The sequence below is a fragment of the Bombina bombina genome, chromosome 4 (assembly GCF_027579735.1).
Source record: "Bombina bombina isolate aBomBom1 chromosome 4, aBomBom1.pri, whole genome shotgun sequence".
Lineage (NCBI taxonomy): Eukaryota > Metazoa > Chordata > Amphibia > Anura > Bombinatoridae > Bombina > Bombina bombina.
The window spans coordinates 160,783,965-160,856,053 of NC_069502.1; the positions used below are offsets into that span (position 1 = coordinate 160,783,965).

At 37.0% G+C, this 72,089-nt stretch overlaps 1 protein-coding gene across 2 annotated transcripts; it reads right to left on the bottom strand.

Moving 5' to 3' along the window:
• Nucleotides 1–844: 844 nt before the first annotated feature.
• Nucleotides 845–38,844, bottom strand: TRIB2 (tribbles pseudokinase 2). Of its 2 annotated transcripts, none has more exons than XM_053709667.1 (3): nucleotides 38,745–38,844; nucleotides 35,519–35,811; nucleotides 845–3,072 (listed from the first exon to the last, which is right to left on the bottom strand). In XM_053709667.1, the coding sequence occupies exons 1-3, from the start codon at nucleotides 38,769–38,771 to the stop codon at nucleotides 2,604–2,606; spliced, it is 789 nt and encodes a 262-aa protein (XP_053565642.1). In that variant the 5' UTR covers nucleotides 38,772–38,844; the 3' UTR covers nucleotides 845–2,603. The 2 variants fall into 2 exon arrangements, with proteins under 2 accessions (XP_053565642.1, XP_053565641.1); XM_053709666.1 differs by lacking the exon at nucleotides 38,745–38,844 and adding an exon at nucleotides 37,357–38,715.
• Between the last annotated feature and the right edge of the window lie 33,245 nt (nucleotides 38,845–72,089).

The following is a 72,089-nucleotide window of genomic DNA, read 5'->3' on the forward strand; positions in this document are numbered from 1 at the left end:
GACAAAGTAGCACTCTCTGGCACTACTTTAAAATAACAAACTCTTGATTTAAGAATCTAAAACTAACACCTCACTTTACCTCTTCATATCACTAACGTAGGCAAAGAGAATGACTGGAGTGGGAGGAGCTATTTAACAGCTCTGCTGTGGTGCTCTTTGCCTCCTCCTGCTGCTGACCAGGAGGTGAATATCCCATAAGTAATGAAGATGATCCGTGGACTCATTGTGTCTTTAAGAAATGGGTTTTATGTCCCTTTAACTATTCCCCAATTTTGCATAACTAACACTTATACTTGTATTAATATACTTTTCACCTCGGATTACCTTGTATCTAAGCCTCTGCAGACTGCCCCCTTATTTCAGTTCTTTTGACAGACTTGCATTTTAGCTGATCAGCGCTGACTCATAACCAACTACACAGGAGTGAACACAATGTTATCTATATGGCACACATTAACTAGCAGTGTCTGTGGAAAACTGTCAAAATGCCCTGAGATAAGATGCGGATCTCAAGGGCTTAGACATTAGCAAATAAGCCATTGCAAGGTTTAGCTTTCAACAAATACCAAGAGAACAAAGCAAAATTTTACAAAAAGTAAAATTGGAAAGTTGTTTAAAGTGACATGCCCTATCTGAATCAATGTTTCATTTCGACTAGACTGTGTCTTTGCTTCTTCAAGTCAATTATTAATTTGCCCAGTACTTACCTTTAGTGATAAAATAGAAGAGGTGAATATTGCATCCTATATCATGGAACCTATCAAATTTTCTGACTCCTAAAGTTTTTTTTACTGTAACACCTTTTTAGAATTTAATTTAAAAAAAAAAAAAACTTGCAAGAAAATTTAGTTAAATATGCACAATTTATTGAAGAGTGAAGAGTTTAGGACAAAAACATTAAACCAATACAGAACATTCAAAAGCACCAGAGGCAGTAATACCCCACCATGCATGTTATCAACAGCCTTTCTTCTTAACAAGGTACTTGGGGGCGGGGAGAGAAACAAAAAGGTGGAGTGGGGGAAAAAAAAAAAAAAAAGCACACAACGTAGGTCCTTCTGAACACAGCACCATCTTTTGAGTGTACAATTGTCACATATTTTAGTTACCAAAATAGAACCAAGGTCAGCTGCAGGTTGGTTTTGTTTTTTTAATGCAAAATCAAGAGCCGTTATTAAAAAATAATATTTTAACAAAACTTCCCACAGGGCAGGCAAAGTGTCCCAAAGTCAAAATGCCAAGTAGCTGTGTGCACATGCCACGTACTATAATTAAAGCACAAATTCAAGTAACATTTACATACTTACAGAATATACGTGTACCTACCCAAAAAAGTGACCGATTCACAAAACCGATACAAGCAGTATAATCAGAACAACTGAGGTACTGGAAACACAAATATTTATGCCTCTGTTTTATTATAGAGCAATGCAGAAGTAGTGGAAGGAAAATGCCAGTTTAGATCAAAACAAGCTTTTTAATGAATGTTAGCTTGGGAAAGAAGTGTCTGAAAACACCAAAATACACATTGAAGTGTTAAGTACAGCATGTAACAGTATATATCAACCCGTAATTAAATTTAAGTACTGGCTTATTACATCACTACTGTGACATTTTCTTTAATAAATAAGATTTTTTTTTAACATACAAAAAGGTGCATTTCAATGCAATTACGTAAGGTAGTGGGGAAAGTTAATGGAAAGTTGTCAGTTTCTAAATAAAATGTCCCTAGAAAAAAAAAAAAAAAGTGAGATTTTAAAAAAAATAAAATATCCCATTGTAGTAAAAAAACAAACAAAAATAAAACAAAAATGGAGGGGGGATTTTAAGCTGCAGCTTCTTACTCTAGCTGTAAGTGCAAAACAGTGAATCTGGAAGCTAGTATAATAACCCTGTTAATAATTTTAAAGGTAATATCTCTCTTTCAATAAGAAAGGAATAATGAGCCTTGACGTCTTAAATAGTAGCTGGTATTAAAACTATTTAGAAGAGAGAAAAGAGGGGGGGTGGAGAAACCTTGAGAACAAATTAAAATGTTATTTACTGTCAAGAGAATATTACGTTTGTAAATTTGAGAAACAAATTTTGGAAATTTAGAAATTAAAAATCCAACATGAAATTGTTTTAGCACCCACTTTGTGTGTCAGTATATCTAAACTGGTTAATTTTAAAGTACTCATGTGTGAAGCAAAAAAAAAAAAAAAAAAGAGGGGGATAGCCAATCAATTTTCCCTGATCAAGGTCAGAAGAGATCTAACAGTGCGATGCCAAGATGTGACGGGCAAAACATTTAAGTTGGTTTGTTAACAGGAGTGACAAAGTTGCACTGGAATTAGCTATGTGCAGTATCCTTGGCTCCATATGGTTAGAAGCTACAATTGTTCCACATGGATTTTCTTTAAAATAAAACTAACTTGATAGCAGCTTCAATGCTACAGGTGTATGACAGTTCCTTACAGACTTCTTCTCAAAACCAAGGAGCCCAGTGTAGCATTTATATGCTACTGAACTAGGACAATACAGATTTTGAATAATACCGTCAGGAAGGACTCCTTCATGTGGCCATGTTTAGCTCAAGTACCAAAAAGAAACAAATTTTGTGCTCAGTTAAAGAAAGGGTCCGTACCCTCATCCATGTTCACATCAGGCACCAGTTGATCCGGCATTTCCTTAGCACCATATCCTGAGCTCAACGCATTGAAATCTGTTGAAAACCATGGATGGTCCAGAATTTCTTGAGATGTGAGCCTCTCTGTTGGCTCTCTACGAAGTATACTACGTATGAGGCATTTCGCTTTGGGGGATAATGTCTCTGGAATGTTAAACTGTCCACGACGGATCTTGCTGAACAAAGAACTAGGCTCAATGTCATGAAATGGGTAGCGACCTACCAACATGGTGTAAAGCATCACCCCTAGACTCCATACATCCGCAGCTTTGCCAGAGTAGCTGCCACTTGTATTCAAGATTTCCGGACTAACATACGCTGGGCATCCATGCTTGTCAGAGAGAGAGTCATCAGTCCCTGCTAGAATATATGCATCCTCCAAACTTTCCAGTTTTACTCTAGTCCTATAAAAAAAAAACAAAAAAAACCACTTGGTTACAAAACATTGTAACATAACATTTGTTAAACATTGTAGTATATTAACCCTTTCGTGACCGGGTTATAAAGTCTACATCAGAACAACGTTCCGATGTATACAAATTGAAATCACGCGATCGTGCAAACGATTGCAAGATTTCAATTATGGGATCAGGTCTGGGGGGCGTCCCTATGATGCTAGGAACGCCCTCCAGACCGCGATCAAATCCTGCAAGCAAAGTAGGTTTGAGGACAGCTGTTGGCTATGACGTTGTATACTGTCATAACGGCTTTAAAGCCCAGCACCGTTGTGACGGAATACAACGGAATAACGGCAGGAAAAGGTTAAACACATATTAAAATTACATTAAGCACATTTAAAAAAAGATCAAATGGAAAAGTATCAAAAAAAAAAAAAATCATAATTCAGATATTAAAGCTGAACAAAGCCACTTAGGTAATGGAGGTGTAGCAAGAATAAATTACAGTATTATAAAAAGAGCATAAAAAAGTTGCACATGTGGTTTCATATTCATAAGATATATACATTTTTTTAATTAAAAGAAAAATATAGCTTGGTCACTGAACAGATCAGTTTAAAGGCTCAAGTAAATGTTTTCATGTATGCATAGCATATATCTAGATATATGAACAGTGAAAGGTCTACATAAAAAAATAAAAAAAAATGTAAAAGCTTTTAAAAACAGTCATTAGGTTAGCAACACAAATAGGATTCTGCTATTATAGGGACAAGAGAAATTCCCTTTTAAAAAAAACACTAAAGTACACTTATCTCTTTTTAGTTGCTAGATATAGTCAGATCTAAGCAAAACAGTATGCAGCATGCAACACACTAATATAAAGCATACCTAAAAACAATCCCCAACAGGAATGGAAGAGCATAGATTTCCTTCACTGCCTTATTTTAAACGGATTCTCTTGATATTAAACATTCAACTTATATCTAAAGTTCAAGTAACAAATGAGTGTTGTGATCCTTTATAATGTGAACAAAAAAATAAAATGTATGTTTACCTGAAATTTCTTTCCGGCATGGAGAGTCCACAATGTCATTCCAATTACTAGTAGGATATTCAACTCCTAGCAAGCAAGAGGAGGTGGCAAAGAGCACCACAGCAAGGCTGTTAAGTGTAATCTTCCTTACCCCAGTCATTCAGCCGGAAAAAAAATGGAAAAAGAACATAAGGGTAGAGAGGTGCCTGAGGTTTACTCAACAAATCTGCCGAATTATAAATTTAAGAGGGCAGGGTCGTGGTTTCTCCATGCCCGGAAAGAAATTTATCAGGTAAGCATAAAAACTTTGTTTTCTTTCCTATGGCATGGAGATTCCACAACATCATTCCAATTACTAGTGGGAACCATTACCCAAGCTAAAGGACAGGGAATGAAAAGGGAGGGAGAACAAAAGCAGGAAGACTAATCAGAAGGCACCAACGCTTGAAGAACCTCTCTACCAAGAGAGGCCTCAGCCGAGGCAAAAGTATAAAATTTGTAGAATTTTTAAAAGTATGCAAAGAGGACCATGTTGCCGCCTTGCAAATCTGTTCCACCAAAGCTTCATTTTTGAAAGCCGAAAATGTTTTCTCAGGAGGCTGCTGTCCAGCTCTCTCGTAATCAAAACAAATCCTTCTTAACCATAAAGAAAGGTTAGTAGAAGTAGCCTTCTGACCCTTTATGCTTTTTAGAGAAAACAACAAACAGGGCAGAAGATTGTCGAAAAAAACATAATTTATGCAAGAACTTACCTGATAAATTCATTTCTTTCATATTAGCAAGAGTCCATGAGCTAGTGACGTATGGGATATACATTCCTACCAGGAGGGGCAAAATTTCCCAAACCTCAAAATGCCTATAAATACACCCCTCACACCAACAAATCAGTTTAACGCATAGCCAAGAAGTGGGGTGATAAGAAAAAAGTGCGAAAGCATAAAAAATAAGGAATTGGAATAATTGTGCTTTATACAAAAAAATCATAACCACCACAAAAAGGGTGGGCCTCATGGACTCTTGCTAATATGAAAGAAATGAATTTATCAGGTAAGTTCTTACATAAATTATGTTCTCTTTCATGTAATTAGCAAGAGTCCATGAGCTAGTGACGTATGGGATAATGACTACCCAAGATGTGGATCTTCCACGCAAGAGTCACTAGAGAGGGAGGGATAAAATAAAGACGGCCAATTCCGCTGAAAATAATCCACACCCAAAATAAAGTTTAAATCTTATAATGAAAAAAACTGAAATTATAAGCAGAAGATTCAAACTGAAACAGCTGCCTGAAGTACTTTTCTACCAAAAACTGCTTCAGAAGAAGAAAACACATCAAAATGGTAGAATTTAGTAAAAGTATGCAAAGAAGACCAAGTTGCTGCTTTGCAAATCTGATCGAAGCTTCATTCCTAAACGCCCAGGAAGTAGAAACTGACCTAGTAGAATGAGCTGTAATCCTTTGAGGCAGAGTTTTACCCGACTCGACATAGGCATGATGAATTAAAGATTTAACCAAGATGCCAAAGAAATGGCAGAGGCCTTCTGACCTTTCCTAGAACCGGAAAAGATAACAAATAGACTAGAAGTCTTTCGGAAATTCTTAGTAGCTTCAACATAATATTTCAAAGCTCTAACTACATCCAAAGAATGCAATGATTTCTCCTTAGAATTCTTAGGATTAGGACATAATGAAGGAACCACAATTTCTCTACTAATGTAGTTAGAATTCACAACCTTAGGTAAAAATTTAAAAGAAGTTCGCAACACCGCCTTATCCTGATGAAAGATCAGAAAAGGAGACTCACAAGAAAGAGCAGATAATTCAGAAACTTTTCTAGCAGAAGAGATGGCCAAAAGAAACAAAAAACTTTCCAAGAAAGTAATTTAATGTCCAATGAATGCATAGGTTCAAACGGAGGAGCTTGAAGAGCCCCCAGAACCAAATTCAAACTCCAAGGAGGAGAAATTGACTTAATGACAGGTTTTATACGAACTAAAGCTTGTACAAAACAATGAATATCAGGAAGATTAGCAATCTTTCTGTGAAAAAGAACAGAAAGAGCAGAGATTTGTCCTTTCAAGGAACTTGCAGACAAACCTTTATCCAAACCATCCTGAAGAAACTGTAAAATTCTTGGAATTCTAAAAGAATGCCAGGAAAAATGATGAGAAAGACACCAAGAAATGTAAGTCTTCCAGACTCTATAATATATCTTCCTAGATACAGATTTACGAGCCTGTAACATAGTATTAATCACAGAGTCGGAGAAACCTCTTTGACTAAGAATCAAGCTTTCAATCCCCATACCTTTAAATTTAAGGATTTGAGATCCTGATGGAAAAAAGGACCTTGCAACAAAAGGTCTGGTCTTAACGGAAGAGTCCACGGTTGGCAAGAGGCCATCCGGACAAGATCTGCATACCAAAACCTGTGAGGCCATGCTGGAGCCACCAGCAGAACAAACGAGCATTCCTCTTGGAAGAAGAACTAGAGGCGGAAAGAGATAGGCAGGATGATACTTCCAAGGAAGTGACAATGCATCCACTGCTTCCGCCTGAGGATCCCTGGATCTGGACAGATACCTGGGAAGTTTCTTGTTTAGATGAGAAGCCATCAGATCTATTTCTGGAAGTCCCCACATTTGAACAATCTGAAGAAATACCTCTGGGTGAAGAGACCATTCGCCCGGATGTAACGTTTGGCGACTGAGATAATCCGCTTCCCAATTGTCTATACCTGGGATATGAACCGCAGAAACTAGACAGGAGCTGGATTCCGCCCATACCAGTATTCGAGATACTTCTTTCATAGCCAGAGGACTGTGAGTCCCTCCTTGATGATTGATGTATGCCACAGTTGTGACATTGTCTGTCTGAAAACAAATGAACGATTCTCTCTTTAGAAGAGGCCATGACTGAAGAGCTCTGAAAATTGCACGGAGTTCCAAAATATGAGATTCCCAAACCCCTTGTGCTGTCAGAGACCCCCAAATAGCTCCCCAACCTGTCAGACTTGCATCTGTTGAAATTACAGTCCAGGTCGGAAGAACAAAAGAAGCCCCCTGAACTAAACAATGGTGATCTGTCCACCACATCAGAGAGTGCCGTACAATCGGTTTTAAAGATATTAATTGAGATATCTTTGTGTAATCCCTGCACCACTGGTTCAGCATACAGAGCTGAAGAGGTCGCATGTGAAAACGAGCAAAGGGGATCGCGTCCGATGCAGCAGTCATAAGACCTAGAATTTCCATGCATAAGGCTACCGAAGGGAATGATTGTGATTGAAGGTTTCGACAAGCTGAGATCAATTTTAGATGTCTCTTGTCTGTCAGAGACAGAGTCATGGACACTGAATCTATCTGGAAACCTAAAAAGGTTACCCTTGTCTGAGGAATCAATGAACTTTTCGGTAAATTGATCCTCCAACCATGATCTTGAAGAAACAACACAAGTCGATTCGTATGAGATTCTGCTAAATGTGAAGACTGAGCAAGTACCAAGATATCGTCCAAATAAGGAAATACCACAATACCCTGTTCTCTGATTACAGACAGAAGGGCACCGAGAACCTTTGTAAAAATTCTTGGAGCTGTTGCTAGGCCAAACGGCAGAGCCACAAACTGGTAATGCTTGTCTAGGAAAGAGAATCTCAGAAACGGATAGTGATCTGGATGAATCGGAATATGCAGATATGCATCCTGTAAATCTATTGTGGACATATAATGCCCTTGCTGAACAAAAGGCAGGATAGTCCTTACAGTTACCATTTTGAATGTTGGTATCCTTACATAACGATTCAATATTTTTAGATCCAGAACTGGTCTGAAGGAATTCTTCTTTGGTACAATGAAGAGATTTGAATAAAACCCCAGCCCCTGTTCCAGAACTGGAACTGGCATAATTACTCCAGCCAACTCTAGATCTGAAACACATTTCAGAAATGCTTGAGCTTTCGCTGGATTTACTTGGACACGGGAAAGAAAAAATCTCTTTGCAGGAGGCCTTATCTTGAAGCCAATTCTGTACCCTTCTGAAACAATGTTATGAATCCAAAGATTGTGAATTGAATTGATCCAAATTTCTTTGAAAAAACGTAATCTGCCCCCTACCAGCTGGGCTGGAATGATGGCCGCATCTTCATGTGGACTCGGGAGCTGGCTTTGGTTTTCTAAAAGGCTTGGATTTATTCCAGACTGGAGATGGTTTCCAAACTGATACCGCTCCTGTGGTGAAGGATCAGGCTTTTGTTCTTTATTGTGACGAAAGGAACGAAAACGATTAGACCTAAATTTACCTTTAGATTTTTTATCCTGTGGTAAAAAAGTTCCTTTCCCTCCAGTAACAGTTGAGATAATAGAATCCAACTGAGAACCAAATAATTTGCTTTCCCTTTCGTTGCAGGGTAATAAAGTTGACTTAGAAGACATATCAGCATTCCAAGTTTTAAGCCATAAAGCTCTTCTAGCTAAAATAGCTAGAGACATATACCTGACATCAACTCTAATGATATCAAAGATGGCATCACAAATAAAATTATTAGCATGTTGAAGAAGATTAACAATGCTATGAGAATTATGATCTGTTACTTGTTGCGCTAAAGCTTCTAACCAAAAAGTTGAAGCTGCAGCAACATCCGCTAAAGATATAGCTGGTCTAAGAAGATTACCTGAACATAAGTAAGCTTTTCTTAGAAAGGATTCAATCTTCCTATCTAAAGGATCCTTAAAGGAAGTACTATCTGCCGTAGGAATAGTAGTACGTTTAGTAAGAGTAGAGATAGCCCCATCAACTTTAGGGATTTTGTCCCAAAACTCTAATCTGTCAGATGGCACAGGATATAATTGCTTAAAACGTTTAGGAGTAAATGAATTACCCAAATTATTCCATTCCCTGGAGATTACTTCAGAAATAGCATCAGGGACAGGAAAAACTTCTGGAATAACTACAGGAGATTTAAAAACCTTATTTAAACGTTTAGATTTAGTATCAAGAGGACCAGAATCATCTATTTCTAATGCAATTAGGACTTCTTTAATTAAAGAACGAATAAATTCCATTTTGAATAAATATGAAGATTTATCAGCATCAACCTCTGAGACAGAATCCTCTGAACCAGAGGAACCATTATCAGAATGATGATGTTCATTTAAAAATTAATCTGAAAAATGAGAAGTTTTAAAAGACCTTTTACGTTTACTAGAAGGAGGAATAACAGACATAGCCTTCTTAATGGATTTAGAAACAAAATCTCTTATGTTAACAGGAACACTCTGAGTATTAGATGTTGACGGAACAGCAACAGGTAATGTAACATTACTAAAGGAAATATTATCTGCATTAACAAGTTTGTCATGACATTCATTACAAACAACAGCTGGAGGAACAGATACCACAAGTTTACAGCAGATACACTTAACTTTGGTCGATCCAGCACCAGGCAGCGTTTTTCCAGAAGTATCTTCTGACTCAGTGTCAATCTGGGACATCTTGCAATATGTAATAGAATAAACAACATATAAAGCAAAATTGATCAAATTCCTTAAATGACAGTTTCAGGAATGGGAAAAAAAAGCCAGTGAACAAGCTTCTAGCAACCAGAAGCAATAAATAATGAGACTTAAATAATGTGGAGACAATAGTGACGCCCATATTTTTTAGCGCCAAAAAAAGACGCCCACATTATTTGGCGCCTAAATGCTTTTGGCGCCAAAAATGACGCCACATCCGGAACGCCGACACTTTTGGCGCAAAAAACGTCAAAAATGACCCAACTTACGGCGACACGTATGACGCCGGAAACAGAAAAAAAAATTTGCGCCAAAAAAGTCTGCGCCAAGAAGGACGCAATAAAATGAAGCATTTTCAGCCCCCGCGAGCCTAACAGCCCACAGGGAAAAAAGTCAAATTTTAAGGTAAGAAAAAAAATTGATTTATTCATATGCATTATCCCAAATATGAAACTGACTGTCTGAAATAAGGAACGTTGAACATTCTGAGTCAAGGCAAATAAATGTTTGAATACATATATTTAGAACTTTATATAAAAAGTGCCCAACCATAGCTTAGAGTGTCACAGAAAATAAGACTTACTTACCCCAGGACACTCATCTACATGTAGTAGAAAGCCAAACCAGTACTGAAACGAGAATCAGTAGAGGTTATGGTATATATAAGAGTATATCGTCGATCTGAAAAGGGAGGTAAGAGATGAATCTCTACGACGGATAACAGAGAACCTATGAAATAGACCCCGTAGAAGGAGATCATTGAATTCAAATAAGCAATACTCTCCTCACATCCCTCTGACATTCACTGCACGCTGAGAGGAAAACCGGGCTCCAACCTGCTGCGGAGCGCATATCAACGTAGAATCTAGCACAAACTTACTTCACCACCTCCATAGGAGGCAAAGTTTGTAAAACTGATTTGTGGGTGTGGTGAGGGGTGTATTTATAGGCATTTTGAGGTTTGGGAAACTTTGCCCCTCCTGGTAGGAATGTATATCCCATACGTCACTAGCTCATGGACTCTTGCTAATTACATGAAAAATCTTTAGTAGCTTGTAAGTAAAATTTTAGAGCATGCACAACATTCAAGTTATGCAAAAGATGTTCCTTATGAGAAGGATTAGGACAAAAAGGATCAACAATTAACTGATTAATGTTTCGATAAGACACCACCTCAGAAACTCTGCGAGCAGAAGAAATATTAAGAAGAAACAAAAGCTTCCAAGATAATTTTATATCAACATGATGCATCGGCTCAAAACGGAGCTTGTGTTCTGTTATTTTTGCCTAGTGTGTTACGTTATCCTACCTACGTAACGCTTTCGGCCAGATAGAGCACTGCAGATCTCGCTTAAACATAAAACCATAATCAAAAAATATTATGTATGTTATTAGCTTGGGATGATCACATTCATTTTATAAAATATATTTTTTTCAGGGCACAGATACGTTTCCATTATTTTTTGCTACATAGCTTGAAAAAATAATTTATAAAATGGACGCCATGCCATCATCACAAGCTAATACCATACAAATATTTTGCATTATGTTTTAATTATTTATGTTTGAGCGAGATCTGCACTCAAAACAGCGATATAAAAAAGGAAAAGCATACAGAATATGATAACTATTTTAAACAATAGCCTTCTTTTGAAACAAATATGGCGGATATGAGAGTTCTCCATCTACATGTAGGCTTGGCCATACAGGTTACGTAAGTAGGACAACATAACAAGGTAGGGAAATATTACAGAACACCTGCTGCAACACTTTAAGAACTAGGCTCTAAGGAGGAGCAACAGGTTTAAACACAGGCCTGAACAAAAGCTTGAACATCTGGTAAATCTGCCAGACGTTTGTGCAAAAGAATAGAAAGCGCAGAAATCTGACCCTTAAGAGTACTGACTGACAAACCTTTTTCCATGCCATCCTGAAGAAAAGATAAAATTCGGGAAATCCTCTTCCGACTCCAGGAGAAACTTTTAGCTTTGCAGCAAAAAAGTATCAAATATTTAAAAAAGTGTTATAATTCAGATATTAAAGCTGAACTAGGCCACTTAGGTAATGGAGGTGTAGCAAGAATAAAAAAAAAAAAAAAAAAAAAGTATTTACGCCATACCTTAATTGTAAATCCTGCGAGAAACAGGAAGCATAGTATCAATGCACGCTTCCAAAAAACCACATCTAGACAGAACTAGGCGTTCAATCTCCAAGCAGTTCGCTTCAGAGAATACAGATTTGGATGGAGGAATGGACCCTGAATTAGAAGGTAATTCCTCAGAGGTAACCTCCAAGGTGGAAGAGATGACATCTTCACCAGATCTGCAAACCAAATCCTGCGAGGCCAGACAGGAGCTATTAAAATCAGATGCTCTCTCCTGCTTGATACGAGCAATGACTCGTGGAAGGAGAGCAATCTCATGAAAAAGGTATGCTAGCCCGAAATCCCAAGGAACTGCCAGAGCATCTATCAGGGCGGTCTGAGTATCTCTTGACCTTGAACCATACTTTGGAAGCTTGGCGTTCTGACAAGACACCATCAGATCCAACTCAGGAAGCCCCCACCCGAGGGTTATCCTTGAGAAAACTTACGGATGGAGAGCCCACTCCCCGGGATGAGAAGTCTGTCTGCTCAGAAAATTCGCCTCCCAATTGTCCACTCCTGGAATGTGGATGGCAGATAGAAGACAATCGTGAGCTTCCGCCCTCTGCAGAATGCGAGTCACCTCCTTCATGGCCAAGGAACTCAGAGTTCATCCCTGGTGGTTGATGTAAGCCACTGAGGTGGTGTTGTCTGACTGAAATCTGATAAAACGGACTAAAGATAATTGAGGCCAAGCTGTTAAGGCAATGAAGATTGCTGTCAATGAGATGTTTATGAGAAGAGAAGACTCTTTCCAAGACCACAGGCCCTGAGCTTTTAGGAGAACCCCAAACATCTCCCCAGCCTGATAGTGACTATGGACGCCAGCCTATCACCCAGGAAGGTCTCAGGAAGCAAGTGCCCCAAGACAGATGTTCCTGTGAAATCCACCACAAGAGAGTCCCTTGTTAGGGGATCCAGAATTATGCTCTGCGATATATCTGAATGGTCTCCGTTCCATTGAATTAGCATGCAAACCTGCAGCGGAAATAGATGGAACCGAGCAAAAGGAGGATGTCCATGGAAGCCACTATCAGACCAATCCCCTCCATGCATTGGAGCCACTGATGGATGAATAGACTGGAGGGAAAGGCAAGAAGCAAGAGGTTTGGATTTTCTGACGTCCGTCAGGAAAGTTTTCATGGACAGGGAATCTATGATTGTCCCTAGGAAACACACTCTTGTAGCTGGAACTAGAGAACTATTTTCCAGATTAACTTTCCACCCGTAAAAAAAGACAACATCTCTTTATGAGATTTTGCTAGTAGAAAAGATGACGCCTGAATCAAGAGGTCGTCTAAATAAGGCGCCACAGCAAATCCCTGGGATCTGATCACAGCCAATATTGTAAATATTCTGGGAGCTATGGCAAAACCAAATGGAAGTGCAACAAATTGGAAATGCTTGTCCAGAAAAGCAAACCTTAGAAACTGGTGATGATCACTGAATAGAAACATGTAAATATGCGTCATTCAGGTCTATAGTTGTCATGAACTGACCTTCCTGAACCAATGTAACCAATAGTTTCCATCTTGAATTTGTTGAGACACTTTAGATCTAGGATTGGACGAAAGTTCCCTCCTTTTTGGGAACCACAAATAGATTTGAATAAAATCCTTGACCTTGTTCCTCTAGAGGGACTGGTACAATAACTTTCAGGGAGGATAGGTCCTCTACACAGTTTAAGAAGGCCTCCCTCCTTACTTGGTTTGAGGATAGTCTTGACAGGAGAAATCTGCCTCTTGGAGGGCAAGACTTGAATTAGATTTTGTAACCCTGGGATACTATGTCCACAGCCCACAGATCTGGGATATCGTATCAAAGCCTGTTGGGGAAAAAAAAAAAAAAAAAGGGAAAGCCTGCCCCCCCCACGTGATCCGAAATCGGACTGGGACGGACCCTTCATGCTGATTTAAAATCAGCAGAAGGCTTCTTATTTTGCTTTCCCTTATTCCAAGAAGATCTGGATTGGTCTGGAATTAGAGGAAGACTTCTGTCCTTTAAAGTTGCGAAAGGAACGAAAATTAGAAGTTGACCCTTAGGTCCATTTTTCTTGTCCTAAGGTAGGAAAGATCACTTTCCACCCGCAATCTCAGAAATGCTCTCTGCCAGACCAGGACCAAAAATACCCTTAAAAAGGTAAACCCAAAAGCTTGGCGTTTGAAGATACATCAGCCGACCAAGAATTTAACCACAGAGCTCTACGAGCTGGGACAGTGAAGCTAGACATCTTAGCTCCTAGTCCAGGGCTCAACAAACCCAGGAGCCTGGGAGCCACTGGCTCCTATAATTGTACCCCTGGCTCTTAACTTTTTGGGTTATTCTCCCTATATCTATATACAAATCCAAGTGTCTGGCTCCTAAAAATATGCCTGGCTCCCAAATATTCTTACTGGCTCCTAATTTTTAAACAGATTTTTCAAGCACTGTACCTAGTCTAATTACCTGCATGTTGGCAGCACAGATAAAAAAAGATATTAGCTCCTCTATCGTAGTCTCTTCTGATATCAGATTAGACAGGACATCGCACCAATATGATGCTGCTCCCGCAACCGTAGCAATATTTGCCGCCGGTTGCCACTGTAAACCTTGATGAATGTACATCTTCTTTAAAGAAAGCCTCTAGCTTCTTATCCACGGGATCCTTAAAAAGGAATAACTATCCTCTATAGGAATGGTGGTTCTTTTAGCTAGAGTAGATAGCGCTCCTACTTTAGGCACAGTGCGCCTTGAGTCACGAATTGAGTAAGCAACAGGAAACATCTTTTCAAAAACAGGGGAAGGGGAAAAAGAAACCCTTGGCTTATCCCATTCCTGAGCTATAATTTCAGACATCTTGTCTGGAACAGGAAAAACATCCACTGACGGAGAATCAAACCATTAAGTTTAGTAGACTTTTTAGGGTTGACAGCAACCGAAAGGTTCAGAGTCATCCAAAGTAGCTAGAACCTCGTTCAGTAGCAACCAGAGATGTTAAAAGTTTAAATCTGAAATTAACTTCTTCAGATTCAGAAGATTTTTCTGTCTGAGGAGGATACTTCAGTAGCTTCTGAAGGTGAGATCTCAGACAAGTGGGAAAGGTTTACCAACGCAGATTTAGAGGGGGTCAGAAACCTTACTAGCCGAAATATGTCTAGATTTCCTCTTACCCGAAGTAGGGAAAGCAGATAAAGCTGCAGACACCGCAGAGGTTTGTGCAGCAAAATCTCCTGGCAAATAAACACCTCCATGGAGGTTGAGAGGAACCACAGGGCACTGCATGTGAAACAACCATAGCTTGGGACGTCTGAGGAGAAAGCTGTGGCATATACTAAACAGCATTATCCTGAGAGACATGTGGCTCAGAAGGTAGTAATTTGTCTTTAAAATTTTAGAGTCTTAGATAAGCAAGTGGAGCATAATTGCACAGGAGGTATAATCTGAGCCTCCAGACAAAGCAAACATTTTTCAAAGAAAATAGATGTAATATGGTCTGAATCCATAATAAACAGAGCAGATTCCCAAATTAATAAAAATAATTAAAATTACTAGAACCGTTAAAGTGAAATCACCCTTTGTTTTTTTAGGGCTGACAGGAGTTTAGCTTTCCTTAAGCAAAAAAGAAAAAAAAAATATTTAAACTACTCTTCCCTAACACCTCTATACCTCAGCTAGCTGAGGAGTCTTACCACACCAGAGCACACTAGAACTGAAAAGGATTCTCCAGATGCAGATCTGCTGTCAGGGAACTTCCAATAATATAGATTAAAACCGAGAGAAGAGAGATGAAAAGTTTCTAAGACAAAGCCATTACACTTACTCATTCCACTCTGCATAGACTAAAGAGGAAGAGCGGGTGAGTCACGTGATCAAAGAAGAAAGAAAACTGCGTCACAGAAAAGACGTGTGTTTTTGCCGATCAAAAGAAACATAAGTTTAAGCACACCGCTCTCACAGAACAACAATCACCCCTTGACAATATATAAAAAGTCAGAAGTGACTAGTACTAACAAGAAGATTCCCATCATGTCCCATAGCCTAATGTAGTGAATAATTAAAAAAAATTAAAAATAACTAGGGGCCTATTGTTTCCCTCAAACTAAGCCAGTCTCAAATGTTAAGGGTACATTTAACCCCTTAAAAAGTTTCACATTCCAGTGCCCTATCAAAAAATACTGCCCAAAAAAATTAACCCATCTATAAAAAGGTTAAATATGTCACAAATGGTGATCCACAAGAGGAATTAAAGGGACAGTCTACACCAGAATTTTTATTGTTTTAAAAAAAAAAGATAGATAATCCCTTTATTACCCATTTCCCAGTTTTGCATAACCAACACATTTATAATAATATACTTTTAACCTCTGTGATTATCTTGTATCTAAGCCTCTGCAAACTGCCCCTTTTTTCAGTTCTTTTGACAGACTTGCAGTCTAGCCAATCAGTGCCTGCTCCCAGATAACTTCTCGTGCAGGAGCACAGTGTTATCTATATGAAATACGTGAACTAACACCCTCTAGTGATGAAAAACTGTTAAAATGCAATCTGAAAGAGGTGGGCTTCAAGGTATAAGAAATTAGCATATGAACCGCCTAGGTTAAGCTTTCAACTAAGAATACCAAGAGAACAAAGCAAAATTGGTGATAAAAGTAAATTGGAAAATTATTTAAAATGACATGCTCTATCTGAATCATTTTGGCCTAGACTGTCCCTTTAACCTCCCAAGTGCTTTCCTTCAATACCTAGAAGGCAAATGCACTTACCTATGGATCCAGCTGCAGGGCAGGAACAGCTTCTTAGGTGTGACAGGAGCAGAGTAACTAACCCTGGCTTTCTATAAAGGGGTAGCAATAATATTAGAAATAAAGCAAAGACAACCTTGCCGCTTTCTAACTGCTAATAGCCACCATTACTCTTACTAAAGAGATTGACATGGACACAGCATAGCCCCTAATCCTTGATTGCATGGAAAAGTACCCATAAAAAGGATTAAATATCTTCAGACACCATCTTCGCACATCCTCCATAGACAAAGAGAATGACTGGGGATTATGGGTAAGGGAAGTTACACTTAACAGCTTTGCCGGGGTGCTCTTTGCCTCCTTCTGCTGGCCAGGAGTTCAATATCCCACTAGTAATTAGGATGACGTTGTGGACTCTCCATGCCATAGGAAAAAAAATAATTCTATTAACCCCTTCATGCCAGGAGCAAATGTTTAAACATCTGAACAAAGTTCCAATGTAAACACTTGCCTGAAAAAGGATTTCAAGGTCGGATTGGATCATGGGGGACTGGCTGCACTGCTAGGCATGCCCCCCAGTCCAATTCCTGCTTTTGTCAAAGGGGGAGGCTGCAGAATGCCGTATAAAAAGGTAGGACGTTCCATACCACCCAAAAAAAAAAAAAAAAGTTACAAGCTCAGCGGCATTGTATGTCCGAATGGCGTGAAGTGGTAAAACTAATGTTACAGATTTATTTAAAACCATGTACGTTTTTTTCCCTCATATTAATTTCATAAAGAAAGCTATTCGTACACATGCAAATACAGATAAGTAATATCATGAAAGATTTATAGTTCAGAAACTAGTCGAATAATCCAAGCTAGTGACAGACAGCAGATTTAATGATATGTATAATATAAAACAACAACAACTTAGATGTAAAAGTAAAACAATCATTGGACCCATGCAACACATAAGTGTGCTAAACTTGTTTTTAAATTGGAGTTTTAGTAGAACATTAGCAAAAAATCCAGATTAAGGTAAGATTACAAAACACACACACACTATAGCTCAACGAGCCAAGCACTCCAATCTTCCACATGCATCAACTGACCAGCGTGCACTTTAAAAATGTAAATATATAGAATCCAAAAAGGAAGACACTACTTTTTTTTAGCAATTCATTATGAAATGTGACTTTTGGAGACTTTAATTCCATCTTCAGACAATTACATAAATTATAGGACTTGACAAACCCAGATAACAAGGAGCCTAATGGAACTAAATGGGGACACAAAGGAACAAAAAAAGAGGTGTAATAAAAATACATTATTCTGAAGCATGTGTTTACAATGTAAAAGTATGCTGAAGTTGTACTAGTGAAGCAGGATCAAAGGAGGTGTTTTTCTCTGTGATTGGACTTGTTCGTGGTGCTGACAAACTATTGTGTCACTGCACAAAAAGCAGTCTTATTACTGAAAAGCGGTAAGAAAAAAAAAAAAAAAAAAAAAAGTCTGGTACAACTATGTCAACCCTGCTCCAAAACAAGACATAGGAATTAGAAAAAGGAATTTTATTATTGAAAATATGCTTGTGTACAATGGCGTTTAACCTCTTAGGTGTTAGATGCACAAATCCCCCCGCTAGGCATCCTGCCAAGGCCAGCCCTTCCAGGCGTTAGACAGCTAAGTGTATATGCTAATGATTACCATTCAAGAGAAAAACATGGCTGGAAAATCAATGTGCAGTGGCTCCTGAGCAGAATACACTGTTTAACCCTTTGTTGTTAACCTCAATTTGACGCAGGCATTTGTGCAATAATGTAGCAGAACGTATTATGCCATGTCCCTTTAATTATCTGTAGCCAAACAAAAATTCAGGACACTAAAGCAAGGTACCCAAATACATCATCAAGAACCTCTGAAAAACACAGAAATTACTACTTGCCCTTACCCTTAAAGTCTGTGCACATACATAGCTGGGAAAAGTCCATTCCAAATACCAAAATGAATAAATGCATTAAAAAAATTAGATTAGATTGCATAGCTGTTAAACTTTTCAATTTTTTTCTTTTTTTTTTTTTTTAAAAAGGAAGCAATTCAGCCTGTGAATGCTTTCCCATTAGTGGTAAGCTAAACCACAGAAGTTCAGAGGCAGCACTTCCACTCAGACAGGAAAGAAATCTTTGTCTCCTTGGAAACAGACAGGGAACCCCATGCAAGACAAAAGGCATTACAATGAAGAATTCAATCACTATGTTTAACTCCTTTCTGTAGGATAACAAAATCATTAAACAATTAGTTCTGGGTCTATATATAAAAACATACCAAAAGATGCAGCTCTCATTTGTCAAAATATAAATCTCATTCTTACAAAACTTGCAGATTGCTGTATTGAAAGGAGAACAGTTTATGTTAAAAACTATGGGGAAATGTACACTAAGTAAATTTTTCTGCTTCCAAACACATAGATCATTAGATATCAGAATACCAGACAGTGCTAAAATAAATTTTCTCTCTCTCCTCTCACCAGACCATATATGGTTCCTGTGCTGCTTAGTTAATGTGTTTACTCATAAAAGTGAAGTACCAGAAAAAAAATGGATTTTACATGGATTTCCCTGCTCGTTGCTATGGAGACAGACGCAGATCTCAACTCTAAGAATTAATGCTGTACTTTAATAGCTTCCCTCGCTAGTAATGGAAACATTCTGCATTAATCTCAGATCTCTAAAGAGCAAGTAATGCCTCAGTGTTTTGTGATCTTTGAAAGGCAAATATAAAGCATGTTTTCTATATAGTAAACACTGATCTGTCAAAAATGATTATTATTTTAGTAACATGAACAGAGATTAAAATGTTAAAACATAGGAATGATAGCTTATATAAAAACCATGTATAAAAGCAATGGTAGATAGTTTGGGCATCTCTATCTTAAAGAGACATTGTACACTAGAAAATAAAGGTCATTCACCATGGTCAGATCATTATGGGATGATTTTAATCCACACCTTCAAAAGGTTAATAAGCAGCATCCTAGACCACTGCTTCTTAAATTCTGGTTGAAGGCTCACAGGAGCAATCCCGCACCTCTAGGGCATAGTATACTCATCAATAGGACTTGGTTCAAAATAAAACTATAGGGTAATACCGACATTAGGGGTGCAGACTATAAAACTGTGCAAAACTATTGTACTCACATTTTATTTGAGAAGATACGGCATCTACTTGCAAATCCCAATCAGATAATACATTGTAGCTCTCTTATTTTTTTAATAGAAGATAGAGAGATAGATAGATGGGGCAGGGGGTGACAAATTCATCATTTAAATGTAAAAATGGCAACCCGCTCTGTTCCACAAGACCTGCTTGTACAGAGCTTGCAGAATGTTTCAAATTGTTGTGAACCATAAGCAGTACTTCAGGAGTCATAGCTCACGGGATTTGTCCACCTCTCTAGTAATTATAGCTTAATTTGCCTTGAAAGAGAAACAAAAAAAGGAGTCAGCGCTTTTTTTTTTTTTTTTTTTTTTATAAACATGGCAACGGGTTTTGATTACCCTAGGGATACAATAAGAACAAAGAACAATAAAGACAGATATATCAAAGATGTTTCTATGTTAAAAGTAAACCCTGACATCACAAACTTCAGACATCTATAAATATTGTGGAGTTGCTGAAAATAAAGAGGTTGTAGTCACATGTGCATGGATGTTAAAATGTTGTACCACACATTTAAAAAAAAAAAAAATTATATATATATATAAATAAAATACACAGGGATTATTGACACTGTGGGGAGACAATCATATTCAAGTCAAAGTTTTGTTAGTTTTAAAAAAAAAAAAAAAATTAAAAAAATCTCAGCATTTAATGAAGATTTGGTACCAGCTATCAAAGACTTGGAACTTTTCTTAAATTCAAAAGACTTCATTCTCTGGGTATTTGTTAAAAAAGCTCAGGAGAAGTAATACTGGGAGCTAGATGGCGATTGTGGCTTTGCAAATGTGCCATTACCCATTGACTTAGCAGATATGGTCAGATGTGCATGGATGCTCTGAAGCTGGACCGTAACTAGGTTTAACCTTTTTTCATACTTTTATGCATAGTGCAATAATAAAATGCTCTGAGACAGAATTCTTGTGTCCTTTAAAGTAAACATTCTAGTGTGTAAATTGCCACAACCTCTGCATTGATGGCACCTGAGGGGTCTTAGATTACTGCTGCCGGTGTTCGTGCAGGTCTGTTTGGTGGCGATTCGTTTTATATACAAATGCGGAATAGGACTGCATTTTCAGACTGATTTATTCTTCTGAAAGTGCAAAAACACAAAGATCTGGATTTACACAGACCCGTTAGTGTTGCATGCCGCTACACACAGTATTATTCACTATCACTTTATAAAAATGTAATTGCTCAATGCACATTACCAATTGCACGATACAAAATTAAAATTTAAGGATTCAATTTACTTCTAATATCAACTTACTTTGATCTGTTAGAATCCTTTGTTGATAAGCATATCTAGGTAGGCACAGGAGTAGTGATGAACTACTGGGTACTATACCAAATGTGTCTCTTGTCATTGGCTCACTAGATTTGTTACATGCAAGCAACAGTGCAATAAAAATGCTCTAAGACAGAGTATATATTGCTGTACACAGAACCTTTGCCCCCACTGTTTGTGTGGAGTCAAATAAAAATACAATAAATGGTCTTACATTTTAATTTGTATAGCTCCAAATGTGCAGTATATAAGAAGAACATCAGACATATGTAAGAAATGTATGCAGATACATGAACACAAGCAAAATGCTGAGCAATGGCCAAACATACACACACTGCTCATTTAGGAATGTGCTGATATGACACAAACCATCATATCCTCCATTCTCTGCCAGTGGACTCCAGCTGAAGGCTTGTTTGTTCACATTGCAGCACTGTAGTTTCAACTGCTGTCTCACTAGGTACAATTGTAGGGTCAGCAGGTTTATTTCTTCAAATCTTGTGCAACAACTTACATTTTGCACAATGTTTGCACAAACAAAACACTGACATGTTTAAGGAAATATAGCTCACATTTTGAAAGAGGCATTAAAATAAACATTGTATTGTAAATGTTTAGTAGAACTATGTCCCTGCAACACGTAGATAAGTGCAAGAGCTCACTTGTATCGGTGTCTGAATTCACAAAATTGTTGCCAACAAAAAAGTTGAAAAGGTTCATTAAACGAAAAGGGGCTTCCCTTAAAGGGACAGTCTACATGAAAATTATTATAGTTTAAAAAGATATTTCATCCCCTTTATTACCCATTCCCCAGTTTGTTTGTTTGTTTTTTACCCAATAGCTAGGCAGGAATAAACCTTTTTTTAAAGGTACAGTCTACTTGATAGTTGTGTGTGTGAGAGTGAGTTTGTTTTTTTTTTTTTTTTTAAACACACAAAAAAAAAAAAAAAAAAAAAAAAAACAACTATCAGGTTTATTATTCATGCCTAATTGTTGTGATAAAAAGGGGGGGGGGGAGACGCACCATACACACTACTAAATTTTTTGTTGCTTTTTCTGTACTTCAAGATTTTGAATGCACACCAGCAGGGTTAAAACTACAATTTTCTGTATTGATCATCCTACATGTTGTACAGTAATTTGTTATGTGTGGGAGTTCATATCTGTCCCTAATATGACACAGTAAAGGAGATAAGCAACACCCAGAAGTATCAGATATGCTTCACCTAAGAGTGTGACCTTGGAAATCAAAAAGTAATAAAAAATTTTGAAAAAAAAAAATACAAATTAGTTTTAAAAACCATTTGGCAATCTTTTGACACGCAGTGGTAAGGGGGCATGTTGGGCAAAAGATTACACAATTAACAGAAAATTACTTCTAGCAAGACCTAGACTTGTAACAGTTTTCATTCTACACATGACATGAGGTGCATATGTATGTAGGCTTTGTGCACATGCACTGAATCACAGAGCAGCTGATGCAATACACCACAATACTTGCTCTCTGGGCAGGCAAGTGTACAGGTGTTATGTCCTGCTGTAAAAAGTTTAGAATACAGAATCATTTCAATGGACATTGTTTTCATGTATATGAATGAACCTTAAACCCATTTAATATTTATTGAATGGGAATAACACCCCCCCCCCCAATTGCACTACTGTTAACTAGCTGTACAGATTTGGGGAGCCAATGACAAAAGCCACATGTGCATCAACAGCCATCTCCTAGCAGTGTGCTGCTGGTATGCTTTTCAACAAAAAAGGTACCAAGAGAAGGAAGTATAATTTGATAAAAGCAAACTGAAAAGTCTCTTAAAATGCCATTCTCCATTCAAACATGAAAGTTTAATTTTGACTCATGTCCCTATAAAATAAACAGAAAATGTATAGCTACACACAACAAATACACACAATGCTCATTGGTTGAAAGAGACAACTCCCTCCACTATAAATTGGTGGACAGGAAAACCTCCACCAAAAGGGAAAAACAAAACAATTCCTTCTTGGATGCGAGAGTGAGTGAGTGAGTGAGTGAGTGAGTGAGTGAGACAACATCACTATTGTTTGAATTCATCACATTGCTTTTGCAGTTATACTATGGATGGAGAGGTGGGGGGAGGGGAGAATTAAAAGAAAAAAATAATAATTTTTTATATAAACTGTAGTATTGAGGAGACGAGAACACATTTAAACAAAACTAAAAAGTTTCTACAGCCAGTTAATTGAAGTCAAGGAAGTTGGCTAGACCAAGTGGTGATGTATGCAGAAAAGATGTTTTGTCTCGTTTTAACAAATGAAGTCCACATATGGGAATAGCATTCACAGGCCACCCACATGCTGCTGTCAAGGACTATCAGGTTGGAAAAATCCCTTTCTATTATTTGTAAACATAATCCTGCTTGCAAACGGAGGAAAGAATAATAATTTTAGCTAAAAATGAAAAAAAAAAAAAAAAAAACACATTTTAACGTCTGTGCTTGAGTTTCTAAAGCATTTTATGTAACCAGGATTATGTTAACCAGTTTAAGAAACAAGAACAAAAATGCCTTCACCAAGAGGGTTTGTTCGCTATTCATTTTAGAAAAAGGTCAAAAGGCTGTGGTTACCATAAATAAATCAGCTGACTGCCATCAATTAATAAGAAAAGCATCACTGTTTGAAGACAAACGTAAAATACATCCTCACTCCTATTTGCTTGCACTAAATTTCACATTCAGTCTACAGTTTATTAGTTTGCTGAGAGGCACACACACTAACATTTTCCATGTTTCCGATTTCCTTCCCTGTGGTTAGGGACAGTTAGAAATGAGCTTGTACTCTGATCAGTGATTAAAATGTTGCAGATTCAGTAAAAATGTCACCATATTAAAAGAAAGAAAAAGAAAAAAAAACTAAAGTCAAAATTAAACAATCATGATTCAGATAGGGGCCCCAAGTTATCAAAGTCTGGCGGACCTGATCCAACAGTGCAGATCAGGTCCGCCTGACTTTGCTGAATACGGCGAGCAATACGCTCACCGTATTCAGCAATGCAACGCCGCCCCCTGCAGAATTGCAGCCAATGGGCCGCCAATCAACCCGATCGGGTTGATTTCCGGCGATGTGTGTCCGCCTGCTCAGAGCAGGCGGACAGGTTATGGAGCAGCGGTGTTTGTGACCGCTGCTTCATAACTTGCGTTTCTGGCGAGCCTGCAGGCTCGCCAGAAACACGGGGCATCAAGCTCCATTCGGAGCTTGATACATATGCCCCAGGGTATGCAATACAAGTTTCCTGATTACTTCTATAAAAAAAAAATAAAAAAAAAAAAAAAAAAAATCTTTGTTCATTTGTACCCTTTGTTGAAAGGGATACCTAGATATGCTCAGGAGCAGCAATGCTTTATTGGGAGCTCGCTGCCGATTGGTGGCTGCACATATACACCTTTTGGCATTGTCTTACATGTGTTCAGCTTGTTCCTATTAATGCATTGCTGCTCATTCAATAAAGGATAGCACGAGATTACAACAAATTTGATAATAGAAGTAGAGTAAAGTTGTTTAAAATGGTATGCTCTATCTGAATCATGAAAATTTGCGTTTTCATGCCCCTTTAGGTACAATAAAGAAATTCAAGATTCACTGGTGGCAGTAGAACATGCATCATTTTTAAAAATATTGTACAGTAAAAGCAGGCAAATTAAAGTAGTGCGTTTTATTTTTCCAAAAACATTAAAAGGGATACTAAACCCACATTTTTTTCTCATGATTCAGATAGAGGATGCATTTTAAAGCAACTTTCCAATTTACTCAAAAAAAACCTAACACACACACACACACACCACAACAACGCAGCAATGAAAGCTAAGGAGCCGTCCCATTTTTGGTTCAAGACCCTGGATAGAGCTTGCTGATTGGTGGCTTCATTAGTGGCTGCCTAGCTCTACAAGACACTCCCCTAGTTTTGAAAGCGTCAAGCGCTCCCTAAAGACTCTACTGTTCACTAACCTTTCTTAACTCCATTGCTATCCCCTCGAACCCCTTAGCATGTAAGCCTACGAGACCAGCTGTAGATCACCTTCATAAGAGCGGACTACAATAGTGCAACTCTTTAACCTCTTAAAAATGTCAGTTAACGACCAAGGACACACCCTGTACGTCCTCAGGGGTTTCAAGCGGTGGAAGCGATCCTGATCGCTTCCAGACGCTTTCAAGGTATTGAAGTGATGCCTCGATATTGAGGCATCACTGCAATACCCTTTTTGGCACACTGATGCAGAGAGCCACTCTGTGGCCCTCTCTGCATCGGCCAGCAATGGTGCTGACCGTGGTGGGTGGGAGCAGCTGCAGGGAGGTGGCCCATCGCTGGCGAGCTTCCAGGAAATGCCTTTGCACGATCTTGCCGCATATGAAGTTTTAAGGGGTGGGGGGAATAATTTTTGAAGAGGGATCTGGAAGGGGGGGGGGGGTTGCGGGCAGCTACATTACAGAATTATTTTTTTGTTTGCTTTTTAAAAAGGCCACATTTGATTGCAAAGTGGGTACTGGCAGATATAGATATATACATTTTTTTTTATTTTTTTTTAAAAACAAGCCTTATTTTAGTACTGGCAGACTTTCTGCCAGTACTTAAAAGGGACATGAAACCCAAAAAATGTATTTGACGATTCAGATAATGCAATTTTTAACAACTTTCCAATTTACTTCTATTATTTCATTTGCTTCCTTCTCGTTATCCTTTGCTGAAAGCTTTATCTAGATAAGCTCAGGAGCAGCAAAGAACCTAGGTTGTCGCTGCTGATTGGTTTGCTTCATACATATACCAATTGTCATTGGCTCACCCATTTGTTCAGTCAGCAACCAGAAGTGCATTGATGCTCATTCAACAAATGATACCATGAGAATGAAACAAATTGTTTAATAGAAGTAAATTAGAAAGTTGTTTAAAATTGTATTCTCTATCAGAATCATGAAAGAAAAGTTTTGGGTTTCCTGTCCCTTTAAGATGGCAGGGGAGAGCTATTTGGGAGGGATCAGGGGGGAGGCTGATCACTACACTAAAGCTAAAATTAACCCTTCAAGCTCCCCAATTAACCCCGTCACTGCTGGGCATAATATAAGTGTGGTGCGCAGCGGCATTTATCCGCCGTCTAATTACCAAAAAGCAATGCCAAACCCATATACCGGTATGTCTGCTATTTCTGAACAAAGGGGATCCCAGAGAAGCAGTTACAACCATTTGTGCCATAATTGCACAAGTTGTTTGTAAATAATTTCAGTGAGAAACCTAAAGTTTGTAAAAAGTGAACAATTTTTTTTTTATTATCATTTGATAGCTTATGGCTGTGAAATGGTGGCATTAAATATACCAAAAGGGGTCTAGATCAATACTTTGGGTTGTCTATATACATGTCAAGGGATATTCAGAGATTCCTGACATATCAGTGTTCCAATGTAACTATCGCTAATTTTTAGGGGAAAAAAAAAAAAAAAAAAAAAAAAAGTTTGGAAATAGCAAAATGCTACTTGTATTTATTGCCCTATAACTTGCAAAAAAAGCAAAGAACATGTAAACATAAGGTAGTCTATTTAGCATGGGTGTTTGGTGGTTGTAGAGGTGTAACAGATTTTGGGGGTCAAAGTAAGAAAAAGTGTGTTTTTTTCCATTTTCATCATTGTAGAATAAATTATGATAGGATAAAAATAATGGTATCTTTAGAAAGTCCATTTAATGGCAAGAAACGGTATATAAATATGTGGGTACAGTAAATGAGTAAGAGAAAAATTACAGCTAAACACAAACACCGTAGAAATGTAAAAATAGCCTTGGTCCCAAATGGTCAACAAATGTAAAAGTGGTCTGGCCATTAAGGGGTTAACAGAAACATTTTTCAAACACAAACACGTATTAATAAAAGCAGTTTCCAGTAAAGTTTAAAACAGAATATGTATTTATGCATCGTGCGCCTGCATCTAAACACTGCACCTTTACAGAGAATGTATATTGTGTTTGTTATGACTCAGTTTGCATTATCAGTAATGAATACATGCCACCACAAAAACTCTGAGCAGGCAGTGTTTGAATAATGGAGCATATGTACATATGCTTCATACAGAGTAAAAGCTATTAAAAAGGGACATTGAACCCATTTTCTCTCATGATTCAAATAGAACATACAATTCTAAACAACTTTCCAATTTTCATCTATTATCAATTTTGCTTCATTCTCTTTGAATCCTTGATTGAAGGAGCAGCAATACACTACTGGGATAGATTATATACACACAACCACCAATCAGCAGCTAGCTTCAAGTTCCTAAGCCTACCAAGGTATGCTTTAAAAAAAAAAAAAAAAAAAAAAAAAAAAAAGTTTCATATGATATACAGGCATCAATTAAAAGGGACAGTCTAGGCCAAAATAAACTTTCATGATTCAGAGAGCATGTAATTTTAAACAATTTTCCAATTTACTTTTATCACCAATTTTGCTTTGTTCTCTTGGTATTCTTAGTTGAAAGCTTAACCTAGGAGGTTCATATGCTAATTTCTTAGACCTTGAAGCCCACCTCTTTCAGATTGCATTTTAACAGTTTTTCACCACTAGAGGGTGTTAGTTCACATATTTCATATAGATAACACTGTGCTCATGCACGTGAAGTAATCTGGGAGCAGGCACTGATTGGCTAGACTGCAAGTCTGTCAAAAGAACTGACAAAAGGGGCAGTTTGCAGAGGCTTAGATACAAGATAATCACAGAGGTTAAAAGTATATTATTATAACTGTTGGTTATGCAAAACTGGGAAATGGGTAATAAAGGGATTATCTATCTTTTAAAAACAATAAAAATTCTGGTGTAGACTGTCCCTTTAAGAGCCATGTTAAAAAAAAAAAACAAAAAAAAAACACAGTAAAAATGTATTTTTTCAGGGGAGAGAAGTCACATTCCCCAGTGTCACTCACCTCCTCTTAGCTACCTGTGCTGTCAGACACTTGGTTTACAGAACTTGGTGCCCCCCTCCCCTCCCCTTTAGTTCCTGCTATCACAAGAAAACAACATAATTCACAGGTAAAAATGCCAGATCTAGGTGTTTAAAGACAGTGCAAAACTATACATAAAGCAAATTATTGGAGCATGTGACTGTTGCACTACAGATTGTTAAACTCTGGGGCCAATCCTGTAGAAAAACGTATATACAGATTTACAACAGAAAATCACCATTAAAGTCTATGTTGCTTTTTGAAGATAAATCATTCATAAGTTTTTTTTCTAAAAAGGTAACTGTCCCTTCTATGTTTAACCATTAAAGGGACACTAAACAGATTTCTTTCATGATTCATATAGAGAATACAAAATTTAAACAATATCACATTTTACTTCTATTTATTTTGCTTCATTTTTTTAGATATCCTTAGTTGAAGAAAAAGCAATGCACATGGGTGAGCCAATCACACAAGGCTTCTATGTGCAGGAACCAATCAGCAGCTACTGAGCCTATCTAGATATTCTTTTCAGCAAAGAATAACAAGAGAATAAAAAAAAATTAAATAGAAGTAAATTAGAAAGTTGTTTAAAATTGCATGCTCTTTCTAAATCATGAAAAAAAGAAAAAAAAAAAAAAAGTGGGTTTCATGTCCCTTTAAGTAAACAGTGTAGCTCCAGCGCTTGGTGTATGAACACCTATAGCTCCTTGGAGAGGGTGCCTAGCTTACCCTAAAGGGGTTAGTACAAATAAAATGTTACAAGGAGCGCCTAAAAAAGGCTAAGTTGATATAATAGAACTAATGGATAAGAGAGTATTAAAGAACTAACATTTAATTACTGAAAACCATAAAAATATCAGATGTATATACAATCATACATATTAATGTTTTATTTGTATGATTGTATATACATCTGATATTTTTATGGTTTTGAGTAATTAAATGTTAATTCTTTAATACTCTTTTATCCATTAGTTCTATTATATCAACTTAGCCTTTTTTAGGCGCTCCTTGTAACATTTTATGTGTTTAACCATTAGAAAGGGGGAATTGCTAGCAGCTCCCGAGTGGAAATGTACCTGTGTGTTCAAACAAAGAGTTGTAGGGTTAGTAGAAGCAAAAAGGACATACACAAAATAATGGTGTGCACATTTTGTGCATGTTCTGTGCAAACCTGTATGGGACAGAGGCTCATTGGCTGATAAGAAAACTCCTACCCTTCCACATTTAAGGCTGTGACACACTACAAGCGATGGGGCGCGTCACTTCTGAAGTTCAAATATTTCATCTCCGAGCGCTCAGCTACGCGACCTGACGCAGTAGAGTGCTCAGAGATAAAAAAAAAAAAAAAAAAGGCAAGACACACTGAGCGTGCAAAGCCGCATCTACATGCTGCGCGCCACTCCGCATGCAGTGTGTCACAGCCTTACAAAAGGCAGCACAGCTTACAAAAGCTTAGAACAAGGCATGTTTAACAATTAGTGTTTTCCACACAAAAAAAAAAAAAAAGTCTACCTTAGAATTGTTATTGTTTTAAAAGATAGATAATCCCTTTATTACCCATTCCCCAGTTTTGCATAACCAACACAGTTATAATAATATACTTTTTACCTCTGTGATTACCTTGTATCTAGGAACCTTCTTCCAGCCCCCTGATCACATGACTGTCTGTTTATTATCTATTGTCTTACATTTAGCATTGTTTTGTGCTAAATCTTAAATAACCCCCTATGCCTGAACACAGTGTTATCTATATGGCCCACGTGTACTTTCTGTCTCTTTGTGTTGAAAAGATTTAAAAAGCATGTGATGAGAGGCAGCCCTCAAAGGCTTAGAAATTAGCATATGAGCCTACCTAGGTTTAGTTTAAACTAAGAATACCAAGAGAAAAAAAATCAAATTTGATGAAAGTAAATTGGAAAGTTCTTTAAAATTAAAAAAAGTCCTATCTGAATAATGAAAGTTTAATTTATACTAGACTGTCCCTTTAAGCTGTCCAAAGCACAAATTGCATAATTTAACAAATTGATTAAATCATTTGGAGAAAAAAAAAAAAAAAAAAAAAAAAACACACCACACACATTTAAATATAACCTATTGTTAACTTAATATTGGCTTAAATTTTAACCGTGTGATCAGTAAAATCAACCAGGTGGTGCGCCCACTAAAGGGGCCATATTTTTTTGCCATTACACAAAAAAAAAAAAAAAAATTGTGCTCCTAGCAATCAAGGGGTTCATGATACTCTGCTGCTAGAGCCAATAAAAAGGTTAAATCACTATGAGGGGGATTTAATTTCTGTCAACCAAACGTCAAATCAGTGCTGTGTGTTCCTAGTGACCAATGTGTTAAATGATTCACTCATACATATAAGACCACACCAATAAATAGTGAAAACTGTTCTGGTTTCTTAACATTTGGGATGGATCCTACATTTTTTTTTATTTTAAACCATGTGTTTAGCCCTGCTCTAAATAGTGCATAGTTTTGCCAGAATGACTGAAAAGTTCAAAAGTAATGCTCTGTCTTGAATGTCCTTCAGGAATAGGCTAAAAATGCTTTTCATGCCATGTATTTAATCACGACTTTAGTTAGTTTAGCAGGTCACTAGACACACTTAATGCATATGCCCATGAAGTTTCAGTGCAGTGATTAGTTTAATATTGATACACCTAGACATTTTAGAGTAAGGGTGGTGGGGGGATGGAGTTAAGTAATGACAGATATAGTCCCTTTATTTATATTTGAATACATATATTTGATTATATATATATATATATATATATATATATATATATATATATATATATATATATATATATATATATATATATATGTTATAATAATTATTGTTAACTGGGAACTGTATCTGTTGTGGGATCTCAGAGAACAGAACTAAACAACTAGAAAAACTAATTGTATGAGAAATACAATAGGATTTACAGCAGAGATTGCCACAGATTGTTTATCATATAAACTCCAAAAAAATGGATTTCAGATGGATTTTATGTTTTTATAAAAAGTTCCATAACATTCATACCTTATAATCTTTATTAAATAAACTAGGAACCAACATTCACACAGTGGTAGCGGTTAGAAAATTAAAAACACTTAAACCCAATCATGCATATTAGTTATATATAGATATATGGATCAACATGGGCATACTTGTAATTATATAAAAGTAAGCTAAGCCCTTACAATCCGAGGGCTATATTAACTTTTAACTATTAGTCTAAAGTAGGCACCATGAATGACCCGTTTTTAGTCAAAAAGTTTGTATAATTTTTGCACTAGGGTAAGCAGTTAAAAACGGCAGACAGGAGAGACACTCCTGCTGGACCCCTGACGCGCGTTTCACAGAACGCTTCCTCAGAGGGTCCAGCAGGAGTGTCTCTCCTGTCTGCCGTTTTTAACTGCTTACCCTAGTGCAAAAATTATACAAACTTTTTGACTAAAAACGGGTCATTCATGGTGCCTACTTTAGACTAATAGTTAAAAGTTAATATAGCCCTCGGATTGTAAGGGCTTAGCTTACTTTTATATAATTACAAGTATGCCCATGTTGATCCATATATCTATATATAACTAATATGCATGATTGGGTTTAAGTGTTTTTAATTTTCTAACCGCTACCACTGTGTGAATGTTGGTTCCTAGTTTATTTAATAAAGATTATAAGGTATGAATGTTATGGAACTTTTTATAAAAACATAAAATCCATCTGAAATCCATTTTTTTGGAGTTTATATGATAAACAATCTGTGGCAATCTCTGCTGTAAATCCTATTGTATTTCTCATACAATTAGTTTTTCTAGTTGTTTACACCTAGACATTTATTAAACATTGAACATTTTGTTTCAACTCTACAGTGATCATTACTTAAAGGGACACTGTACCCAAAAAAAATTTCTTTCTTGATTCGGATTGAGCATGAAATTTTAAGCAACTTTCTAATTTACTCCTATTATCAAATTTTCTTCATTCTCTTAGTATCTTTATTTGAAATGCAAGAATGTAAGTTTAGATGCCGGCCCATTTTTGGTGAACAACCTGGATTGTCCTTGCTGATTGGTGGATAAATTCATCCACCAATTAAGTGCTGTCCAGAGTATTGAAACCAAAAAAAAAAGCTTAGATGCCTTTTTCAAATAATGATAGCAAGAGAACGAAGAAAAATTGATAATAGGAATAAATTAGAAAGTTGCTTAAAATTGCACGCTCTTTCTGAATTACAAAAGGAAAAATTTGGGTGCAGTGTCCCTTTAAGGACCATACTTGTGCATATAATTTTACATGCTAGAAAAAAAAAATACGTTATCAGTAGTGTGTACACCCTACTAATGTTTAATGGCAGATAAATCCTCAGTTTTCATGGTGGAAAGTAAGGCAAAAATTCAGGACATGAACAAGTATTCAAAAATACCCTTTTATAAATGAGACAGATAAAAATTAACCCTTTAAAATGGGACACAAGTCAAAATTAAGCTTTGATGATTTGGATAGGCAGCAATATAACAACTTCCCAATTTACTTCAATTAAAAAAATGTGCAGTCTTTATATTTACACTTTTTAAGTCAACAGCTCCTACTGAGCATGTGCAAAAAACAAAATCACAGCATATACATATTTGTGATTGGCTGATGGCTGTCACATGATACGGGTTGAGTGGAAATAGACATAACTTGGGGGGGGGTGGAGATCTACTGCTCATTTGATGTTCAAACTAAGTGCTACTGCATTATCTTATGCATTTGTTGATAACGCAAATCTACTGTATTGACTGGTCCTTTTAAAAGGGACATTAAACACTTTGAGAAGGTAACAATATATATATTAGAGCTGCAACAACTAATAGTCATAATCGATTATGAAAATAGTGTCCACGAATCTCATAATCGATTAGTTGGATTTGCAATTAGTTGGTCTGTGCACAACACCAGCTGCTTCACTCCGATGAGCTCCAGCACATGGTATTGTGTTTTATGGTTGTCCTTAGCCTAAAGGACGTCTACAGATGTTTACTTTTCACTTTTTCAGGACAGTATAAGTTTACTACTACCCCTGGCTTATGCGCAACCCAGATATAGTCATCATTTGGAACTATGCTTTTCCTGATATAGTGCCAAGCTTGTTATTTACACCTAGCCCATAGATTGATGGGAATTATTTAAATTGATGTGCACTATTATCTGTTTGCATAATTATTAGGAGTTGCTTGCTATTGCTGATTATATGTACTGTATAAATAAATATGTAGGGCTTTGTCCTGTTATTGATATATAGTCCTTAGCGCTTTTGATTTATTTTTTATATTTTTAATAAATTGTGATATGTACCAGATTCAACCTTTTTTAAGTATATATCTGTTATTTTTAGAGCGGATTAGATATTTTCCCCTAACCTTTTAGCTGGTTATTTACCATTGTATGTAGATATTCAAGATATTTTTTTGTGTTAGAATGAAGTCAAGGGTTACTTTATTGAGAGGCCCCTTGCCAAGGAGGAAAACACTTTGCATTGGTGAAGAGCTAACAAAGATAAATATCCCACTTTGGTAAAATTGGCACAACCGTACTTGTGCATCTCAAGCACCCCAACACCATCTGAGTGCCTCTTCTCTGCTGCAGGAAATATAACTACAAACAGAGAACCAGCCTTAGCACGAAGCATGTGGACATGTTGAGATTTTTGCATTTTAATGCAAAGTTTCTGAAAGAGTGAATAACAGAATGTTATTAACTGAGATTTGTAGTTTTGTTTTGCTTAATTATAAAACTGTTAGACAGTTGTGTCAATGTAAAATTTTAGTCTGAAGTTTATATTTGTAACACTCAGTATGTGGATTTTATTTAAAATATAGGAAACTATTTTTAATCTGATTAGTCTATTTGGGAAAAAAAAAAATCTGCCGATTGATTATGAAAATAGTTGCAGCATACATACTAAAATATATATATATATATATATATATATATATATATATATATATATATATATATATATATATATATATATATATATATATATATATATATATATATATACACACACACACACACACACTTCTGCAATATACTGTCATTATTAATTTTGTTTCCTTTTCCTGTAATTCTATTCTGAAATTGTGCGCTTTTCAGTTCCTTTCAGAAATGGAAGTGCATTCCAGTGACCTATTTATAACTGTCCCTAATTGGAAACAGCAGGGAAGGTAACCTAAGTTACAACATGGCAGCTCCCATTGTTTTATAGACACTAAAACTTTACACTTATTTTGTCGATATTTAAACAGCTAATGAAACCTTAAAAAAAACAAACAAAAAAAAAAAAACAACACATCTACAATACGTTATTCTCAGACTAATTCTTTTCTTTGGATGCTTTATTCTATCTAGCATTTATTTAGTGTCCCTTCAAGTCCTTCAGAGAATATATTTATTTTTTTTATATATATTTTTAGAGGATGCAAGCTTCATTGTAAAAAAATTACAATTTATTTTTATATCCAAGACCAACAATTTTATCTAAGATATCACACAAAATGTTACAGCAACATTGGAAAAAATAAATAAACTAAAAATATGTTAAATGATATGCACTACTTTAGACTATATCCCTAGCGTTCATAAAATTACCAATTATTAACTGGGATTGGGGTGAGGGGGGTAGTTACTGTGGTCATATCACAACATTGAAATAGAGATCTCACATTAGCAAATGGGATCCCTTTTATGAAGATGAGGTATACCCGCACAATACAGTCATAACAGAGCTAGGTGACAAACTAAATTTGCATGGGGGGGGGGGGGAAATACACACCAACCTTTCTATTAGAAAACTGATCTTTAAGCAATCACCATATTAAAAACACACACAGAATCTCTAAACATTATTTAGCTTTTAACAAAAAAAAAATAGACAACCTCATACCAAATAAAATCTATAGGGCCATTTTGTCTGCTGTCAATTTTACCTGAGGGCACATATGTTCCAGCCACATTTGGTCTAATGTAAAATTGCTGATTGAAAACTGTTTAACTATGTCAGACTCAGCATGCATGTAGCTAGCCAGCATGCCATTGTTACTTTCCAATAAATACTGGCAATATCCCTTATATAAATGTTCTTTAAATTGATTTGGAGGAACATGTACATTTGGATTAACTATGCTTGCAATTCCACACATCCTAAAGACTACGCTCAGGTTTTTCAATGATCTCACTAAACCCTGACACGTTACCCCCTTTGCAATTATTGAAGAAAACCTAAGCAAAAAGGTAGAAACAGTCAACATTACAAAGCAGGGATCAAACAATAAAAAGGTAAATTGGTGTCAAACATTTTTTCAAATCATTTTTCAGGCAAAAATATATATTTGTGCTTTTTGTGAACATCAAACATTCATTTTATTGGACCATGGAAAAAAAAAAAACAATATTGTTGTGCTTTTGGTAACTGAAGCTTAAGAATACTTTGAAATAAAGACAAAAAGGTAATATGAGATACTCTTCTGTAAATGATTATATTTAAGTCTCCTTGACTTACCACAGTGTTAAATTTACAATGACGTTTTCATAAAGAAAAGTATATCAAAATTACCTTTCCTCATCGTTAAAGACAAATTTTCTTAGTTTAAGATCCCTCAATACAACTCCTCCATCGTGACAATGTGCTACTGCCGACACAATTTGATAGAACAGCCTTGCAGCGTCTTCTTCCTTGAGCTTTTTGCAGGTACGAACAAAAGAATGCATGTCCCCATGACTCCTTTCAAAGAATACGTAAGCTTTAGTTTCTCCAAGAATTATTTCAGTTATTTGGTTAATGTTGCTGTGTATAGGTAGACAAAAACAGGGTGCCAGTGACTCCTGATAGCAGCGAATATCAAAAACCTATAAAGAAAAAACATAGGCAAAATAGTTAATCAGTTAAGGAAGACCCTCGTGTATTGAAAAAAAAACACCAATTATAAACCACTGTGGAAAAAACCCACTAAGAAATAAATGTTATTACGTAACTAAACAACAAAGACATTACAAAGGTGTTGGTGTATGTACGATTTCTTTATAAAAAAAAAAGTGTGATATATATATATATATATATATAAATAAAAGAGATAAGATATTGGTATTGAAAAAAAGACTATTAATCTTGCTGAAAACACTAATGTTCTGTATTTTGATGGATGAGAAACTAACAGTATTTGATAATGAAGACCTATGAGTGATATATAGATATACACACACACTTTGAGCACCCAGGCTATACACATACGTTATTTAACATGTAAATCTACTGGACAAAAACAAAGATTAATTAAAGTAGTAACTATATTATATTTTAACAAACTTCATAAAACTAAGCATCTAGACAGAATGTAGGCATCCGAATTGGTGAGGAACATGTTGGTATTGCTACATTACTCAAAATATTTATGAGACAAAAATAAATATTTGAGATTTCTGGCTTATAGAATTTGTCACGCCATCAAAGAGTCCTATAATCACTAAGACAAGTGTATAAATTTGTTTTTACAATAGATTTTTTATTTTGGCAGACTCAGATTAAACACAAGATACAAATTAATAAACCTTACAAGCATGACCCCATTGGTAATTGCCATGAACAGTGACATCACTATAAATACATTGTAAGGTTTTAAAGTACTACAGAATTGATAGCCATTTTAGCTACCATAGGGAATTATGAAGCTGTCTACAGTTTGCAATTACATCATTCATGTTCTATTGTTTATGAATGAATGAGAAGACCCATCTAGATTTTGCACAATATAGCTTTTGTTGAACACTGAATATTTAAATGATCGACCAAATAATAGTCAATGGCATGAAAAGGCATCAGAATACACATGTACGTATTATACAATTAGTGCAAACAACAATAAGGAATTTAAGTCTGTATTGAATACAATGACATATTTATCCTTCCTGTCTACTATGAGCAGTAAGGTATTGTTACAAGAAAGACACTATTGTTGCCTTGAGTGCAACTAGGAAATGCTTTTCAGTAAGAAACATCAAAGCTGCATGTCTCAATTTCTTGCTTTGTAAGAACTCGAAAAAGTCATGGGAACACCTGCAGTCTCATTTGTGGTTTAAATTTAGCAGGGGTGATTCCCCAAGGTATTGAAAGGAGATTTGTCTCAACCATTTCTATACAGATCATTCAAAGCACTCCAATTCATTAAAGTATCCCTGCCCCTCCTCCACAACAATGTAGTGTATACATTTGGATGTTTAAAAATACAGATGTTAATTATTAAAAGGAAAAAAAAAAAAAAGGTTACAGTCAACAATGCCACAACTATTAACCCTTTAATAGCACAGATAAATGCAACAGATTAGTCCACATATAGCAGCTAAATGAGTAAACAAGGACCACAACAAAATTTAGAAAATGACTTATAATTAATGTACCTTACAAAGCAGCTCCTCTCCACTATGCAGATGTACAGATCTGAAAACGTGGTCTCCCTCCAGAGGCTCTAACAATAAGTATTTCCCTATGCAGGAAACGCAATGCGACGAGTTGGGAGTCTCTGGGGGACTTGGGGAACCGAGGTTTGGGCTGAAACTCTGGCTGGGTTCTGTAGACCTTATGGATGATAATTCTTCAAAATCCTGTGTTTTATTCCTCGATCTCCCATACCTTGCAATTGTAATAGGGTTTGACCTTTGTATGTTCATTAGTATGTGAGCACAGCAAAACAAGGGCTCGGATTTCTTGTGCTTGGAAGGTGGTTATTGTTTAACAGATCTAATCAACAGAAATGTTTGTGCAAAAAAAATAATAATAATGTGATTTAATGCAAATTAAATAGTTATATGCAGTCAAGCTTTAAAATAAAGGAAGTTTTCTTGAACAAAGCTGCAGCCGGCCTGGCTGAGATCGACTGCCGAGGGTTAGCTCCAGGATCAAATGTGCATACAACGTTGTTCTTTGTATGGGAGATAAGAATGATGTGCAACCGTGAACAGTAACACTTCTAGAACATCGACACCTCAACGTTCTATCCAGATACACGAGACCAGAACTATCAACTTGCTACAAAAATATATATATACTTTATTATGAATATATTTCTTTTATATGTATTTCCAAAAAAAATAATTCAACAAAAAAAAATATTCCCAATAATCCAGCAGTGTCAGTTTTTCAGTTTTAGTTGATTTTTCTTTTCTTGTAGGATAACGCTGCGACTAGACTTTAACTGTAACAATAACAAAGTTGTCTTAGTTTTTGACTGTAGATGGCGTTTGTAGCAGGGGGAAAAAATAGACAGAAAAATATATATATTCTATATAGTATTAAGTAAGAAGCTATTCATTTACAGCGGATTGCATTAGCAGCAAATATGCGTTAGAAAAATATTGGAGCGCATTAGATGCATGAATAAAACAGTGTGCAAGATGGAGATCTGCAGCGTTTTTTTTTTTTAATATAAAAGTTCAATCAAGGACAAGAAGAGATCAATGGTTTCTGGTTTCCACAGCACGACCTGGGTTCTTTATAATGTCGGTATTGCATGCAAAACGCGTTCATAAAAGATTCCAAAAGGAAAAATAAAATGCACAGAAACAATAGTGTAAAATAGATTGGTACAGTTTTGTTTAAATCCGGGATTAAAGATGATTGCCTTGCACACAAAAAATATGATTTCCTTTTTTTTTCACAACATATCAAAAAATATATTTATATTGAGAAAAATGATTTTGAAGAGGTAGAAGGGACAGGAAAAAATAAAAGGGATGGCTGAGGCCGATCCCTTTCAGCAAGACATCATCTTCCACGGTGTTGTACTTACGTGGCTGGGAATCTCTCCCTTGTGCATGTGTGTGTGCTCTTACGCTGCCTCACTACTCAATGTCAGCAGTACATACACTCCTGCTCTCCGTTCAGAAGCTCTGCTGCGCAGTGGAGCAAAGCAGGAAAAGCACCACCCATTCTTATTACATTCCGTGTTCTGATTGAACATTATGCCTGTCAGTCAGAATCAGAACTACCAATCAACTGCAGACTTTCACATCCCAGTGTCTCTCCAACTCATTCTGTTTTTGTGCTTCTAACCCTGTAGTTGCTCAGACTGCTCTAGTTTCAGAGTAATGGATATAGAGCGTTATAACCTGGATCCCTCCGCGGGGGGGCTAAGAGGTCTCAGGTGTTTTCTATATAATGGCCGTGCTTTCTATGGTTCGCGGGTGTTTCTTTTGGAAACAAAAACGATAACGATGTGATTTTTTTTCTCACATGACTGGAAAATATATAACCAAATAGAAAAGGCACATTTATTTTATATCACTTTCAATTTTAATGTGTTTGATATGCAGCTTCGCTGCGTGTGTGTCAAAATCCAATCAAATTATTAGCAGAGACTTTTTTTTTCCCAAAAATAATTTCTCACATTCCTTTCATTACCTTTATCTACACCTATCTTTTGTCCTTATAACACGCTTTAAAATCCTGAAATAACCGGAAGCGTAATTTTTTGTTAAACAACACCACATTTCAAAAGACAACATAATTAGGAAGAAAATTAACTATATTAATATAACCATGGGAAATAAGGTAAATCAGGTCTCACAGGGATAGGCAAGGTGTCCGTACACGGACACTGGTGTCCGTGACTAGCCCTTGCAGTGTCCGCCACAACCTTAGTATATGTTTTGATTGAATAATAGGAATAAAAAAAAATATATAGTGTGAATAAAGTTAGTGGCTTGTCAAGAGACTGCTAGTGATATTGGGTGATAAGTTATGGAATAAATAAAGCCTGAGTGAAATACTGGATGTGTATCTGCATCTGTATAATAACACCCAGCTCTATACAAAGACACAGTAGTGACACTGGCACATGTGTATAGCCAGACAAGGGCTGGTTATAGGGTCAGTGGTATCTGCATCAGTATAATAACACCCAGCACTATATAATGACACAGTAGTGACACTGGCACATGGGTATAGCCAGAGGAGGGCTGGTTATAGGATCAGTGGTATCTGCATCAGTATAATAACACCCAGCACTATATAATGACACAGTAGTGACACTGGCACATGGGTATAGCCAGAGGAGGGCTGGTTATAGGATTAGTGGTATCTGCATCAGTATAACAACACCCAGCACTATATAATGACACAGTAGTGACACTGGCTCATGGGTATAGCCAGAGGAGGGCTGGTTATAGGGTCAGTGGTATCTGCATCAGTATAATAACACCCAGCACTATATAATGACACAGTATTGACACTGGCACATGAGTATAGTATAGCCAGGCTGGTTATAGGATCAGTGGTACTGCATCAGTATAATAACACCCAGCACTATATAATGACACATTAGTGACACTGGCACATGGGTTTAGCTAGAGGAGGGCTGGTTATAGGATCAGTGGTATCTGCATCAGTATAATAACACCCAGCACTATATAATGACACAGTAGTGACACTGGCACATGAGTATAGTATAGCCAGGCTGGTTATAGGATCAGTGGTATCTGCATCAGCATAATAACACCCAGCACTATATAATGACACAGTAGTGACACTGGCACATGGGTATATCCAGACAAGGGCTGGTTATAGGGTCAGTGGTATCTGCATCAGTATAATAACACCCAGCACTATATAATGACACAGTAGTGACACTGGCACATGGGTATAGCCAGACAAGGGCTGTTTATAGGGTCAGTGGTATCTGCATCAGTATAATAACACCCAGCACTATATAATGACACAGTAGTGACACTGGCACATGAGTATAGTATAGCCAGGCTGGTTATAGGATCGGTGGTATCTGCATCAGTATAATAACACCCAGCACTATATAATGACACAGTAGTGACACTGGCACATGTGTATAGCCAGACAAGGGCTGGTTATAGGGTCAGTGGTATCTGCATCAGTATAATAACACCCAGCACTATATAATGACACAGTAGTGACACTGGCACATGGGTATAGCCAGACAAGGGCTGTTTATAGGGTCAGTGGTATCTGCATCAGTATAATAACACCCAGCGCTATATAATGACACAGTAGTGACACTGGCTCATGGGTATAGCCAAAGGAGGGCTGGTTATAGGGTCAGTGATATCTGCATCAGTATAATAACACCCAGCGCTATATAATGACACAGTAGTGACATTGGAACATGGGTATAGCCAAAGGAGGGCTGGTCATAGAATCAGTGGTATCTGCATCAGTATAATAACACCAAACACTATAAAATAATGTTTTTAATTTCAAATGTACCTTGGTGTCCTTCACTAAGGTCTGTACTTTGGAAAATGTCCGCCACCGCCTTTGTCTGTGCCTATCCCTGGTCTCATAAATATCAATCCTGAAAGAAACGGCTACATGGCTGTCACAAAACTAGGAGGTCCACCAGTCGGCCCAATCCAAAAACTCATGTCTGCAACAGCATTTAACATTGGCTCTGGTTCAGCCATATGACAGCTATTGCCCTTTCAGAATGCCCTCAGCTGCACTCCCTCTAGGGGACTGCTCAAATACACCTCATCTACACAACCACATGGCCACAGCCTTCTCTCACTTGGTCTTGCAGAAATATCTTCCTTATCCCTGCACATTACCCTTGCACCTTATTTTATGCAGCAGCATGCTGATGTGTACAGTAAGGTGACCAGATTTTTAAAATAAAATCCAGGGACATTTTTTTAATTGGCAAATGGCAAAAACCTATTTCATTTTGGGGCCCCTTACTAAACCATTGATCAGGGCCCCCTCCTCTGTTTGACCTGTGACCCAGACTCAAATTCAGGACACCTCAGACCCCAAATCAGGACACTTCATAAATGTTGAGGATGTGGTACAGTAAAAAATAATTTTTTGCAACATCAGACTACAAGCTTTGAAAAGTCACTATATTTTTTGTGATTATCCACAAACTGCCATTTTGGAGGGAGATACTGGGACAAGAAGGGAGACAGAGTGAGAAACATAGAGGGAGGGAGAGAGAAAGAAAGAGAGAGACAGACAGAGGGGTAGAGAAAGCAAGAGACAGAGTGGGAGACAAAGAGAGAGAAAGAGGGGAGAGAGAGAGACAGAGGGGGAGGACAGAAAGAGACAGAGGGGGAGGACAGAGAGAGACAGAGGGGGAGGACAGAGAGAGACAGAGGGGGAGGACAGAAAGAGACAGAGGGGCAGAGAGAGACGTGGGTGGACAAAGAGAGACAGAGGGGGAGGACAGAAAGAGACAGAGGGAGGACAGAGAGAAACAGGAAGGCCATAGCGGGAGGCAGAGCCAAAGGGGGAAGAGAGACAGAGGGAGATAGAGTGAGAAACATAGAGGGAGGGAGAGAGAGAGAAAGAAAGAGAGAGACAGACAGAGGGGTAGAGAAAGCAAGAGACAGAGTGGGAGACAAAGAGAGAGAAAGAGGGGAGAGAGAGAGACAGAGGGGAGGACAGAGAGAGACAGAGGGGGAGGACAGAAAGAGACAGAGGGGAAGGACAGAGAGAGACAGAGGGAGAGGACAGAGAGAGACAGAGGGGGAGGACAGAAAGAGACAGAGGGGCAGAGAGAGACGTGGGTGGACAAAGAGAGACAGAGGGGGAGACAGAGAGGGAGGACAGAAAGAGACAGAGGGAGGACAGAGAGAAACAGGAAGGCCATAGCGGGAGGCAGAGCCAAAGGGGGAAGAGAGACAGAGGGGGAGAGAGAGAGACAGATGGGGGAGAGAGAGACAGAGGGGGACAAAGAAAGACAGGGGGATAGAGAGAGTCAGTGTGGTAGAGAGGGGAGACAGAGGGGGAGGACAGAGAGAGACAGAGGAGGACAGAGAGGGACAGAGCGAGAAAGGAGGAGGACAGAGGGGGAGACAGAGAGAGACAGAGGGTGAGGGCAGATAGAGACAGAGGGACAGAGCAAGACAGGAGGAGGACAAAGAGAGACAGAATGATAGAGTGAGACAGGAGGAGAACAGAGAGAAACAGAGGGGGAGGACAGAGAGAAAGGGGAGAGAGACAGAGGGGGAGAGAGTGAGACAGAGTGGAGGCAAAAAGAGACAGGAGGGGGGACAGAGAGAGAGACAGAGGAGGAGGACAGAGAGAGACAGAGGAGGAGGACAGAGAGAGACAGAGGGGGAGGACAGATAGAGACTGAGGGACAGAGCGAAACAGGAGGAGCACAGAGAGAGACAGAGGGGGCAGGACAGAGAGAGAGACAGAGGGGGAAGGACAGAGAGAGACAAAGGGGGCAGGACAGAGAGAGACAGAGGGAGGAGGACAGAGAGAGACTGGGAGAGAGAGAGAGACAGAACACTGAAAGAGGGGAGAGACCAATGAAAGAGGGGGGAGAGAGAACACTGAAAGGGGGGAAAAGAACACTGAAAGGGGGGAGAAACACCACTGCAAGGAAAGAGAAAGGCACCACTGGAAGGGGGGGGGGGGGCAGCACTAAAAGGAGTAGAGATCCCAGGGGTCAGTTTCCCTGTCTCTCCCTCATATCTCTTGGGTCGCTTTCACTCCTCTCTCCCCCATATCCCTGCCAGTTTCGCAGACAGTCCCAGCTACAACTTTTATGTGCTCTATGAGTAGTAACCCTGTCTGTCACACAGCACGGTACCAGGCTCACCCTCCTCTCTACCTGCAGGAGAATTGCCGTTCCAGCATCCCGTAGGGGGAATATCTAGAAATGTGGGAAGTGCTGCTCTGGGAGCCCCCATCCTTCCATACACACTTCCAATTTGTAGCTCCGGGTGGGAGCTCCTCCCTCCCGCTATGAGTTGAAGTATGACAGAGCGTTTCCACCAATGTGGAATAGTCTGCCCCGACTAGCCTTCTTGTTCCCTCTTCCGCGGTCCCTACTAACCCTGGCATCTCTTTTAGTGACAGTGATAAAGAGAGGGGGAGTAGGACAATCACTGCCAGTGAGTAAAGGTAGGGCCCAGCCAGATATTCTCCCTGGGTCAGCAGAGCACAAGTTCTTTGCTCCAAACCCCTACAACCCCCTGCATACTCTTTTCCTACCGCTTCCTCCTGGCCCAGGCCCTACTCACCGTGCTGCTGCCTACAAAATAAAACACTCCACACTCTTCTGCCTGCAGCAGGACTGCGGACCGTCTTCCCGGGGACATTTCCGGGCAGGGACATAATTTGTCCAGGGACAGTCTCCTCAATCCGGGGACTGTCCCCAGAAATCGGTGACTTCTGGTCACCCTAGTGTACAGGATGCTGGAGTTTTTTCTCTCCTCCCTTATAAAATGACAAAATGCATATATTCTTACTTTTTTAAAACATTTTTTAGAATAAACAACTCTATAAATTGGTGAGAAAACAAACAAGTAACCATAGCGCTCACCAAAAGATCCCCCAGCCTCACACTTAGGCATCTCATCATAAGAAATGACCCCCATTAAGTGATATAAAAAGAGAGAGAGATGCACTCAGCTGAGACAGAAAAAAAGCTGGAAAAACTTCCGTGCCATGTTCATTTTAGGGTGCCACTCAGGGTGCTCTTGGGTCTCCCTAAGAGTAAAAGGGGAAACCAGACGTGGACTCCTTGCACACATGCCCTTAGAGAGATGCAACTGCACCTCACTGATGAGGCCCACAGAAGGCCGAAACGATCGTCTGGGGTTGTTGTTTCTCTTGTTCAGAGAAGAATTGCCTGGTATTTCAGTGCTGGACTGTCATTGGGCAGGGTCAGACTGATATGCTACAGGATATTTTTTCTCTGTGAAGGGGCATAGTGTGCTAAAAGAGTATGCACCCTGAGTGGTACCCTAAAATGAACATGACACGGAAGTTTTTCCAGCTTTTGTTCTGTCTCAGCTGAGTGCATCTCTCTTTCTTTTTATATTTACCCCATTAAGTGATCCCTTAAACTGAGATCCCCTGCTAATGGATACCCTACAATAACACTAACCTAAAGCCTCAATTGCTAAGAAAAAAATTAATTAAACACTTCAAATTCCTATTCATCGTTTCACATATTCTCATCAGCTCTGTCCATTCTCTGTAGCTAAATACAAATATGTTCTGCACTTGTTTAATTTCTATTGGCTGAAATAATATGATTTACTTCCAATAGGAATGGTCCTAGTTCCTATAAAGATAATTTTGGGCCTCTATTTCAAAAGATTCAAGTCGACCTACAACTTTGGACGGCGTTTCCATTATCTTTGATAGCACGAGTTAACCTAATTAAATCTATCATCTTTCCTCAGTTGCTATTTCCTTTGCAGAATCTCCCTCTATTTATATTAAATAAGGATCTGAAATTAATCAATGCCCTTTTTTCCAAATTCATTTGGAATAAAAAAAAGCCTCGAATTGCGCTTATAAGATTAATGCAAAGTACTGGAGCAGCAGGACTTGCTCTTCCTAATTTTAAACTGTATAATCTGGCTGCCATGGTCAAAACAGCGATAGATTGGCTCACTGGATCTAATATAGTAACATCTGAAGAAATAGAATCTTCTCTAAATGCCCCGTATTCTTTAAAAGCTATCCTACATGTACAAGTACAGAAACTGCCGCAGAATGTGAGCTGTCTTATCTCTATCAAAAATATAGTACACGCTTGGCAAAAATTTTGTGGAATTTTAAAGTTAGATTACTCTGTTTCAGAATTTCTTCCGATTCTAAATAATCCAAGTTTTCTTCCGGGTTTATATCAGAGAGCTTTTAAAGACTGGGCCGAAAAAGGGCTATGCCGTGTAAAACAACTTCTTGATGAAAACTATCAAATGTTATCTGCGGAGGTTATCTTCAGTAAATACGGATTATCTAGATCTAGTTTATTTGCCTTTTTTCAAATCCGTCATTTCATCTCAGAGCAGAACTGGAATGCCCCCTGTTTTTCGGCCTGGGCGGATATTAAGCCTTGTATACAAAAATTCACAACAGGGGACTCTTCGATTTCTTTGATGTATGACATTATGCTGAATAAGCAGAGCTTGCTTATCTTTGACAATATCTGTAAATCTTGGTCTCCCCTAATTCCTGCGATAGAACATGGAACAATTAAACAGAGCTTTGAGTCAATACGCAAATGTAAAATCCCGGTAGCTTGGAATGAATCACATATGAAACTGATTAATAATTTTTATCTTTCACCATGGAAACTATCTAAGTTTTATCCCTCCTCGGCTAATATATGCCCACGTTGTGCACACATTAGAGCAGATACACTGCATATGTTCTGGTCATGCCCTAAAGTTAGACAATTGTGGCTGAAAATTATTTTTTGGTTCAATAAATTATACAAAGTTACAATAGGACTATCTGCGGATGATATTATTTTTTTATGTCCGCGAAAAGATGCTTTCAATAGTAGTACCATAAATAGTCTAAATACAATAATTCTGGCTGTTAGATATGGCATACTTAAAAATTGGAAAGCTAGATATGTACCAGGATTAGCCACGGTTTTTAAAATACTTCAAGATCAAATCCTTTTTGAGTCACACCATCTCCATGATGCTTCGGAGAATAGTATTAAGAAATTTCTTTGGAGATGGTCTCCTGTAATTTTATCCTATTCAAATACGCTCCAAAAATTGATCCTTTCTCCTTTCCTATCATCAGTGAGTTTTGCGGAACTTACCCTATTAAATATTTTCCCATATGAATGGATAGTATAGCTTTGTGGGGAATTTCATAAGGGATAGCGGAGGCGGAGGTGGTGGGGCGCGAGGGAGAGGAGAGGGGAAATTTATATTATAATTTTTTTATTTTTTTTTGTGTGTCTTGTTTCATCATTGTCTTGTTTTATTTCATGGCTATATATCTGTTGATGTATATTGTGAACTGGGTGGAATGCTGGCTTAAGGACAGAAAACAAAGTGTCTTAGTAAATGGAGTTCATTCAGCAGAGGGGGCTGTTACTAGTGGTGTTCCTCAGGGGTCAGTTCTGGGGCCTGTTTTGTTTAACATATTTATCTGCGATATCAGCAAAGGGCTACAGGGGAAAGTATGTCTCTTTGCAGATGATACAAAATTTTGCAACAGAGTGGATGTTCCAGGGGGGGTAGACAAAATGAGAAGTGATATACAACAATTGGAGGATTGGACAAACGACTGGGATCTAAAGTTTAACACAGCAAAGTGTAAAATAATGCATTTAGGGAAGAAAAATCCAAATGTTAATTACAGACTCAATGACACTTTACTGACTGTTACAGACGAGGAACAGGACTTGGGAATTATTATTTCAGATGATTTAAAACTTAGTAAACAATGTAGTAATGCAGCGAGTAAGGCTAGCAGAATGCTTGGATGTATTGGTAGAGGTATTTGCAGCAGAAATAGTAAGGTTCTTATGCCACTTTATAGATCATTAGTTAGGCCTCATCTTGAGTATTGTGTGCAGTTCTGGAGGCCATATCTTCAGAAGGATATTAACAAACTTGAATCTGTGCAAAGGAGGGCTACCAAAATGGTACATGGTCTAAAAAAATAAAACTTACCAGGATAGGCTCAATGACCTAAATATGTATAGCTTAGAGGAGAGAAGGGAAAGAGGTGATATGATAGCAACTTTCAAGTACATTAAAGGGTTTAGTAAAACTGAGGCTGTGGGTATTTTACATAAAATGGAAAATTCAAGAACAAGGGGTCATGAGCTCAAGCTAAAGGGTAGTAGATTCAGGAGTAATTTGAGGAAGCACTTCTTTACAGAAAGAGTGATTGATTTATGGAATAAACTTCCTCAAGAGGTAGTAGCAACAAACACTGTGGGGGACTTTAAAAATGCATGGGACAAGCATAGGGCTATCCTACGAACTAGATAAGTTTATACTGTTAGGTAAGGTCGGGCAGACTTGCTGGGCCTATGGCTCTTATCTGCCGTCAATATCTATGTTTCTATGTTTCTATGTATATGTTTTCCTAAGGAAGGAATAGGAAAGGATTCGGAACTTGGGACCCGTATTAGTTTATTGCCTACTAAAGAGTATCCTATTCAGTTGGTTAGGTATTTATGGTGATTTGTTTTATATATATAAGGTAAAGCCATTACGGGAGCTTGGACTCTTGCATATGTTTGAACTTGTTTTTGTATGGAAATCTAATGTATGATATATTTTTCAAGGTGCTATTGTCATTGATTTTCTGTGATTCTATGTTGCTGTTAAAGAGAAAACAATAAATAAAAGGATAAAAAAAAAAAAAAAAAAAAAAAAGGAATGGTCCTAATTCCTATTGGTTTGAAAATTCAAATCCGCCTATACAGACATCCCAACCTGCAAAAACTTATTTCAGGGAGGTGGCTTCACCCGCTACTGCCCCCCTCTCAGTTATATATTGGACACCTTGAAACCCTAAATAAGATAGATCAAATATCTACTTTAGCGCCAAATGGCACCTATAAGCCCGGGGAAGGTGAGCCCTAGCTGTCACCGTTAGATTATAAAGCTAAAAAAGATGGAGTGCCCAGGCGCCAACTTACGGAGGCTAGGTGTCAATAATAATATAGGAAAGGGTTATGAACTAATTTATTATACAGCTGTTATAGATAAAAACAATAAAACAATTTACAAAACAATGTCATGGATCCATGATTATAGATTATTAAACAGATTAAAAGTAATAAATTACAATAAAATAAAATACAATACAATAAAATAGCTGACTTTAAACAATCCTACAAATGAGTGAATCTCATATGTTAAAAACAGAAAAAAGTGTCCACAGAGCAGTTTCCTGGTATAGTGTCAAACAGAGGAATGATTATAACACTCTGAATAGATCGTGGTGGAGTTAATCCAAAAAATGTGTGTCCAAAAGGTGAAATGATTCCAAATAAAGCAAATGTGTTGATAAATCAAACATATGGTGAAGGTAATCGTTGGAAAAATATATAACAAACTCAAAAAGATTCAAACTGTTGAAAAAAAAAAAGAAAAAATATATAAAAAAGAAAAAATATGTGAAATGTCAATCACTGGGTGTCTAAATAAAGAGCTGATGTGATGTGTAGAAAACAGCAAAAAACACTATTAATTCCAATCAAACGTGTCAAAGTGTCAGAAGATGTTGAGACATTTGTCTCCTTGATGCAAAAGGTTCACTCACAGAACGGGAAAAAATCAAGATGGGGATATACCTGTGAAAGAAAAAATAGATCCAATGTGTAGCAGATTCACAAATGCTGGACTCAATGAAATAAGGCTTACCAGTGCAGGTCTACGTGTTTTGGCCCTTCCTAGGACTTTATCAAGAGTCTTAATTAATAGTGTTTTTTGCTGTTTTCTACACATCACATCAGCTCTTTATTTAGACACCCAGTGATTGACATTTCACATATTTTTCCTTTTTTATATATTTTTTCTTTTTTTTGGGACACATTTTCAACAGTTTTGAATCTTTTTGAGTTTGTTATATATTTTTCCAACGATTACCTTCACCATATGTTTGATTTATCAACACATTTGCTTTATTTGGAATCATTTCACCTTTTGGACACACATTTTTTGGATTAACTCCACCACGATTTATTCAGAGTGTTATAATCATTCCTCTGTTTGACACTATACCAGGAAACTGCTCTGCGGACACTTTTTTCTGTTTTTAACATATGAGATTCACTCATGTGTAGGATTGTTTAAAGTCAGCTATTTTATTGTATTGTATTTTATTTTATTGTAATTTATTACTTTTAATCTGTTTAATAATCTATGATCATGGATCCATGACATTGTTTTGTAAATTGTTTTATTGTTTTTATCTATAACAGCTGTATAATAAATTAGTTCATAACCCTTTCCTATATTATTATTGACACCTAGCCTCCGTAAGTTGGCGCCTGGGCACTCCATCTTTTTTAGCTTTATAATCTAACGGTGACAGCTAGGGCTCACCTTCCCCGGGCTTATAGGTTGGCGCCTGGGCACTCCATCTTTTTTACCTAAATAAGATAGAGACTTATCATTAAAGTAGCTTCCCACTAAAGTCACATTAAAAAAAAGTAGCTTTATTGCACAACCACATACAACAAACCTATTTTCCAGTGATTGTACACTTGTTGAATGCTTAACTATTTTAGAATATTAAGTTTAATTACGTGCAGTAAATAAGGTAGTATTTGTGTTTTAATTGTATTAAAATCAGTCGGGGCTTTTTGGTTACTGATGCTGGCTTTAAGGGTTCTATTATGTCCCAGCAACTAAAGGCATTCCTTAAAGAAACACTTTTCTGGATTTGGGTCACATTGGATCATGGTACTTGGAGTTTCAGGGAGATTGCATTCCATTTGCTGGCATCAGGGAGGCGCTATTAGAATCAGGGAGACTCCCTGAACTTTAAGGAGAGTTGGGATGTCTGATTTATAGAAATGCTTTGCATCCAATTATTAAACCAACCCATAAGATTGGGTAGCAAACCTGTTGTTTAATCAAAGCGCTATACATACTGCATATTATTAAATGTATGGGAAATCGTTCCTTTATTTTTATTTTTGTTTTTGAGATATATGTTTGCTCATTAAAACCACAACCCATTATTCCCAAGAATATGCCCATTTACATTTACTGGCCCTGCAGAAAGAGCAGACCTGGTTATGTTATCTTGTTTTGTACACAGGGTCTAATAGTTAGGTACTGAAATGATAATCAAGACTGGCGTTAAATGAGCAAAACAAGCTTTTTCAAAATATCTCTGTCTTTACCACCCCTATTGGGAGATTAATATATGCTGCCATGTCATGCTTACATAGCTTTTCTACATAGCACACATGCATAATCATATGTTCAGCTATTTCAAATGACAAAATTAAGTCAAAGGATATGTTTGCAAACAATTTAATACACTCCACCAGGTAAATGGATAATTGGGAGCACATTAACTCTTTCATGACTGGGTTAATTTGTCTACATCGGAACAACGTTCCGATGTAAACAAATTGAAATCACGCGATCATGTATGTAATCGTGAGATTTCAATGATGGGATCGGGTCAGGGGGCATCCCTGTTACGCTAGGCTCGCCTTCCAGACCGCGATCCCATTCACAAAGCGGCGTTGGCCCAGTGCAGTTAGGACGGCATTGAACGTCCTAACGTCGGCAAGAGGTTAAAGGGGAGAAAATGCTGCATTGGGAAAATGCAAGTCAAAATTAAAGAGACTTTAAACACAAAATGTTAGCTTCATGATAATGTACCATCATGTTTGAGAAAACATTACAATGAATAATACAGCTTTATTTTGTTTAATAGGTATATTATTTTAGGTTTTTCATTTAACTTATTGTACTATCCCCCCAGTAAAAATAAACTCTTGCTAAGCAATCACAAACTAATACATATATGTAGGATTTAAAGATGACTGTTGTTTTCACATGTGTAGTTAAAGAAATAGATTGGGGTAGCATTGCCCTCTTTCCTTAAGGTGGTTTAGAACTGTTACAACATAGAGGGACATGAAACCCAATAATTTTCTTTCATGATTCAGGTAGAGTATACATTTTTAAACAACTTTCCAATTTACTTCTCTTATTAACTTTGCTCAATTATCTTGGTATCCTTTGCTGAAGAAACAGCAATGCTTTACTGGGAGTTAGCTGAACACATCAGTAAGCCAATGACAATAGGCATGAGCATCCACCAATCAGTAGCTAGCTCCCAGCTCTTGAGCCTACGTATGCTTTTTAACAAAGGAAACCAAAAGATCTGAGCAAATTAGATGATAGAAGTAAATTGGACATTTATTTTTTTATTGTAAGCTCTGTCTGATTCATGAACGAACAAAAATGGGTTTCATGTCCCTTAAATAATTCTTTATTAAACATGAATCTAAACAAATAGACATACAGTCAGTCCCAAAAGTATTCAGACATTGATAAAGATATAGTTATTTGAGCTATTAGAAAAAAAAGATTAACATTTATGTTATATAATGAATTTAAGCTTACTTAAAGGGACACTGAACCCAAATTTTTTCTTTTGTGATTCAGATAGAGCATGCAATTTTAAACAACTTTCTAATTTACTCCTATTATCAATCTTTCTTCATTCTCTTGCTATCTTTATTTGAAAAAGAAGGCATCTAAGCTATATTTTTGGTTCAGTCCCTGGACAGTACTTGTTTATTGGTGGGTGAATTTATCCCCCAATCAGCAAGAACAATGCAGATTGTTCACCAAAAATGGGCCGGCATCTAAACTTACATTCTTGCATTTCAAATAAAGATACCAAGAGAATGAAGAAAATTTGATAATAGGAGTAAATTAGAAAGTCGCTTAAAATTGCATGCTCTATCTGAATCACGATTGAAAAAATTTGGGTTCAGTGTCCCTTTAAAGGGACAATGTGCTGTAAAATTGGTTTCACCTTCATATGCTTCAAATAACTTGTTAAACCAGCTGCAGGGTATAACATGTATATTAACTTCTCAGTTGGGTTTATTTATGGATATGAAATAGCTGGTTCTCTTTGAAATCCAACTAATTAAAATCAGACTTCCTTATCTTATCACTTTCTATACACACAAAATGCTCCTTTATCTTACCTGTGTCTGAATAACAATGCCCAACAATTGAAAGTTAACATTTTGGGCCAGTTAACAAGTGACGCGCAAATAAACGCTCCAGGTTGAACTTTAATTGCACTAGAAGTAAGGTTTTGCGTTTGTTGGATTGCGCTCGTATTATGAGTTGAAAGTAAACTGTTTTCGCTCTGTTAGCGCAAAAATTAAAATTTAGAATATCGTGTGCGCATTCACGTATTCCCCCATAGAAATCAGGGGAAAAAAAAGTGGAAAAAAACCTCCTAACACCCCACTCTCACGCAAACACAATAACATATTCTCATTTGCACTAACCCTAACATGAAAATATGAATATTTCACTTCACAATGTTCTGCACATGGCACAATATTTATTCATAAATAAATATTTCTACATATAGCTGATGTTTTTCTTTGGAAAAATATATATCTATACCTATATATACATGATTATATATAAGTATAGATATATATATAAAAGTATATATAAGTATATATAGGAATATCTATTTATAAATACATAGAACATATTCTGCTATGTGCAGAACATTGGAATTTGAAATATTTACAGTAAAACCTCTATTAAAAAGGAATATTGCATAATTATGCTTTTACATGTTTTTATCTACTTAACAGCAAAGGGTTCCAATGTACTAATATACAGTATATGTCTATATATTTATACATATGTATTTATTTGTTTATATGTATATATATGTCTGTAAATGCATATAATCCACAAGAAAGTCAAATGGGAAAACCTTTAACAAATCACTATAATAAATGAACCACGGCTGACCAGCTTTTATAGATAACACTTGTAGCTCTGTGTCATAAAGAAACTGTATCAACCAAATAGATTCACACATGTAGCATGACAATAGTTGCGCTCACCCTCTCCGTGTGTCTCCTCTGGTGGGTCCCGTGGTCTCTTGGTGGCGGAGTCTTACCAGCTACTTTGCTTGCTCCCGGGGATTCCCTTTTCCGCTTCATGGATGTCTCAGATCGGTCTGTGTCAGACCAATCTCCAATCCTGATGACGATAAGTCACGGGGTGTGAAAGTAACCAATAGCAAGTCAGCCGGCTACCCAAATGAGAGACAGGACGGATCACTGACAGTCCGTAGTAGAAAAAAATAAAGAACGATTGATCCATCCTTAAAATTTCAGGCCTATGCACTAAAAGTGGTTTCCTTCCATTTGACCCCTAATTTCTTTGAATTTGAGGGGGAAGTTTATCTCCAGAAGTATGGGACGGCTATGGTGGGCAAGTGTTCCCACTCCTACGCCAATTTGTTCATGGCCTGGTGGGAGCAGTTCCACATCTATGGAGATGAAAACCCCTTCAGGTCCAATATTCTGGTATACAAACACTATATCAATGACGTCTTATTTATATGGCAGGGTGACCTACAATCAGCACAGCTTTTTGTTAATTGGATAAATGATAATGAACTGGGCTTGCAATTTACCTTTGAATTTAGTGAACAATCCACTATTTTTTTTGTATTTGACTTTATATGGATTACCTAAAGGCAATATATAGTGCCTAATATGAGCAAGTTTGCGCTATAGTCCGGAAACACTTTTCATTATTGGCTGCGGATGATCATTTGGTTTTTTGGATGTTCTTATCGTAGGGCTAAAACTAGCTAATTATGTCGCTCCTTCACAATTGCACAGCTCTAATGAAAAACAGTCCTCATGGCTAATGCTTAAAGGACTGTTTATATGTGGCCACTCATGCATTAGACCCTGTGATTTTGTATTATTTACTGATTCCTTTAGATCATCTGTTACGCAAGAAGTATTTCCCATAAAGAGTTGCTTAAATTGTACCTCAGACTTTGTTGGGTATCTTATCACTGGTAATTCATGTTCTCTGCAGTACGTGGGTCTTACCACTAGGGATGTTAATACCCGCATAAGAGAACATCTGTCTACAATCACCACAGGGAAAGCCAAAACTCCTCTAGTTCAACATTTTGCACTAGTCCATGATAAAAGGTTAACACCTTGAGTGCGCAATTGAGAGAGTGTGCAATTGAGAGAATTAATATGCCAAAAAGAGGGGGGAGATAGAGTTAAGCTTCTAGGAAGGCAAGAGATGTACTGGATCTTTAGGTTAAGGACAGGGGCTCCGTATGGCTTGAATTCCGAATATGACCTCATAAACTACTGGCAATGAATATTTAACAATTTAGGTATACGTGCAGTACATATGTATATGCATTTATAAATATGTATGTACACAGTTTTTGGGTCTATTCATTTTAGATAACTACATGAATTTTGGATATATACAGGGAGTGCAGAATTATTAGGCAAATTAGTATTTTGACCACATCATCCTCTTTATGCATGTTGTCTTACTCCAAGCTGTATAGGCTCGAAAGCCTACTACCAATTAAGCATATTAGGTGATGTGCATCTCTGTAATGAGAAGGGGTGTGGTCTAATGACATCAACACCCTATATCAGGTGTGCATAATTATTAGGCAACTTCCTTTCCTTTGGCAAAATGGGTCAAAAGAAGGACTTGACAGGCTCAGAAAAGTCAAAAATAGTGAGATATCTTGCAGAGGGATGCAGCACTCTTAAAATTGCAAAGCTTCTGAAGCGTGATCATCGAACAATCAAGCGTTTCATTCAAAATAGTCAACAGGGTCGCAAGAAGCATGTGGAAAAACCAAGGCGCAAAATAACTGCCCATGAACTGAGAAAAGTCAAGCGTGCAGCTGCCAAGATGCCACTTGCCACCAGTTTGGGCATATTTCAGAGCTGCAACATCACTGGAGTGCCCAAAAGCACAAGGTGTGCAATACTCAGAGACATAGCCAAGGTAAGAAAGGCTGAAAGACGACCACCACTGAACAAGACACACAAGCTGAAACGTCAAGACTGGGCCAAGAAATATCTCAAGACTGATTTTTCTAAGGTTTTATGGACTGATGAAATGAGAGTGAGTCTTGATGGGCCAGATGGATGGGCCCGTGGCTGGATTGGTAAAGGGCAGAGAGCTCCAGTCCGACTCAGACGCCAGCAAGGTGGAGGTGGAGTACTGGTTTGGGCTGGTATCATCAAAGATGAGCTTGTGGGGCCTTTTCGGGTTGAGGATGGAGTCAAGCTCAACTCCCAGTCCTACTGCCAGTTTCTGGAAGACACCTTATTCAAGCAGTGGTACAGGAAGAAGTCTGCATCCTTCAAGAAAAACATGATTTTCATGCAGGACAATGCTCCATGACACACGTCCAAGTACTCCACAGCGTGGCTGGCAAGAAAGGGTATAAAAGAAGAAAATCTAATGACATGGCCTCCTTGTTCACCTGATCTGAACCCCATTGAGAACCTGTGGTCCATCATCAAATGTGAGATTTACAAGGAGGGAAAACAGTACACCTCTCTGAACAGTGTCTGGGAGGCTGTGGTTGCTGCTGCACGCAATGTTGATGGTGAACAGATCAAAACACTAACAGAATCCATGGATGGCAGGCTTTTGAGTGTCCTTGCAAAGAATGGTGGCTATATTGGTCACTGATTTGTTTTTGTTTTGTTTTTGAATGTCAGAAATGTATATTTGTGAATGTTGAGATGTTATATTGGTTTCACTGGTAAAAATAAATAATTGAAATGGGTATATATTTGTTTTTTGTTAAGTTGCCTAATAATTATGCACAGTAATAGTCACCTGCACACACAGATATCCCCCTAAAATAGCTATAACTAAAAACAAACTAAAAACTACTTCCAAAACTATTCAGCTTTGATATTAATGAGTTTTTTGGGTTCATTGAGAACATGGTTGTTGTTCAATAATAAAATTAATCCTCAAAAATACAACTTGCCTAATAATTCTGCACTCCCTGTATATATATATCTACATACAGTATATATATATATATATATATATATATATATATATATATATATATATATATATTAGCTTACACATATACAATATTAGGAGATGTATCGCTACCATTAATTGGAATAATTATATTAGGCCATTTTAATCCTTCTTTGCCTACTATTTGGATTCTAAACTAATAATTCTATCCTAATTATTTACAATTTGGTATTACACAGTTATAATTGTGACCAATTTTTTGGTTGTCATGTCGACTCCTAGGTACATCATTATTAAATGCAGTTGGATAAGGTATGATGTTGCCACTACTATAATGAATAAACTTTATTGAAAGACTCTATTCACCTTTCAGCGACAAGTTAGCACCCTACACATCTAATAGGCTGATTGGGTTAAGGCTTTGTTTTGCACTTATTATTATCTCTGTTTATGAGTGTATTTCTTATGAATAATTGAAGCTTATTGCTTTAGGAATATCGGAGGGTGTGTATTTCTTAGTTGTTTTTAACCAATGAGAAGTCCAGTGTGTGCATAAATTGTGATTGTGTATCAGGTGTGTTTGGCTATGATTACAGCTTAAGCCGAAACGCGTAAGCCATCCTGATACACAGCACCTTCTTTTTTATGGTCCTCCATATGTATGTTCAATTGTTTTAATTTCCCCAATAAAATGTGTTACGTTTTAAGGATGGATAAACCGTTCTTTCTTTTTTTTTCTTCTGTAAATGCATATGTACACATATAAATACATATGTGAACATATATAGACATATATACATATACATCTTTAGAGATGTATATGTATGTATCTCTATGTTAAAGCCCTTTGGCTGCCTTTTTTTCTTCTAACACCTGAGACCTCATATCTTTGAACCGTTATAACTTTTGAGTGCAATATTTTTTTGTGAATAATTTTTATTAGTGTTATTTTGAGTGTGTGTACTTTTTAATGTATTTTTGATGTGTTTTGTGCTACTTTTTAGTTCTGCAAAACATTTAACTTAAACTCTGAAGTCACGGTAATCATTCTAGTGTAAATCACTATTGTGCTCAAGGATCGTCTTTACTTTTAACTAGTAATTTGAGCTGTTTACTTTTGCACTCCACTCATAATATAGCCCTTTATTTCTTAATTTGGCTATGTTCGCATAGCCTTTCTATAGTCAATACTAAAGTATTGGCATTTTCAGTATAGGTAGGTATACTATAGGCAAAGTAGCCAGTTTAAATGCCAAAATAAATATAAAGCACTATTTTAAATACCAAAACAAAGGTGAAGGGGCTATTGTAAACAATTTAATAACATTTAAAATGTTTAATTAGGAACAAATTGTAGGGGAGACAAATTTATACTTTACCATTCTATTTAAGTACACACTGTCAGCTTTAAAGGGAGATGAGACCCACTTTTTTCTTTTATGATTCAGATAGATCATACATTTTAAACAACTTTTCAATGTACTTCTATTATCTAATCTGCTTTGATCTCTAGCTATACTTCAGTAAAAGAATACCTAAGTAGGCTCAGGAGCAGCAAAAAAACATTGGGAGTTAGCTGTTGATTAATGGCTGCATTATATGCCTCCTGTCAGTGGCTTACCTGATGTGTTAAGCTATCTCCCAGTAGTGCATTGCTATTCAACAAAAGAATACCAAGACAACAAAGCAAATTTGATAATTGAAGTAAATTGGAAAGTTGTTTTAAAACTGTATGTTCTATTTGTATCATGAAAGGAAATGTGGGTGTTTATTGTCCCTTTAATTTGAGGGTATTTACATCCAAATTGAGTGAATAGTTTAGGGGCTACCATACTTTCTATATGAAGTTCCCTCCTTGTCAAGGAACCAAAAGTAATTGGAGATATGATTGAGAAGCTGTTTCATGGCCAGGTGTGGGCTATTCCTTGATTATTTCATTAACAATTAATTAGTATTTAAAAGGTCTGGAGTTGATTCTAAATGTGGAATTTGCATTTGGAAGATCTCAATATGAGATCCAAAATGCTGTCAATGTATGTATGGCAGGTCATCATTGGGCTGAAAAAGCAAAACAAACCTAATAGAGATATAGCATAAACATTATAAGTTGCCAAATTACCAATTTGGTACATTATTAAAAAAGGAACACACTGGTGAGAATCAGCAACACCAAAAGGCCTGGAAGACCAATAAAGACAACTGTGGTAGATGAACACAAAATCCTTTCCTTGGTGAAGAAAACCCTCTTTATAATATCTAGCCAAGTCAGGAACTCTCTCCAGGAGTTATGGATATCATTGTCAAGTCTACAATTTACAGAAGACTTCATGAAAGCAAATATGTGAAACCATTGGTAAGCCTCAAGAACAGGGTGTTCAGATTAGACTTTTCCAAATAACATATACACAAAAGGCTGCCCAGTTCTGCAACAATATTTTTTGGACAGATGAAACTAAGATCAACCTGTCAACCTGTACCATTATGATGAGAAGTGCATGGAGAAGGAAAAGAATGGCTTATGATCACAATCATACCACATCATCTGTGAAACATGGTAGAGGTATTGTTATAGCTTGGACATGTATGGCTGCCAATGAAACTGTGTTTACTGATTATATGACTTCTGGCAAAAGCATCAGGACAAATTCTAAAGTGAATAGGGCTATACTATCTGCTCAGATTCAGCCAACATTTTCAAAACTTCGCTTAAAGGTACAAAGCTTTACTAGGGGGGAAGCAAAACTTGGTGATGTCCATTAGTTCCAGACTTTAGACAGTCATTCTGTATAAATACGGCAGCCCTGACGACTTCCAGTGAATGCCTAACAGCTTCCAAGACGTCCACTTCACAGATGACCTCTTGAAAAGAGATCCCACAAATGGTGTAGAACGCACAAACTATGACAGCTACTAAAAGGAATATGCTCACAAACAAAATTGTGAAAAAGGCTTTCAGCGTGTATGTTCTACACCAACTGTTACTCTCTTTTCTAGAGGTCATCTGTGAAGTGGATGTGAAGCTGTGAGGCTTCCCTGGAAATGGTCAGCACCGCCATATCTATAGAGAATTTTCTATGCAGCTCTACAAGATGCTGAGGTTGGCTGTGACCATGTTCAGAAGGGAAGTTAATTTTTTTGTACCTACTAACTTTAACCCTAATATTTGCTTCAGACAGTCAGTCACTGCAAATAATGTCAACCAAGTGTTAAGAATGATCATTTTATTTATGATTATGTTAGTTTGTCCAATTTCCTTTGAGCCTCTCAAAATGGGAATATATAATTGCTGTAATTCTTAGTGGTATACATATAATATTTTTGTTAAACCCCTTGAATTAAAGCTGAAAGTCTGCACTGTAATCACAGCTTAATTGCTTAATTTAAAATCCATAGTTGTGGTGTAAAGAGCCATAACTTTGAAAATGTTGTCACTATCTAAATATCTATGGACCTAACTGTATATACCATTGCAATCTCCATTTATTAGCTGAATATAAATGATATATATAATATATATATATATATATATATATATATATATATATATATATATATATATATATATATATATATATATATATAAAAAATATGTATATATTTATATCTACAGTATATATATATGTATATATATATATATGTATATATATATATATATATATATATATATACACACACACATATATAGATAGATAGATAGATAGATAGATAGATAGATAGATAGATATTCACACCTACACTACCTAGTATGCCCTCTGATACTGCAATAAAAATATCTTTCCTATCATGATTGTTGATAATAAACTGATTATCCAAATGACTAAAGAACAAAGATGAGGGAGGGGGAGGTAAACAGTCCACAGAAAATCAAATAACAGTATTAACCTAAGTCTATTTGGGAGAAAGTGACCAACATTTTGAGCAAAAAGCAGCAATAAAAAAATGAATGCATGTTAAAATACTGTTTATACTGTCAATAATGAAACATTATATGCATTATTAAAGGGACATAATACTCATATGCTAAATCACTTTAAACTGATGCAGTATAACTATAAAAAGCTGAAAGGAACATATCACCTGAACATCTCTATGTAAAAAAGGAAGATATTTTACCTCACAATCTCCTCAGCTCAGCAGAGTAAGTTCTGTGTAAAAAGTTATACTCAGTTACTGCCCAGCTGCAGGTAAAAAAAAATAAAAAAAATGAAGAAATGAACATCATGAGATTTGACTTAACTCTCATGAGATTTCATTGTAAACTTCCTTACACTGAATAGGGAAATAACATGAGAGTGCACAAGGCTCATCCCTTCGGCTGTCTCGGGACAGACATACTAATATGCTGCTTACAAATCCTTTACAATGGGATGTGGCTACTGAGAAACTTTTGAGGTAAAATATCTTTCTTTTTTACATAGAGATGTTTAGGTGATATTTTCTAGTCAGCTTTTTACAGCTATACTGCATCACTTTCAAGTGTTTAAACATTTGGGTATTATGGCCCTTTCATTTTTAAATTTAATGACCCATTAAATGGATATGAAACCCACAATTTTTCTTTCATGATTTAGATAGAGCATGTGATTTCTAATTTACTTTTATTAGCAATTTTTTTCCGTTCTCTTGGTATATTTTGTTGAAAAGCAAGGACATATGCTTAGGAGCTAACCCATTTCTGGAGCACTATATGTCAGACGTTTTGCAAGAATGTTATCCATTTGCAAGAGCACTAGATGGCAGCACTATTTCCTGTCATGTAGTGCTCCAGATGCCTACTTAGGTATCTCTTCAACACAGAATATCATGGGAATGTAGCAAATTTGATAATAGAAGTAAATTGGAAACTTTTTCAAAATGGTATGCTCTGTGTGAATCACAAAAGAAAATTATTGGGTTTCATATCCATTTAAATCCACAATTCGGATAAAGTGAACACTTTCCAGTTTATTTCTGTTAACAAATTTACCTCTTTTTCTTGGTGTCCTTTATTGTAACTTAAGTCCTTTCCATGACTGAAAGTAGATTGCGGTACAACTAATCTGGAAGACACCAAAACTCCAGGTGCAAGTCTATGACACTAACCAATCACAATAGTGTGTCACTTAATTTGCTCTTTCTGAATACTGTACATTGATAGCTGCACTTGAAATACAATTCTCATTAATTCCTAAAGCCTGGTTTATTTTATAAATAATTATTCAAACAACATTAATGCAATTTTACTTGTCGTGGATACTGTTTTATTGAAAATCATTCTCTCAAAATTATACAAAAACACAATACAGTTTTTTGCTCAAATATTGAATAATTTCTGGTTTATGCAGATGAATTGCTGTTATTATTATTATTATTATTATATTGGTGTTTATATACACATTTTTAATGCATTAGCAATTTGGTGATCCTTGGGTGTTCTCTGGAACTTGAGAATCATGGGGTCGATCCGATAAAAATCGTTGCCCGCAAAAGTCGGCGACGCCAATATTTGCGCGGGTTTGGTATCCTATATACGGCGTAACCTAGAAGTTACACGCGTATATTTCTGCCGTCGCCCGTAGTTTTTTGGGCCATAGGCAGGTATACCAAACCCGCGCAGTTTGGTATCCAATATACAGCGTAAGGACTTACGTGGCGAAAATGGAGAAATCTTACTCCATTTTCACCTCGCCACAAAAAGCAGCCGTAAGAAGCCTCACGCTGACTATTGGAGCCCCGTAACTCCCTAAACTGGCTGCTAAAATAAACCTAACACCTAACGCATGCGCAATGTCTATCTCCCTGTCAACCGCGATCCCCCGCCGCAATCCATAATAAAGTATTTAACCCCTAAACCATCTCCATCTACATCAACTAACCCCCTACTGTGAGCCCCTAAAACCGCCACCATCTAACTGATCTATCCCCTAATGGGAACCCCTTACACCGCCGCCATCTATATTAAAATTATTAACCCCTAATTTAATCTACCTACCCCGCCGCCAGCTATATTATCTATATTAACCCTAAGTATATTATAGTTAATATAGTTATTACATTATATATATTAACTATATTAACCCTAATTATATTAGGGTTAATATAGTTAATATAGTTACTATAGTATTTATATAAACTATATTAACTCTATCTAACCCTAACACCCCTAACTAAATTCTTATTAAATAAATCTAATTCATATTATAAACTAAAATATTCCTATTTAAATCTAAATACTTACCTATAAAATAAACCCTTAGATAGCTACAATGTAATTAATAATTACATTATAGCTATGTTAGGGTTTATATTTATTTTACAGGTAAATTGTTAATTATTTTAACTAGGTATAATAGCTATTAAATAGTTATTACCTATTTAATAGCTACCTAGTTAAAATAATTACCCAATTACCTGTAAAATAAATCCTAACCTAAGTTACAAATACACCTACACAATCAATAAATTAAATAAACTACAAATATCTATCTAAAAATACAATTAAATAAACTAAACTAAATTACAAAAAAAACAAACACTAAATTACAAAAAATAAAAAAAAGATTACAAGATTTTTAAGCTAATTACACCTATTCTAAGCCCCCTAATAAAATAATAAACCCCCAAAATAAAAAAAATTCCCTACCCTATTCTAAATTAAAAAAAAAGTTCAAAGCTCTTTTACCTTACCAGCCCTTAAAAGGCCTTTTGTGGGGGCATGCCCCAAAGAAAACTGCTCTTTTGCCTGCAAAAAAAAAACACAATACCACCCCCCAACATTACAACCCACCACCCACATACCCCTAATCTAACCCAAACCCCCCTTAAATAAACCTAACACTACCCCCCCTGAAGATCTCCCTACCTTGTATTCACCCCCCCCCCCGGGCAGAACTCCTCATCCGATCCGGGCGATGTCTTCCAGCAAGCGGCAGTGAAGTCTTCTTCCATCCGGGCGATGTCTTGAAGCAAGCGGCAGAGAGTCTTCTTCCATCGGCGATGTCTTCAAGCAAATCCGCATCTTCAATCTTCTTTGTTCGCTTCTCCGCCGCGGAGCATCCATCCGGCACAACGACTTCCCGACGAATGAGGTTCCTTTAAATTACGTCATCCAAGATGGCGTCCGCCGAATTCCGATTGGCTGATAGGATTCTATCAGCCAATCGGAATTAAGGTAGAAAAATCTGATTGGCTGATTGAATCAGCCAATCAGATTCAAGTTCAATCCGATTGGCTGATTGGTTCGGCCAATCGGATTGAACTTGAATCTGATTGGCTGATTCAATCAGCCAATCAGATTTTTCTACCTTAATTGCGATTGCCTGATAGAATCCTATCAGCCAATCGGAATTCGGCGGAAGCCATCTTGGATGACGTCATTTAAAGGAACCTCATTCGTCGGGAAGTCGTCGTGCCGGATGGATGCTCCGCGGCGGAGGAGCGAACAAAGAAGATTGAAGATGCCGATTTGCTTGAAGACATCGCCGATGGAAGAAGACTCTCTGCCGCTTGCTTCAAGACATCGCCCGGATGGAAGAAGACTTCACTGCCGCTTGCTGGAAGACATCGCCCGGATCGGATGAGGAGTTCTGCCCGGGGGGGTGAATACAAGGTAGGGAGATCTTCAGGGGGGGTAGTGTTAGGTTTATTTAAGGGGGGTTTGGGTTAGATTAGGGGTATGTGGGTGGTGGGTTGTAATGTTGGGGGGTGGTATTGTGGTTTTTTTTTGCAGGCAAAAGAGCAGTTTTCTTTGAGGCATGCCCCCACAAAAGGCCCTTTTAAGGGCTGGTAAGGTAAAAGAGCTTTGAACTTTTTTTTAATTTAGAATAGGGTAGGGAATTCTTTTTATTTTGGGGGTTTATTATTTTATTAGGGGGCTTAGAATAGGTGTAATTAGCTTAAAAATCTTGTAATCTTTTTTTTATTTTTTGTAATTTAGTGTTTGTTTTTTTTGTAATTTAGTTTAGTTTATTTAATTGTATTTTTAGATAGATATTTGTAGTTTATTTAATTTATTGATAGTGTAGGTGTATTTGTAACTTAGGTTAGGATTTATTTTACAGGTAATTGGGTAATTATTTTAACTAGGTAGCTATTAAATAGGTAATAACTATTTAATAGCTATTATACCTAGTTAAAATAATTAACAATTTACCTGTAAAATAAATATAAACCCTAACATAGCTATAATGTAATTATTAATTACATTGTAGCTATCTTAGGGTTTATTTTATAGGTAAGTATTTAGATTTAAATAGGAATATTTTAATTAATAATATTAATATTAGATTTATTTTAATAAGAGTTTAGTTAGGATGTTAGAGTTAGATAGGGTTATTATACTTAATATATATATAATATAATAACGATATTAACTATATGAACCCTAATATAATTAGGGTTAATATAGTTAATATATATAATATAATAACTATATTAACTATATTAACCCTAATATAATTAGGGTTAATATAGTTAATATAGCTGGCGGCAGTGTAGGGGGATTAGATTAGGGGTTAATACATTTATTATAGGTGGCCGCGGTGTAGGGGGATGTAGATTGTAGGCAAAAGAGCAGTTTACTTTGTGACAAAGCCCCGCCAAAAGCCCTTTTAAGGGCTGGCAAAAGAGCTGTTACTTTGGGGCATGCCCCGCAAAAAGCCCTTTTAAGGGCTGGCAAAAGAGCTGTTACTTTGGGGCAATGCCACACAAAAAGCCCTTTTCAGGGCTATCTGTAGGGTTAGACTTAGGTTTAGTGGTAGGGATAGTTTAGTATTTTAGGGGTTAAATAATTTAATATAGATGGCGGCGGGGTAGGGGGTTTAGATTAGGGGTTAATAATTTTAAAATAGATAGCGGCGGGGTAGGGGCTCACTTTAGGGGGTAGGTAAGGCAGATAGCGGCAGTGTTAGGGGCTCACTTTAGGGGGTTATAGATTTAGTATAGCTGGCGGCGGTTTAGGGGTTAATAACTTTATTAGGTTGCGGCGGGCTCCGGGAGCGGCGGTTTAGGGGTTAATACATATTTTATTGTTAGGATAGTGAGGGGGGATAGCGGATAGAGGGTTAGACGTGTCGGGATATGTTAGGGAGGCGTGTTAGACAGTGCGGGTGATTTAGACTTTAGTCAGGTTTTGTAGGCGCCGGCAGTTTCTAACGTGCCGCAAGTCACTGGTGACGCCAGAAATTTGTACGTGCGCAGATTTCTGGACATCGCTGGTTTATCAGACTTACTGCACGTTAGCATCTGACGGCGACATATATGGGATAGCTCGAGTTGCGAGCTGAAACTGCGGGCGACGCGGGTTCCCTCGCTTGCGCCGCAAACTACGATCTATATCGGATCGCGCCCCATATTTATTTAATTTGATATGATATCTATTAGTACTGTTTTACATTGTAAATTTAAAGGTTATTATTAATATACATATTGTACAGGATACATAACACAAACACACCATGCATTCAACAGAACTTTAACTAAATGTGTCAGTATATTTAAATAAAACATATGTTCTATTCCTACCAATTCATCACTAACAGGATAAGAGGGACAATTCCTACATTACTATAGTTAGAGTGGGATAAGCTAATATAAGTGTGACAAGAACACATATCTTTATTTAGCAGATTAAAATCCATTAAAACTGTAAAGCATTTTGAAACGCGTTCTATATAGAACAAAGTAAAACATAGAAAATAATAGCTCCTTATAATAACCACATTTAGCATCTAGAAACAAACAAAAAAATTATCTGCTAACACATCAACTTGTAGGTTATTGGACCTTTATGACTGCTTTATTGGTGAGCAATTTATGTATCATATTTACACTTCGATAAACTAATGTAAAGGTTTTATGATTCATTGATGTGCAATGGTTCCTGACTATGGTCGTAATAGATGAAGGTAAATGCTTAATCAAGTCAGTGTAGTAAAGTCACCTTGAGAAGTACTGCCTATTTTGTAAAGGTTATATGCATGTATCCACATTTCTGCTCGTTTTCAGCCTGAATTCACATTCTTTTGATGCTATAATCAACTTTCACTTACCAGACTTTTCAAATGTCACTACTGTCAGTTAGTGACATGCAGCAAACTTGTCTTATTTACACGCAGCTACTTAAATGTATTTTTTAAAGTAAAAAATCCTTAAAATAGTAACATTTTTAAAGATCAAATACATTTTTTATTCTCTTAATGCAAAGCTTCAAATGCTTTAAATAAAATAATCTATGTATGACATTTATGTCGCTTAAGACTATTCTCTGCACCAAGAACAGTTATTTGGTATGGAACATTAAAATAAAGACATAAATGATAATTAAGTTGGCAGTTCATACTTTATTGGATATTAAAATAGATAGCAAAGCTTGGAAACGATGTAGAGATTTGATTCTAAGCTTTGCCAACTATCAATAATTATTAAACAATTGAAGGTTACTGTAAAGCTACTTTATATAGGCTGTGAATAGTTATTTCTAATATATAATTATTTTGTGAGCCATATGTACGATATGTACTTTTTTATCATTTTTTTGTTCGCTACTCTACCATGGCTCCAAAGTTATGCAAAAAAATGATTCATTTAATATATGGATATAGCAGTGGTGAAGGTAAGCCGGTGTGAGCTTGCATTCTATTGGCTGATCCAATCAGCCAATAGAATGCCAGCTCAATCCTATTGGCTGATTGCATCAGCCAATAGGATTTTTTCTACCTTAATTCCGATTGGCTGATAGAATTCTATCAGCCAATCGGAATTGAAGGGATGCCATCTTGGATGACGTCATTTAAAGGAACCTTCATTCTTCAGTTGGACGTTGTTTGAAGAGGATGCTCTGCTTCTGATGTCTTGAAGATGGAGCCGCTCCGTGCCGGATGGATGAATATAAAAGATGCCATCTGGATGAAGACTTCTGCCCATCTAGAGGACCTCTTCTGCCCGGCTTGGATGAAGACTTCTGCCCGTCTGGAGAACCACTTCGCCTGGCTTCGTTGAGGACTTCGGCCCGGTTGGGTGAAGACTTCTCAAGGTAGGGTGATCTTCAAGGGGTTAGTGTTAGGTTTTACTAAGGGGGGATTGGGTGGGTTTTAGAGTAGGGCTGTGTGTTGGTGGTGGGTTTTAATGTTGTGGGGTATTGTACTTTTTTTTACAGGTAAAAGAGCTGATTACTTTGGAGCAATACCCCGCAAAAGGCCATTTTAAGGGCTATTTGTAATTTAGTATAGGGTAGGGCTTTTTATTATTTTGGGGGGCTTTTTTATTTTATTGGGGGGATTAGATTAGGTGTAATTAGTTTAAAAAACTTGTTATTATTTTATTATTTTCTGTAATTTAGTGTTTGTTTTTTTCGTACTTTAGATAATTGTATTTAATTGTATTTAATTGTAGTTAATTTAGGGAATTAATTGAATTATAGTGTAGTTAGGTGTAATTGTAACTTAGTTTAGGTTTTATTTTACAGGTAAATTTGTCTTTATTTTAACTAGGTAGCGGCTATTAAATAGTTAATAACTATTTAATAACTATTGTACCTAGTTAAAATAAATACAAAGTTGCCTGTAAAATAAAAATAAATCTTAAGATAGCTACAATGTAACTATTAGTTATATTGTAGTTAGCTTAGGGTTTATTTTATATGTAAGTATTTAGTTTTAAATAGGAATAATTTAGTTAATTGTAGTTATTTTATTTAGATTTATTTAAATTATATTTAAGTTAGGGGGGTTAGGGTTAGACTTATTTTTAGGTGTTAATAACTTTAATATAGTGGCGGCGACATTGGGGGCGGCAGATTAGGGGTTAATAATTGTAGTTAGGTTGCGGCGACATTTGGGGGCAGCAGATTAGGGGTTAATAAATATAATGTAGGTGTCGGCGATGTTGGGGGCAGCAGATTAAGGGTTCTTAACTATAATGTAGGTGGCGGCGGTGTTTCCGGAGCGGCAGATTAGGGGTTAATAAGTATAATGCAGGTGTCGGCGATGTTGGGGGCAGCAGATTAGGGGTTAATAAGTGTAAGATTAGGGGTGTTTAGACTCAGGGTTCATGTTAGGGTGTTAGGTGTAGACATAAAATGTGTTTCCCCATAGGAATCAATGGGGCTGCGTTAGGAGCTGAACGCTGCTTTTTTGCATGTGTTATACTTTTTTTCAGCCAGCTCTGCCCCATTGATTCCTATGGGGAAATCGTACACGAGCACGTTTTGCCAGCTCACCGCTACCGTAAGCAGCGCTGGTATTGAGGTGAGATGTGGAGCAAAATTTTGCTCTCCGCTCACTTTTCTGCGGTTAACGCCGGGTTTAAAAAAAAACATAATACCAGCGCTGTCTGCAAGTGAGCGGTGAGCATAAACTGCTTGTTAGCCACGCACAGCTTTACCGACAAAACTCCTAATCTACTCGAGGGTGTTTATTAAGAATTTAAGAATAAAAATAAAATTAAACTCATGTTAATATACAGGTATAGTGGTACAAAATACAATCGAATAAGATAAGATTGAAATTATATAACTAATATGATAAATTTATAAATTAACATGATATAATTTCTTTCCTATCTTTTTTTCTTTTCAGAAACTAATACCTGCAGTTTATTTTTTTTCACACTGTTGGAGAATAGTAAATGCACAAATGAACAAACAGACAAACTAACAAAACAAGACAAAGCAAAACAAAACAAAACAAAACAGAGAAAAAAAATTGTATTTTTTTTATTGTAAATCATAAATCTCTTTATTAACTCCCGCCCTCTATGTTTAAATTAATTAAAGTCTCTGGCCTAGATTTGGAGTTCGGCGGTAAAAGGGCTGTTAACGCTCCGCGGGTTTTTTTTCTGGCCGCACCATAAATTTAACTCTGGTATCGAGAGTTCAAACAAATGCTGCGTTAGGCTCCAAAAAAGGAGCGTAGAGCATATTTACCGCAAATGCAACTCTCGATACCAGAGTTGCTTACGGACGCGGCCGGCATCAAAAACGTGCTCGTGCACGATTCTCCCATAGGAAACAATGGGGCAGTTTGAGCTGAAAAAAAACCTAACACCTGCAAAAAAGCAGCGTTCAGCTCTTAACGCAGCCCCATTGTTTCCTATGGGGAAACACTTCCTACGTCTGCACCTAACACTCTAACATGTACCCCGAGTCTAAACACCCCTAACCTTACACTTATTAACCCCTAATCTGCCGCCCCCGCTATCGCTGACCCCTGCATTACACTTTTAACCCCTAATCTGCCGCTCCGTAAACCGCCGCCACCTACGTTATCCCTATGTACCCCTAATCTGCTGCCCTAACATCGCCGACCCCTATGTTATATTTATTAACCCCTAATCTGCCCCCCACAACGTCGCCGACACCTGCCTACACTTATTAACCCCTAATCTGCCGAGCGGACCTGAGCGCTACTATAATAAAGTTATTAACCCCTAATCCGCCTCACTAACCCTATCATAAATAGTATTAACCCCTAATCTGCCCTCCCTAACATCGCCGACACCTACCTTCAATTATTAACCCCTAATCTGCCGACCGGAGCTCACCGCTATTCTAATAAATGTATTAACCCCTAAAGCTAAGTCTAACCCTAACACTAACACCCCCCTAAGTTAAATATAATTTTTATCTAACGAAATAAATTAACTCTTATTAAATAAATGATTCCTATTTAAAGCTAAATACTTACCTGTAAAATAAATCCTAATATAGCTACAATATAAATTATAATTATATTATAGCTATTTTAGGATTAATATTTATTTTACAGGCAACTTTGTAATTATTTTAACCAGGTACAATAGCTATTAAATAGTTAAGAACTATTTAATAGTTACCTAGTTAAAATAATAACAAATTTACCTGTAAAATAAATCCTAACCTAAGATATAATTAAACCTAACACTACCCTATCAATAAAATAATTAAATAAACTACCTACAATTACCTACAATTAACCTAACACTACACTATCAATAAATTAATTAAACACAATTGCTACAAATAAATACAATTAAATAAACTATCTAAAGTACAAAAAATAAAAAAGAACTAAGTTACAGAAAATAATAAAATATTTACAAACATAAGAAAAATATTACAACAATTTTAAACTAATTACACCTACTCTAAGCCCCCTAATAAAATAACAAAGCCCCCCAAAATAAAAAATTCCCTACCCTATTCTAAAATACAAATATTACAAGCTCTTTTACCTTACCAGCCCTGAACAGGGCCCTTTACAACCCACCACCCACATACCCCTAATCTAACCCAAACCCCCCTTAAATAAACCTAACACTAATCCCCTGAAGATCTTCCTACCTTAATTGTATTTATTTGTAGCAATTGTGTTTAATTAATTTATTGATAGTGTAGTGTTAGGTTAATTGTAGGTAATTGTAGGTAGTTTATTTAATTATTTTATTGATAGGGTAGTGTTAGGTTTAATTATATCTTAGGTTAGGATTTATTTTACAGGTAAATTTGTTATTATTTTAACTAGGTAACTATTAAATAGTTCTTAACTATTTAATAGCTATTGTACCTGGTTAAAATAATTACAAAGTTGCCTGTAAAATAAATATTAATCCTAAAATAGCTATAATATAATTATAATTTATATTGTAGCTATATTAGGATGTATTTTACAGGTAAGTATTTAGCTTTAAATAGGAATTATTTATTTAATAAGAGTTAATTTATTTCGTTAGATAAAAATTATATTTAACTTAGGGGGGTGTTAGTGTTAGGGTTAGACTTAGCTTTAGGGGTTAATACATTTATTAGAATAGCGGTGAGCTCCGGTCGGCAGATTAGGGGTTAATAATTGAAGGTAGGTGTCGGCGATGTTAGGGAGGGCAGATTAGGGGTTAATACTATTTATGATAGGGTTAGTGAGGCGGATTAGGGGTTAATAACTTTATTATAGTAGCGCTCAGGTCCGCTCGGCAGATTAGGGGTTAATAAGTGTAGGTAGGTGTCGGCGACGTTGAGGGGGGCAGATTAGGGGTTAATAAATATAACATAGGGGTCGGCGATGTTAGGGGTAGCAGATTAGGGGTACATAGGGATAACGTAGGTGGCGGCGATTTGCGGTCGGAAGATTAGGGGTTAATTATTTTAAGTAGCTTGCGGCGACGTTGTGGGGGGCAAGTTAGGGGTTAATAGATATAATACAGGGGTCGGCGGTGTTAGGGGCAGCAGATTAGGGGTACATAAGTATAACGTAGGTGGCGGTCGGCAGATTAGGGGTTAAAAATTTTAATCGAGTGGCGGCGATGTGGGGGGACCTCGGTTTAGGGGTACATAGGTAGTTTATGGGTGTTAGTGTACTTTAGGGTACAGTAGTTAAGAGCTTTATAAACCGGCGTTAGCCAGAAAGCTCTTAACTCCTGCTATTTTCAGGCGGCTGGAATCTTGTCGTTAGAGCTCTAACGCTCACTGCAGAAACGACTCTAAATACCGGCGTTAGGAAGATCCCATTGAAAAGATAGGCTACGCAAATAGCGTAGGGGGATCTGCGGTATGGAAAAGTCGCGGCTGAAAAGTGAGCGTTAGACCCTTTAATCACTGACTCCAAATACCAGCGGGCGGCCAAAACCAGCGTTAGGAGCCTCTAACGCTGGTTTTGACGGCTACCGCCGAACTCTAAATCTAGGCCTAAGTGTTTCTATAGGAGCTGCTTTTGAGATTGTTCAGGAAAAGTGCGTATGAGTATAAGCCATTTTCTTAAAAATGTCTGTACTTCAAATTCCTTGTACAAAGGAGTATCATATTGTTCTATGAATATCTGTTTAATAATATAATTTTTCAATTCTTCAAATTTATTTTTTGGTTTATTTTCCCAGTTACTATACTTCTGGTAGATAGA

Coding starts and splice junctions, on each gene's coding strand:
- TRIB2 (XM_053709666.1), bottom strand. CDS start 37,626: ATGAACATACAAAGGTCAAACCCTATTACAATTGCAAGGTATGGGAGA. Junction 35,812..37,356: donor GAGAGGAGCTGCTTTGTAAG/GTACATTAATTA, acceptor TTTTCTTTATAG/GTTTTTGATATTCGCTGCTA. Junction 3,073..35,518: donor GTCTTTAACGATGAGGAAAG/GTAATTTTGATA, acceptor TTTTTTTTATAG/GACTAGAGTAAAACTGGAAA.